General features: G+C 41.9%; 2 protein-coding genes across 2 annotated transcripts; one reads left to right on the plus strand and one right to left on the minus strand.

The window, feature by feature from the left end:
* Nucleotides 1-44,775: 44,775 nt before the first annotated feature.
* On the minus strand, nt 44,776-46,189 carry LOC143923743 (uncharacterized). Its single transcript, XM_077447572.1, has 3 exons — nt 45,881-46,189; nt 45,505-45,648; nt 44,776-45,414 (listed from the first exon to the last, which is right to left on the minus strand). Exons 1-3 carry the CDS (start codon nt 46,119-46,121, stop codon nt 45,245-45,247), a joined length of 555 nt encoding a protein of 184 aa, XP_077303698.1. The 5' UTR covers nt 46,122-46,189; the 3' UTR covers nt 44,776-45,244.
* An 18-nt stretch (nt 46,190-46,207) lies between these two features.
* On the plus strand, nt 46,208-48,646 carry LOC143923744 (uncharacterized). Its single transcript, XM_077447573.1, has 3 exons — nt 46,208-46,404; nt 46,676-47,105; nt 48,140-48,646. The coding sequence occupies exons 2-3, from the start codon at nt 46,680-46,682 to the stop codon at nt 48,563-48,565; spliced, it is 852 nt and encodes a 283-aa protein (XP_077303699.1). The 5' UTR covers nt 46,208-46,404; nt 46,676-46,679; the 3' UTR covers nt 48,566-48,646.
* Nucleotides 48,647-72,089: the final 23,443 nt, after the last annotated feature.

Raw genomic sequence — 72,089 nt, forward strand, 5'->3', positions numbered from 1 at the left:
TGTGATCGTGTGTAGGCAAGATGGTTTCAGCGAAACTATGTCGGAAAAACCGTCAGAGTTTATTCCTTCGGAAAAACGTGTGTACACGGCATTAGGAGAAAGTGAGAAGTAGTGGATAATAAAATATATGTAAAGGGCTGTGAGACAGAATGGTGTAGTCTCAAAAAATGATAGTTATTTTTGCTGGCTTTCTTGGGGTTCTTGCTGCAGTGCACAATGCTTGGTGGCTTCCATCTGCTTTCAGTTCAAGAGGACAGAAGATTGAGGGGTGTTTTGTGAGATTATCTTGCAAAAGAACTTCAATAGCAAGAAAAATGTTCATGCAACAAGTTCAGGGAGCGGAAAGGTGGTTCTGAATTAATGGAGCAATCCTAGGTGGATAAGATAGCAATGTTCATTGGTAGATTAAGCAGGAAAGGCAATGTCTAGGGAGCAGGACGACAAGGCTCTTGTGGGATAAAGTCTCAATTCTTGCTATACAGCGTGTGTAATGTGTTGAAAACTCTCTCACCAATCCTGCACTTTAGCCATGCATGCCAGCGTAAAAGGGGCCCCTCATGGATCGATGTCTTGAGCTCCATCGAACCCGCTCTGTACTGCTGGAGATGCAGGAGTAGACCAGCGAACCCGCTCTGTACTGCTGAAGATACAGAAGAAGACTGGCAAACCTGTTTTGGAACACTGAGATGCTTTTGCTTAGGCCATTAAGGGCTCAGCACTGTAGCCTGGGTGTTGGCTTCCTTACCCAGTCTGACACCAGATGCCCTGAACCCCCCTAAGCAGTTTATCCAACCCCTCACCATTTTTCCAGTCTGATGTCGACCAATAAGTGGAGAAGACATAAAGAGTCAATAGGGACATATCAGGCGGGCATGCCAGGACCTTTTGTCCCACAATAAGAATTCTGTGAAGTTCATGTTTGCCCTATTTTCATTAAAGGGGGCCCTTGTACCAGTCCCTGGCTACATTTAACTTTATTTTCAACTGGTGATACTGACAGTAACAATTTCCAAGGGTGACAATGCACTGTACTGTATATTAGGAGAAACAGTGTCATCAACACATGACAGGACATGAGTTAGATCTACAAAACACTTCAAACTTGTAACTTGTGCAGAGATGATAATGGTGCTTGGGGATTCAGCGGAGCAGAGACAGAGACCACAGAAAGTAAAAGAAAGCTCATTGGATTTCTGGCAAGTTCAACATACATTGTTTGTTTGCACTTATTAGGAGAGAGCAAATAACAGAAGATGACTGTTGGGGTTCACTTATTCGTTAAATTAAGCAGTTCATCTGACATTTACCAACTTTTGCTGCTGGTGATTTCCTTGTGTCCAGTGGTGGCCCATCCATACAGCCCCCCAATCCATGTGCTCGGCCCCTAATCGACATGCAGGGTGTCGGGCGCATTGATTTCAAAGGGTTTTTTTAAGCACATGTTTAGAGCCTGAGGCTCTAATTGGCTTATTAAAAGGGTGGGCTTGGGGCACACTATGCCCACCCAGTTGTGTGACAATAGCGTATTGAGGGAGTCTCTGGACAATCAGGTCTCAGGACCCAGTTCCTGTTCAGCCAGGAGGAGAAGCAATGGCCCCAGAGCCAGGAGTAACTGGAGCGAGGTGCAGCAGCCCTACCCTGGATCTTCCTAATATGCCTCCTAAGGTAAGGAAAAAACTGTATTTTTGCTTGCACATGCACATGCTTGTACCTTTCACCTATATATAATAATTTTTTTATTTTTTTTATTCCAACACGCTTTTATTAGAAGATAATGTAGCTAACAAAGATGTCAAATGGGTGACAAAGGTATGAATGAATATAGATATTTCACACAAAGTGAGCCCAATGGTAATAATAAGACAACAAGAGGTTGTTTAGGGGTAATTGTACTGTCCTGGCATTTTTGGACCTTGAAACAATAGGTATTGAACATTTGGTAAACATATCACATTTCAAGTTATAACATAACTTTTGAGAAATTTTAAGGTGTCTTATTATTAAACATAAAGTGTATAAGTCTTACATGGGTAAGATATTAGCAGCCTGGAATATTCGTTTTGTAAATTAGGCCTATTTACTCTTTATACTTCAGCTTTGTGATCCTTGTTAGCATCTTATTTTCTTGCTCCACTATTGCATTTGCCCATAGTGTTTACCAGAAATTGGAAAAAAAATAGACAGCTCTATTAAAAAATCTGAAAGACATTAAAAACAAATATCTATTATTTATTATTTATCCATTTTACATTATCATTGAAAGTGAAGGTAAAAGAAAATTTTGGTTTGTCCCCAGAAAATGAATAGAGGGGAAATCTTCCCCTAATTTGCATCAATTTCCTCTCACTTCCTGTTTGGCTTTGGGACAGGAAGTGAAGGGAAATCTCTGCAATGGGACATGGGTGGCAAAAATAAATATGACAGGGGTTATAACCCTTAATTGCTCTCTCAAAAAAGAAAAAAAAAAAGTTTTGCCTATAGTTCTACTCTATTGCAAACAACATTTTATGATGATTCTGTCACTTAAAAAAAAGAGAGCTGATAGCAGGTAGCTTTGGCTTCCCCCCTCTCACCTTACAAAGATTCCTATTTGTTAAGGAGGCACAACATGATAGGGATGGGCCAATGGTAATATATGTGTGCTTAGTGAACATGAGTGTCAGTAATGACATATAGAGTTATTAGTGAATCATAGTACATTTGATTGAATTAAGGAGTGTAAATTTTCAGTTCTGCTTTTCTTACTTTGCTACACTAGGACTATGTCTGCCAGCTTTCATTGTAGATATGGCCCTGGTAACAGATTTTAGATTACAAATCCACACCGACACAGTAGCTGATCAAAAATTGCTATCAAGACTTCACTAGCTTCTTTGATTGTTCTTCTGCTTTGACCCTTGTTTGCTTTCAACACTTTTTGCCTCAACCCCATGCTTGTTCTCTAATTCTCAATTCTGTCTGCAGTTAAATCAAAGCTTGAAAACAAAGTGCCAGCTGACATAGGCATCTACTGTACATGGAAAAGGGTGAAGTGAGAAAAACTTTCAGAGAGATAAGAAGTCTGAAAACAGTTATGTTGAAAAGACTAAAATAAAAGAACAATTCCGGTATACAAGTAGAGCCAGTTGGCCTATTGCAATGATGTCTAGCAAGCCATCTTAGCATGAGTTATCTATAGTCCACAGCAGCCACAGCACGCAAAAGCTCAGAGTAGCTGAGAAATGCACCTTTCCTCCTGAAGCATGTGCTGTGTAAATTTCTCTCTCTGTGACATCAAGGAGACTATAAGAGGTGTGTCTGGGAATAGCAGGCAAAAGGGCTTCTCAGATCACCAGTTTACCAAATAACAGACTAGAGTTGGGGGGGGGGGAATTGGATCTATGTAGTATAGCAATGTTTGGCTGAAAAACTAAGCCCCAAGAAGGCAGGCTGTATTCATTATTAGACATGTGCACACTGAAATATTTTGTTTCAGAATTTCGTTTTCGTCAATTAGTCATTGAAGGCTTATGGTGTCTGTTCTAAGAAGATTCGACAGGGCAACTATCGTACATTTCCGAATGTTCCACCTACAAACTATAGTAGAATTCTAATGTTGTATGACACTAGTAATAATTATATTTATTAATTATTATTACTAGTCAACCAACATTAGAATTATTCTATATATAGCCTATGGGCGGAGCATTTGACCATAAATGTCCGCTCGCGGCGACTGCTTCATAGAATCTTCATGCTGAATCTTTTCTCTCTATGTCGAATAATCTTGGACTAAGAGTTAAGTTAGGCACATTCAACCTTTTTTGCTATTGTCTCTATAATGTTGAATCTTTTCTCTCTATGCGGAATCTTTTCTCTCTATGTAGAATAATCTTGCACTAATAGAACTAAGGTTAGGCACATTTGACCACAGGTTCGATGGACACAGATGGCTATTGTCAGCGTCATGTCGAATCCCCTACCTAACTGTTGTCGCAACGAAAACTAAAATAAAGCATTTGTTTATGTTGGATATTTTGGTTTTTGGATTCTGCACGTTCATTATTGTTTGTTAAAACGATAATGAAAATACCTGAAATTCGGACAAAAATGCATTCGGACGAAAACGAATGCACATGTCTATTCATTATATGAATCTCAATGTTCATTTCCAGTTTTAAATTGAACACAACTTTAAAGATAACTAAAGAGGAACATTTCAAACAAATAAGCTACCAAAAACACATTTGTCCCTTTTGTGTTGGAGAAGGGCATTTTTTTTCTCCACTTTTTTTTTTAAAGTAAAACTCCAATCAAAAACAATAAAAATATGAATAATCAAAAGATCAAATGAAAAAAAAATACCTTCAGTCCAGAGCGATCCCTACAGTACTTTTTTTCTGCCACTAAATGTCCTACCTTTTTGGTGCTGTGTGATGGTTGGCATCATTCAACCCACTTACCAGACAGTCAAGGACCATCCCCCAGCTTATAATTAGACAATAAAGGAGGAAAAGCACAGAAATTAGGTCTTCTCTGTGTCACTCGGCTTTCTCCTACTGTCGGCATGCTCCTTGTGAGCTCCTTGCACTGCTTCTTCCTCTGCTATTCTGAACTCTGCTGTATAGGAATGGCAAGAGGCACTGAGTGCAAGTCAAATTCAGGTACCTATGCCCCGTACACATAAGCAGAATTTCCGTCGGAAAAAGTGTGATCAGAGCTTTTATTTTTTTTTTTTTTTTAACCATAGATTTTTATTGAGTTTCATAGTACACAGTATAAAGTATGCAACAGGTAGTGCAACATGTCAGTTATACATAGTGAGAACAACAGCAGAACAGAAAGAAAGATGAAGGAAAGGGGAAAAAAAAAAAAAGAGAGGAGCTCAGGGTATACACAGTATCATACACATGCAGGCTTCATATGGCATAGTAGGAGACGTCTTCAGTGGGAGGTCGAACCCGTCACCCCATCTGGGAACTAACTGTGACGGGTTCTTGAGGGCGCCATAGGAAGGGGTCCAACTTTGGCCCCAGATGATGATGCCTAGTGCTCCATCTCGCAAATGTATATGTCCAATAGCGTAGGCTAGCGAATGAAGGCGGGAAGACCTTCTGTTACAGGTGTAGCACAAGACATATAGCTTAATTCAGAGTTGTAATAGATAACTTTAACAAGAAACAACGTGTTAATTGGGAGAGCAACACAGGTACACAGGGTAAGAGCTTCAGGTACTGACGGGGTAAGGAGGTCAGGTAAGTAATAGGTCTGTCATAGGAGGTTTGCATTTAGGGTGTTGAAGCCAAAGGTCCCAGTTGCTTCTGAATTCAGGAATAAGGAGGTGGCCTTTGGCATGCATGAGTTCCATCAGGCAGTGGTTGTTTAAAAGTGCGATTATTTCCACACCGGAAGGGGCTAGAGGGGATTTCCAGTTTTTGGCTATGGCTAGACGCGTGGCGATAAGAACATGGGCGAGAATGTGTCGAGTGGGTTGAGGCCAGTCTTCCAATTCGAGACCAAATAGTACTAGTTGCGGTGTCAGTGGTACAGGAATTTTTAAAATGGACAGAAGGAGTTTGGATAGCATGGACCATAGTGGGGTTAGGATTGGGCAGTCCCACCATATGTGGAGTGGAGTACCTAAGGATCCACAGTTTCTCCAGCACAGATTGCTCGCAGTTGGATATATATGGGCCAGTTTGATTGGTGTGAGGTACCAATTATGGTATATTTTTTGGACTGTTTCCCAATGCAGTAGGCATTTGGAGAATTTCATGGGTGCTCGAAGCGAGCGGAACCATTGCTGGGGGGTGTAGGTGCGATGTAGTAAGTGTTCCCATTTTAACATTGTGGGGGATTTGAGAGGTGGAGAGAATTCAGTGAGGAGTTTGTAGCAAATCGAGATCCCTCGTTGGTGGGGTGAGGTGAGATTGAAGAAGGTCAGTATGTGCCAAGTAGTTAGGTTGTTTGACCATTGTACTTTAGAGAGAATTGATCGTATTCTTAGGTATTTGAAGAAGTCCTTATGGCTTATGTGAAAGTTGGCGTGAAGAGTGTGGAACGGTTTGAGTTTGGAATTCTGGTACAGGTGTCCGAGATTGAGGACCCCTAAGGTTGTCCATGCGGAGAGATCGATATCAGGAGTGAGGACGTGTAGAGCTGACAGTGGTATATGTTGGAGTAGACGTAACGGGATACCCGCAGAAGTTTGTATGGTAGATTTCCACATTCGAATGGAGGCGTTAATTGTATCTAGGAAGGAATGGGGCTCGTGGTGTTGTAGTAAGAGGGCGCACAGGATCAATTTGGGCTGGGAGGCAAGTGCCGCTTGTTCTATTTGTACCCATGTGGTTTGCAGAGCAGTGTTCCACCAGGCCTTGGTTTGGGCTAGTATAATTGCCTTGTAGTAGGCTAATAGGTTAGGTGCTCCCATTCCTCCAGCGGCAACCGGAGTGCAGAGAGTGTTGTTTTTAAGTCGGGAACGTTTGCCATTCCATATAAATGTATTAAAGATGGTTTGGAGGTGGGTTATTTGCTGTTTGAGGAAGGGTATGGGGAGGGTTCGGAACAAATAGAGAACGTGGGGTAGCAAGAACATCTTAGCGAGAGCTATTCTGCCTGCCCAAGAGGCCGTGGTATGTTGAAGGTCTTGAATGGTTTTATGCAGTTTGGTTACGAGATTGTTAAGGTTAAGAGAACGTAAGTGTGATGAGGGCGTGGTGAGTTGGATGCCTAGGTAGGTAAGAGTGGAGTTAGATGTCCACGAGAAGGAGGTGCAGTGGGTAATATCATGTTTGACATGTTGGGTTAAGCCAATGCCCAGCATGCTGGATTTGGTAAAATTGATTTTATAGTGGGAGATTTTGCTAAATAGTGCGAGGGTGTCATGGAGTACGGGAAGGGAGGTGGTAGGGTCAGTTAGGGAGATGATAACATCATCTGCGTATAGTCCAATTTTGTGTGTGGTTCGATCTGTGATTATTCCGGAAATACGCGGGTTATCTCTAATCGACTGGGCTAGGGGTTCCATGACAAGGGCAAATATTAGGGGTGAGAGTGGACACCCCTGACGCGTCCCGTTGGAAATGCGGAAAGGGTCCGAAAGCAGCCCTGAAGTCAGTACTCTGGCACTGGGTGAGGAGTAGAGGGCGAGTATGGCTTGCAAGATGATTCCTTTAAAGCCAAATTTTCGGAGGACTGCAGTTAGGTAGGACCAATCCACCCTGTCAAACGCCTTCTCCGCATCAAGGGAGATGAGCAGAGAAGGCGTCCGACTGTGTTCCACCCATTGTATCAGATCAATGAACCTGCGAGTGCCGTCCGAGGCCTGCCTGCCAGCCACAAACCCCACCTGATCCATGTGAATTAGTTGTGGGATGATATCAGAAAGTCGCGTAGCCAGGAGTTTGGCAAATAGCTTAGTATCAGTGTTTAGTAGGGAGATGGGTCTGTAGCTGGCAGGCTGATCGGCCGGTTTACCTGGTTTTGGGATAGTGACAATTGTAGCTTGGAGGGATTCTGGTGGAATGGAGCCTGTAGTTGCAATAAAATTGAAGGAGTGGCATAGGTAGGGAGTAAGGAGTTCAGAGAACGTCTTGTAATATTCGTTATTAAATCCGTCAGGGCCCGGGGCTTTGTGTAGTGGTAGGGCGTTTATGGCTGCTGCAAGTTCCATTGGGGAGAACGGGGAGGAAAGTTGAAGAACTTGTTCCGGCGAAAGTGAGGGGAGGTGAATGCTGGCTAGGAAGTCATCAATTTCAGAGGGGGAGGGTGGCAAGGCCGAGCCAGTGTTGGTGAGATTGTATAATTTGGCATAGTAGGAGCTAAACTGATCTGCAATGTCTTTGGGGTTGGTATACTTAGTGCCCTGGTGGTCCGTAAGGAACGAGATTTTAGACTGAGTCGATTTGCGTTTAAGTTGTTTGGCTAGGTACACTCCAGGTTTGTTGTGATGTGAATAAGTTTGTAGGCGAAGACGCTTAAGATGGTAATCAAAGTTGGAGTGGAGGTGATCACTCAGGGCTTGCCTAGCTGTTTGTAGTTCAGAAGTGAGCCAAGGGGAGGGTTGGGATTTATTAGCTCGTTCGAGAGTGCGTATACGCTCTAGGAGGTTGTTTGTGGTTGAGGTATATTTCTTCTTCTCGTGGGCACCCATTTTAATGAGGAGGCCTCTGATGTAGGCTTTGTGGGCATTCCACAATATAGAGGGGTCAGCCACCGAACCCTCATTTGTGGTGAAATAGTTTTGCAGCTCGGATAGAATCTGGTTTTGGTAGGTCGGGCGCGTGATGATAGAGGTGTTGAGCCTCCAGATGGTGTTGGTTTTGTATGAGAGGGCTGGAAACAGTTTCATTGATATGGGCGCATGATCGGACCATGTAATGAGACCGATCTTAGTGTCTTGGACTAGTTGTAGGGTATGCTTGTCTGTTAAGAAGAGATCTATCCTTGAATAGGTTTGCTGTGTGTGGGAGAAAAACGTATAATCCCTTTCGGAGCCATGTTGGCACCTCCAGGGATCATAAAGGTCTTCTGAGTGGAGTAAGGAGGCAAGAGAGGTGGAATTTTTGCGGGCAGGGTTGGAGGTATCTAGTGAGGCATCAACAATTTGGTTAAAGTCGCCGCAGATGATTAGGGGTCCCTGTTTAAAAGGTGTCAGCTTCTTCAACAGTGATTTGTAAAAAGGGCGTTGATTTGTATTCGGTGTGTAAATGTTAGCAATGGTGATGTTCTGATTATTGATAATGGCATTCAATATTATGAATCTGCCCTCTGGGTCTATTTCTGTGTGGATTGGTTGGAACGAAACTGTGGATCGTATGGCAAGCATTACACCTGCTTTTTTCTTGGTGGCATTGGCAAAGTAGGAGTGAGGGTATTGTTTGTGGGAACATGAGGGAGGTTTGTTGGACACAAAATGTGTTTCCTGTACACATAATATGTCAGAGGAGTGTGTTAAGGCTTCCTTCCACAACAAACTCCTTTTGTAAGGAGAGTTTAGGCCTTTCGCGTTAATGGATGTAAAGGTGATGGACATGTTGGTAGGCGAATAGGTAGTGGGGGTAGGGGAAGCTTTGAGGTGTACCCCGGTAGCGAGTGTATCAGGGGGAGGGTATGAGGGGGTAAACCTGAAAAAGGTAAGTACAGTAGTAAACTCAACTAATACTTTATAGAAAACCAAATATACTTATACCACAGTATACATAACAAGTAAAACGCAATGGTAGGTTACGGAGTTAGCGTAGAACACAAACAAAAAAACAAAAAACAAACAAACAAAAAAAAACAAGGAAGCAGGTAGGTGTTCAAGTGCTTAGCACTTTTCTTTCTCTGGGGGGAAAAGAGAACGGAGTGTACAATCTGGTGCGCTCATCAAGGACATAGATGAGGTGAAGTGGTGCTGGATCAGTGGCTTCCAAGATTCCAAAGGGCACTCGTTGTGATTGGATAGGAAACGGTAGCTTTCATCTGTGGGTGGAAGCAGGAGCATGGCGCCTTGTACCTAAGGCGGATGATGATGGCGGAGGGTGTTGGTGTTGCCGTTCCGGTGGCGAGGCGGTGATTAAGCCCCAGTTGATCATGCGTTTGATACCATCTTTAGGGGTGAAAATGGTGGTACTCTGATTCTGGTGTGTGACTATCAGCTTGGTAGGGAAGCCCCACTTGTAAGGGATGTTGTTCTTTCTGAGGGTTGTTGTAGTCTGAGCAAACTCTCTTCTTTTCTGAGCAGTGGCAGCAGAGATATCAGGGTACAGGGACACCGAGGAGTAGGGATCAGGGAGTGGAGAAGTGGATCTGGCAGCCGCCATGATCTTTTCTTTTACTTGGAAGAAGTGGATACGTGCTAGTACATCTCTGGGTACGGATGCAGGGAGGTGGTTGGGTTTAACAAGTCGATGTGCTCGGTCTATGACCATGTCGGTTTGTCGCAATTGCGGTATAAGTGAGAGGAATAATTGTTGTATGTAGGGGGTCAACTCCGGGGGTTTAACCGACTCCGGTATTCCTCTAAATTTAATGTTATTCCTTCTCGAGCGATCTTCTAAATCTGCGACTTTAGCTTGCAGATAGTGAATTTCATCAGAGTGATGATCATGCGCGTCCGCCATTTCGTTGTAGGCCACAGTATGTTCAGTGAGTAATTTTTCAATATCCTCTGTGCGATCTTCAATTCGATCGATTCTAGAGTGTAGCGTGGAGATCGACGATCGTAGTTCATTACGGATGTCATTTTGTAGTGATAGCAGCATGAGCTTAAGTGTGTGCTCAGAGGCTGGCTGGTCAGAAGCAGGCAGTGCAGCTAAGGAGTCATGAGGTGGTGGTTCAGGGCCTGCAGGGGTTGAGGTGTCCCAGTGCTGCTTTTTGATTAAAGGAGCCTTGGTGGGTGAGAGGACTGGGGACTGTGCAGCCCTCTTACCTCTGTCAGCAGGCGAGGGTTGAGAGGTTTCATCTGCAGCGGTGGAGCTATCCATCTCGTCAGGGATGATCAGCAGAGAGCTCTCAGCTGCAGTCAGTGAGGTGTTTGGCAGCGCGCCGGCGCCATCTTGTGTCCTCAGCATGTCAGCTCTCTGGAAATAATGTGTGAGGCGGCGGGGTTGGAGGGGGCCGGTACGTCCGCTGCTGGACATACCGATCGGGTGCCCGATGGTTCCGCTCCTCTCTGGTGAAGGAGAGAGGGGGTAGGAGCTGTGATTGAACGCTGAGGGTTGCTGGTTGTCCTTAGGCTGAGCGGAGCTGAGGAATCAAGCGGCCATCTCAGTCCGCGGCTAGCCACGCCCCCCGTGATCGGAGCTTTTAGTCGGATATTCCGATCGTGTGTATGCGCCATCGGACTTTTGTTGGCGGAATTCCCACCAGCAAAAGATTGAGAGAAGGTTCTCTATTTTTTCAGACGGAAAAAGTTCCTTACCGGAAACTCTGATTGTCTGTATCAATTCTGACGCACAAAATTCCTACACATGCTCGGAAACAATTCCTACGCATGCTCAGAAACAATTCGACACATGCTCAGAAGCATTGAACTTAATTTTCTCGGCTCGTTGGAGTGTTGTACGTCACCGCGTTCTTGACGGTCGAAAGTTCACTTTTGTGTGACCGTGTGTATGCAAGCCAAGTTTGAGCGGAATTCCGTCAGAAAAAACATCCAATTTTTTTTCCAACTAAAATTCAGATTTTGTGTACAAGGCATTAGACTGCTTGTATTAAACTAACTGCACTTAACAATGCATTAAAAGAGATGTATTTTTTTTATTTTTTTATTAGAATTACTTATCTATGTAGAACTAAATAATACCTAACTTATCTGTCTCTTGGTGCCTCTAACACTGAGAACTGAATGATCGAATACCGCAGATCACTTGATTCTCACAGCTCTGTGAGCAGAGAGCTAGTGACTGTCAGTCAGCAGCTCTCTGCTCTGCCCCCCCATGCTCACTGGAGCTCTTGGCTGTGGAGGGGGCGGGAGCGGCCAGCTTAGACTCTCATCGGCTTGCTGAAAGCCTGAGCCAGGAGTCGGTCCAGGCATGTGGGCAGATCCTGACTCCATTGTCGTGATCTTTCCTGGGCCAGGACCGGCTCTCTGACATCAGCCGACAGCGGGCTTCAGCTCACTGTCTGCTGAAAACGGGTCACAGGAGAAGTACAGTCAAATGAGCTTTGGCTGTACTTCTCCTGTAATGTAGACAGAACTGCATTAATTTGTGTATTTTGTATCTTTCTAGAGTTTAGGTTTAATGCATCTTTAAGTAGTTTCTGTATGGGAATTAAAGTGATTGTCAACGCTAACAAATTTTCTGCTTAAAAAAAAGAGTTTTATACTTACCTGCTCTGTGCAAGGATATTGCACAAAGGGTCCTTTACCCCCTCTTCTGGGGACCCTTTCTGCCTCTTCTGCACATGCTACTATAGCAAGTCACTTGTGCAGGCTCTCTCCCAAGCTGGGCTGTGTGCATCCATACACACACACCCAACATGGCTCAGCCCTGTCCCCTTATCCCTCCTCACAGGATTTGATTAACAGCAGCAGCTTCTCTCAATCTGTTCTGCGAGGCCAGAAAGAGGTACCAGCACTGCTGCAGACAGGCACATCGCTGGATCAAGAGAGGACGCTGGGAAGTATTTGGAGAGGGGGTGAACTGCAAGAGGACTTTTTTTTTGTTTACCTTAATGCAAGTAATGGCTAAGAAGATGAGACCAGTGTATCACTGCCACGTTGGGAAATAGGGAAGGATTTCCCCCTGGGATCTTAAGCACCAATGAAGACCCAATGGGCATTCAACCTTACCCAATCTCACCCTTCTAAATTATGAACAACTTTTTTATTACCTAATATTGAAACATTATTTGAAAGCTACTTTTAACTAACATATATTAATGCAATAAACGGTATGTTATATTTAATAATTTCAACATATTTTTTTAAATTGACATAATGCAACATTTTGTATTGCCATCATATGTCTTATATTTAGAGTAGGTAATTAGAAAGAGATTAGGGCTACCAGTTTTGAAAAAAATCAGGCTGATGTCTAAATTAGCACAGATAATGTTAATCAAGGTTAAATGTATTAATATTAAAGTTTTCATAACTAATATTATAATGAACTTATGAAACTTTTTTTATTATCTGTTTTTTAATAGATGGCGCTCTTGAATATTTATGAAAATAAATTGATATTTGATTTGTCCAACCTGTCAAACATATTCTGTTTGCACAGCCTTCATCTTGCAAAGCTGGCTATACACAAAGATACATATTGTTACTTAGTGCAAATGATTTTAACCATTTGATTCGAAAATCTCACATTTCTGGCAAAAAAAACCCCTTAAGACCTTGGGCAAACAGCATTACTATATAGAAGCCACAAGGTGCATTGTGAGAAGCCATTTTGTTTCTTTCTCTTATTATTATACTGCAAGGTCATGGTTTGAATTTGTTCATCTGTATAGAACATTTAAGCAGCTATAAAAAAGACTTGTATCCTTAAACATGATTACATGCATTGTGACCGAATGTACACTCTTGTACTGTATTTAAAATATTGTGTTCTTTCTCTAAAGACACCAATGCCATCTTAGCTTCAATATACAATGGATGCACGCCACTACAGGTGATACTTTCAGAGAGCTGCTTAAGTCCTTCACAAGGTGCCAGCTTAACTTGCTCACCGTACTACAGGGCATAGCAATAAAATTTTAAAATAGCACTCTTTTTTGGACTTTATTGTATACTTACAGATAAGACCATCAGATAACAAGATAAACAAGCATACAAAAAATGTACCAGTCAATGAACATCATCCATAACTCCAGCCATCACAAATACATACACTGTATCACCAAAAGTATTGGGACACCTGCCTTTACACGCACATGAACCCCTTAGTCCGTAAGGGTTCAATATTGAGTTGGCCCACCCTTTGCAGCTATAACAGCTTCAGCGCTTCTGGGAAGGCTGTCCACAAGGTTTTCGGAATGTGTCTATATGAATGTTTGACCATTCTTACAGAAGCACATTTGTGAGGTCCGGCACTAATGTGGACAAGAAGGCCTGTTTAGAGTTACAGAGGAGGTCTAGTGCTAGAATTGTTGCACACGCTCTAACACACGCAGTGATACCTCACATGTGTGGTTTGAACAGTGTTTACATATGTGGGTGGGACTTGCTTGTGCGTTCGCTTCTGAGCACAAGCTACCGGGGACAAGAGCGTTTTTAAAAAAAAATTTACATTGGGAACTGCCGCTATGATCAATCTTATTGTGCACAAAATCGCTGTCTGGAAAGAATGATATCTGAATGATGCCTGTAGCTGCAGGCATCATTCAGATATCCCTGCACAAAGTCAAGGATGTCATATGACCATGTGTGGTATTATAAAGTTAATTTGTTTAGGTTCTCATTATATGTATTGTACACCTGTAGAGCGGAAATCGAGGTCCTTGGGAATTTGCTCATTAACATATTTAATTTGGTTTTATTTGTATTTTGTTTTGTTACAACCAAATAAAATATGTTAAATATGAACACATGCTACCGACAGCTTTCGGTCCCTCTCAGTTTTTAGGTTTTGCCATCTGGATGGAGCAGGTGATCTGACAGCTGATGGTTGACATGATGTTATTTTGTTGTTGAGGTCTATCTACAGGCATACAACATTTATAATTGCAGATAGCGTGGATTGCCAGCTTCTTCTTCCGGCTGTATGTCCATTTCCTGTGAGGTTCCTTTGGGTTTTTGACAGGTAGTATGTGGACTGGATAACAGAATGCCGGCTGTATGACACTCTTTTATTGTTACTGTCTTGTATATATATGCATTTGTGATGGCTGGAGTTAATAAACATTTGCATAGACTGGTACATTTTTGTATGCTTATTGTTTATCTTGTGTTGGCTTGTGCAATGCATGAGAAAGGAGCCTGACTGATTAATTACTCGCAGCTGCAGACAGCCGGGGTTCCTTTGGTTTTATAGCACAGCTTGCTAGTACAGTGGTTCTCAAGCTCAGTCCTAAAGTATCCCCAACAGGCCATGCTTGCAGGTTTTCCTTTATCTTGCACAGGTGCTTTAAATCGGAGTCCATGGCTTGGTATTTTGGACAGATATTTTATCTAAGAGAAATTCCCAAAACATGGCCTGTTGGGGGTACTTGAGGACTGAGGTTTAGAACCACTATGCTAGTACATCTCAATAGGTTATGAATATACACTGGTAAAGTGTGAAACGCGTCAATCTTACCTTGTCCTGCTGTATCCCACTATGTGATGGGCTTATCTGTGAGTATTCGAGGTGTGTCTATTAAATAACAAGCCTGATTAAATAACTCACTTTTATTTATATGTAGCAGAAATATTTATATACGGGGTCCGGCGCCACTGTTAATTGGCTACAATGGAGTGTGTACACAAAATGTGAGTACACGCACACCACTGGCCTCCACAAGAGCACAATAGTTACCAAGGTAGGTATCAAACCTATCCAAAAAAGTATATATATAAATTACAAAGGAGGAAAAAGGGGGAGTATGCAGAACAAACCCTTCGACTAACCTCTACTAATATAAAGGTACCATTACCATTGATAATGTACACCTGTACCTGTAGTCAACCACTAGGGTTCCACAGATGATAACTATGCGTACACAAATCTAGGCACATACATAGACGTCAGGGATTACTACTATAGTGCATAAAATACAATAATATACATAACGTGCAAAAGTGATAAACAAAATATAATCATTAACCACTAGGTTGGTAAGTATATTAGAAAGTGACCACGGTAGGATTAATTGGAACTAAAAATACAGTAAAAATACAGTAAAAACAGTGCACTGTGCCCTCAAACTAGGCTAATTAATAAATAAAAATGTAATAGTGAAAAATTTGAAAAAATTTGAAAAAATATGAATAAATAATACAATTTTTTTTTTTTTTTTTGGTAAACAATTTACAAAAAATTCATATAGACCCCAAAAATAGTTCATGTATAGCCAGAGTGGCAATCTCCTATGCAATGCAGTCCAAAAATAAAAATTATTAGTTGTCCACAGGTTCTTCAAATAGGTGCAGTAGGTGAAAGTGACTGGTGCTCGAAAACATAAAATTCAGGTGACTTCCGTGCTCACCCCCTTAGCTCCCCACTCACCGGAACTATGAGCCCACGAAGGGCAGTCAGGCCCGTAGAAGTCACACAGCAAGCGTCGGTGCGCTGATGAAGGGTTTTACGAAGGTTGTAATCCACTCTCTTCCTGATGTACAAAGAACGCTGGTGCTTATAATCAAGGTTTCCTCAGGGAGAAAAAAAGGGGGAGGGTTCCATAGTGTAGTAATTCCAGATCTCAAAAAATAAGTTTTTAAAACCGTAGACTTTATTCACACACCAATACCAATACAGGAGATGTGTTTTACAAAAAATAACATCAAATATATATAAAAAAAATTCACAAAAACCCCTAGGGGGTGTATTATATGAAACCCCAAAATGGCTCAGAGGCCAGACGATCAGTTCCACGAAACACAAGGAGATTAAAAAAACAGCCAGAAATAAAAATAAAAAAAATAAAAATAAAAAAAATAAAAATAAAAATAATTTTATAAACAGTAAGTATATGGTAGCTTTAATATGTGCACCTCTCCTATACCTGAAGCCCTAAATTTTTGGATAGGTTTGATACCTACCTTGGTAACTATTGTGCTCCTGTGGAGGCCAGTGGTGTGCGTGTACTCATTTTGTGTACACACTCCATTGTAGCCAATTAACAGTGGCGCCGGACCCCGTTTATAAATATTTCTATTACTGGTTGCATCCCCTTTGGGGCTGCGATTTTTAGGAGTGGCGACACTGTCTGTGTGCCCTTCCATTTACGTCCTAATCTCATCTTAGCCTCCGTAGCGCCGCCTGGGATCTGCAAGATCTGAGTATCTTTTCATTTTTTTATTTATATGTGTTACAAATTGAATGCTTGTCCCCTTCAATATTTGCACTAATACATTGCTGCAGTCTTGTTTTCCACTGGTCAAAGGCATGGAGAAAATCCATTTCTGTCAGCTGTTTCAACACATCCGCCATTTTCTTCTTTACAGAATCATCTGACTCAAAATATGTCCCTTTAAGCACTGATTTAACTTTTGGGAATTCATTCTCACATCCCTCACTGAATCTTTTGTGCCACGCAAACATACGTGCACAAGACAGGTTGTCATTCCCATAAGCTGTAGCATTTGAAAACATTCTGGTGTTTTGCGCAATTTTACAAAAACGTTCAAATTGACACGTTGTTCAACTTTTAAACTTAGCATTTTTTTGGCACACTACAGAAAACACAACCAAACTAAATGGCAACTCATGATCAACTGAATGTCATAAAGTGTTGCTGCTTGTCATGCCGGTTCAAACATGCTCAAGGTCACCACTCATGCAGTTATAACCGGTTATGATTGCTTTATTTACTAGGTTATATAATAAAAAGTACTAATGCGCACAACCTAAAAAAATCCTACCCACAAAATGTCACTATGAAAAAAAAAAAGATATATTTTTAGCAGGAAGCTGCCAACATAAAAAAGTGATCTCTGCATAATATATGGACATATATAATAAATAGTATGTGGCGCTACCTTCCTATCCAATATTAAATAAATAAATAATTTGAAATCAGTAAAGTGCAATCAATCAAAAATGTGCAAATCTAAGAACAAAACAATGGGCAAAATTTTAGCTAAAGTAAATCAATATCCACAGATAAAAGTGCAAAATCAATATATCACAGTCGTGTGCAAAACAGCAATTAAGTGCAAGTCTTTTTTTTTAAAGTGCATCCGTGCTGGTGTATAATAGAATGATGATGAATTATAGGTGATTAAAATAAGCTTCTGATGATATACTAAAGTGATCAAAATAAACTTCTCAATGAAGTCCCAGCAATGATGAATAATCTTCCGTTCAGATTCAAATTGGTCATGCAGCAAAATATGTGCAATTCACTTCAAACACTTTGACTTCAATCATGTGACTTTGAAAAAGTCACGTGAACAGTGACGCAACGCGTCAGTGAGGAGCCAGGTGTCATTGTCGTCACTTCCGGTCGTGGCCGAGATTATATTTTAGATTATATTTTCAGATTTTTACCTATGGACTAATAAACAGTTATTTTAAGCATATTGTTATTTTGCTTACTATTGTGACTGGCACGCAAAAAATCTCCCATATTCCCATGTCTCCCCTAGTGGGAAATTTAGGGATACCCTGTGTTGTCTAAATATAGATTTTTGGGGATTGTGCCAGCATTATTTACTTGTACACGCTCTCCCACTCAAGTTTTCTGTGAGTATACTAAAGTCCAAAAAGAGTGCAGCTATTCCACTTGATTGCTATGTACATCTTAGCTTTGGCTTCTCACAGCATCCTGGAAAAAATTATTTTCTTTTTACTCATATCCTACTGTATACCTTAGCACCCACCTTCCAATATAGGGTTGCATGTTATTAAAATTCTCCCATCTATGCTACATATTTATGCCACCAAATTTTTAATTGAAACTGGGCTCAAAGGGTGAAGAACTGCTATGTTATAGGGAAAAGCTTTTTTCAGGGCAATTGGTATTAATGTGTGTAGTACATATTAGTGACACCTTGGGATGTAGCACTTAGTGTCGGTTCACATTGAGGCAGCACGACTTGCAGCGCGACTGCCTCAGGTGACCTGGACACAACCGCTGCGGCGACTTGCAAAACAACTTCTCTATAGAAGTCAATGCAAGTCGCTTCAAGTCAGCCCCAAAGTCGTACTGGAACCTTTTTCTAAGTCGGAGTGACTTGTGTCACTCCGATTAGAACGGTTCCATTGTACAGAACGGGACGCGACTTGTCAGGCGGCTAAGTCGACTGACAAGTTGTCCCAGTGTGAACCAACCCTTAATGGTGGTTCCGGTGTCTCTCCTGTTTGTGTATATATAAAAATGTGACGCCTAGACACAGCTTCCTTTCCCAGTCGAAGCCTCCTATGGGGAAACGTGATGGGTGTAGCTACAGATCTTGACATTACCACGCACCAGCTGGCTGGCTTGAGCTGCGGCTGGTTTGAAAACACTGAATGCCGTTTTGTTTGGATATCAGTGCTTATGATGTTTTAATTTGAGTAATGCACCAGGAAGCCTCTTCTTTCCATTTAATAACACATCCCTTGGAGGGGTTTATCTTGCTAAAGGATATGTGAGGAGCGTTGCAGCGGAAAAAAGCCACTACAGGAGGAGGGATCCCGCTTTTGGACAAATCAGTGGACAGTGGCCAAGTGATCCTTCCTGTGTGTGCCTATTCAATCTTTGTAAATTAAGATCCCTCACATCTGGTAAGCGACGCTGTTTTATTTACTTTGATGAACAGAAAAATAATTTGTTCTCCTGAGAAGTTCCTCCTGGTTGTTCATATCGGGTCAAGCACTTTTTTGGATTACACATTTTCAATATTGTTTTTTATTAGCATATGTTAGCAGATCAACTAATCACAGCACATGTTGGAATTTATATATGCTCTTTTTTTGGTTGTACATTTTTATTTGTTGTACACATTTATATATATATATATATATATATATGTACTGATTTATTTGACCTTTGGGTTTAGCACAGATATTCTGCAATACACATAGGGAAAAGCTGCAGATTGTAAAGCAGTGTAAAAGCAGCATCCCGAAAAGAAACTCTTTGTCTTGAATTCTTCTTGAAATAAAACAGTGCACTTCCTGGTGTGTTAAAGGCTAAGTTCACCTTTTTTCCCCCTCTAAATTCCAGCTCCCCTATGTACCAATATAGCTCTTTAAACACACTGATAGATTACTTCTGCCTTAATTCCTGGTCAGACTTTAGATCATTTCTTCTCCTCAATGTTTCCCCTGCTAGGTCCGAGAATATCTGTATCTCCGCCTCCTGAAACAAAATTTTGTCCAACCTTCGGATATTCTTCAACACTAACGCTTTATCCTCGAAAAAATGGAATCTAAACAGCTTCTAGTCAATGATGATGACAAGATATGCAGCCGACCATCACCCCTCCTTTCATTCGCACAGATTGCTCAGCTATCATTGCTCCTCCACTCTGTCGCTGATTATCTCATTCATAACCTTGCCGGCCGCTTTCAAAGAGAGGTCTTTAGAATGATAACTTCTGATCACTGATGATGACCAAATCTCCAGCGGGCCATCTCCCCTCCACTCATCCATACGGTTGCTCACCTCTCACTGCTCCTCCACTCTGTCAATGACCCTCTAATTCTTTGCCTTACCGACCTATGGAGGGTAGAGAAGGTCCGTGCCGTCCAGCCTGCTCCGCTGAAAGGAGGGGGGGGCGTAAGGCTTCCTACAGAGCCACCTTCCCACCGCTGTGTCTCCGCTTCACAGGAAGCATTCTCCGCTCGCTCTCTCTCCTGGCTTGGTCCGGGGCGTCCGCTCGCCTCGTGGAAGCGAACAGCTGACGGCGGGTGGGCGGGGCGGGTGGGTCAGGAGGCATGGGCGGGGGCGGCGGGGGGAAAGGACGCGAGCCGACGGCCGCTACGTGTCCACGGCTCCTCCCATCCCCCAACCCACCAGACTTTAGATCATGACACAGGAAGGAGTTCACCAGCTGATCTCATTAGCACACACCCTGCATCATCTACCCTCAGCTGGTCAGCTCCTTCCTGTGTCATGACCTGAAGTCTGTCCAGGAAGTAAGGCAGAAGTAATCGAGCAGTGTATTTAATCAGTTATGAAGAGAATGAGATAAACCGGTGTAGAATTAATGGAAATCTATTTTATTTTGCAAAATAAGTACATTATTGCTATATTGGTACACAGGGAGCTGGAATAATAAAAAAAAAAAGGTTAACAAAGGTGAACTTAGCCTTCAAGTTGTCTAAGCACTCCTGTGCCTACAGCCTCATACCTGTATATCTGCAATGTGAGATCTAAGGCCTTAGACTGCTAGCAAAGGTCTGCCTCTACCAAGATAGCCACCTCCACACAGAGGGAGAAAAGGGCATTGTACGTCATTAATAGGGAAAAGATCAGCTGTAGGATACCACAGGCAATAATGGCGACAAGTTTATTCCCCTCTGCCTGCCTTTTTTTGGGCACAGCTTACAGAGATTAGTTTCTCTTTAAACCATTCATTGGGTGCTATGGAAAAATACAATTTAGGTGAACGGCTACATTATAGTATTATTGAACAACATATTGATTTTGAAGATTAAGTAAAGTAATGCCTTAACATTTCAAAGTGTAACAGTTTGGGGGTCAATAGGGTAAATGCTGCTCGAAATGAAAGGAAAGTGTTCCACTGGGAAATGTGGTCATTTCACTTTCACCTGTATAGATTTCCTTACCCTACTTCTTTTTAGGAATAAACAACCGCATCTTCCTTTTAGGCTACTACATGAATTAATACCTCAACTACAAGAGTGGGTCATTTATAGGTCACTACACCGCCAACATTATTTTTCTCAATGTCTTTTCCCCAAATAACCTGGCTGCCACATTCTCAACATGCTTGATTGAAAGGTTTCTAGGATACTTTTGGAATGAAATACACCGGCTTAGTGACTCAATATTTTAGAATGATTACGGTTTTGGATCTCAAACGGTGATAGAGGCTCAAGTTTCCAAGAACTACTGTCTTCTTTTTCTCATAAAGCTGGCACATATTGAATAAAACTGTTGGGAAGACAAGGGATAAATTAGCCATTAATGCTACTTAAGGCTTGCCTTTGGGTTTTCTTTCTTGACATGTTATCATCACTCATTTGTTCTAATGTAATAGCACTATTACAACAAAAAGGCATTTCTCATGGTAAGTAATTTCATAAAGTGTTTTTAAAGACTGGAATTTGTACTACACAAAAGGAAAAAAAAAAAAATTAATGTATGCATTTCTGAAGGAAATAAACTGAATTTTTCTGAGTTTTTTTTTTTTTTTTAAAAGAAATTATTTTCTATTTTAGTTTTATGGTTCTATTTGCAGATTAATTTATTATATGTACAGACATGTTATATGGTGTGTTTTCTTCTTATTTAGCTGTAAACTTCACATGGTATTTGTGTTAATTTGCAAAGAAAGAAAGTGGTTGAACTATTGCCATTTTTTAGGTAATAAGACATTGTCCCATTCTATAGATTGGATGAGGGGTTGGTGAGTAATTGTAATGAATAAACAGTAAGGAAAAAAAAAATATATCATTGTAAAAAGAAAAGTAAGAGTACAAAGAAAAAAAAAACCTTCTTTAAGGCAAATTAAAGAAACTCTGTTGCTGGAAAAAAAAACAAAAAAACAGTCTGCCAAAGAAGACCCTCTGGTTGGTTTTCAAAGAATGCCTACCTTCAGGAATATCTTTAGCACAAGACACTTCCAGGTACTCTATATTAGCAAAAGTATTGGGACACCTGCCTTTATATGCACATGAACTTTAATGGCATCTCAGTCTTAGTCTGTAGGGTTTAATATTGCGTTGGCCCACCCTTTGCAGCTATAACAGCTTCACCTCTTCTGGGAAGGCTATCCACAAGGTTTAAGAATGTGTCTATGGGTATGTTTGACCATTCCTCCAGAAGCGCATTTGTGAAGTCAGGTACTGATGTGGACGAGAATACTTGGCTGGCAGTCTCAGCTTTAATTCATTCCAAAGCTGTACTATCAGGTTGAGGTCAGGACTCTGTGACCTTGTTTGAGCACTGGTGCGCAGTGAATTTGGAATAGGAAGGGGTTATCCCCAAACTGTTCCCACAAAGTTGAGAGCAAGAAATTGTCCAAAATGTCTTGGTATGCTGACGCCTTAAGAGTTTCCTTCACTGGATCTAAGTAGCCAAGCCCAACCTCTGAAAAACAACCCCACACCATAATCCTCCCCAAATTATTTGGACAAGTGCACAAAGCAAGGTTAATAAAGACATGGATGAGCAAGTTTGGGGTGGAGGAACTTGAATGGCCTGCATAGAATCTTAACCTCAACATGATAGAACACCTTTGGAATTAATTAGAGCAGAAACTGCAAGCCAGGCCTTCTCATACACATCAGTGCCTGACCTCACAGATGCGCTTCTGGAAGAATGGTCAAACATTCCCATAGACACACTCCTAAACTTTGTGGACAGCCTTCCCAGAAGAGTTGAAGCTGTTATAGCTGCAAAGTGTGGGTCAACTCACCATTGAACCCTATGGACTAAGACTGGGATGCCATTAAAGTTCATGTGCGTGTAAAGGCACGTGTCCCCATACTTTTGGTAATATAGTGTATGTTGGATACCTGCTAGACCCTATGTCACGATGGGTGTAGTGACGTAGGGGTTGGCAGGAGGAACCACAAAACATAGTAGGGCACCTGGCATCTGAAACTTTCTACATGGATGCAGCCTGCACTGTAAATAAGTTGCTAGATTTTACAACCATCAGCAAGATTTTCTAGCACTACTCTCTCTGCTAATGCTTCTGGATGTTATTTTACCAGCCATATTCTGATGGCTAATTTTATTTGCTGTTGGTGGTGCCCTTACCCTCTTCCCTAGTCATGGTTTATGCTCATCAGCCTAATGCCTTCCTTTTGCCAAAGCGAAAATCCTATTGGTAACTAGCTGGGAGCTGCCACTTCACAACATTTGTATTATCTTAACATATGAGAAAATCTTCATCACCTTAACTGAAAAAAATATAGCAAGCAGCATTGAAGTTACTCAGATTGCCCAATTATGTTAAGGCTCTTTGCAGACAGTGCATTATATTGAAAGTTCATGGCCTCTTTTGAATAACTGTCACTGTCACTTTAAACAGTTAGAGTATATAAAATTTAAGTACAATTTTATTGTAGGTTCAATTGAAACTTAAGCTATTTTAAACCTCTCTATCCCTTGTAATGCATATACTTATTAGTGTAATTATTGATCAGCTGTGCATAAAGTGACTATGTTTCGTGCCAGCTCATTTTCAATACACTGTTAATATCTTTTTTTTGTATGAAATATGTTCAAGTATGGGCTAAGGAAATGTGTACATTTGCTTTAAATGCATATATTTAAGCCAACAAGGTCTTGGTATTGATTATTATGCTGAAAAGATGCTGGGGCTGATTTCCTAAACAAATCAATGGGAGCAGGGATAAATATGCTTGGATTGCAGGTCTACATGTGCATGTGGATGTATGCATACATAGCCAAATCTATCTAGCCTATTGGATACTTACAGTATATTTAATGCATATGGTGTGGTCAGAGTTTTTGAACATATAAATATTGCTGCTTTGAGTAATTTTTTTCTTATAAGGTGTACTATAGAATACACATGTCAACATTTCAAAGGATTAGTGTGGAATGAACTGGATGAATCAGGCATGTAGCGCTAATGGAAACGTGGTGCATCTAGATAAGTCTGATGCATTTCGTGTATTGACTCCACTTCCTGACTCCACTTCCTGAGGGGCAAATGCATAATTTATCTTTAAGTAGACATGGATATACCAATATGGTCTAATAATGTACCCAAACATTGGGAAAAGGGGTGTAAGTAGGGGGAGGGGAGAAAACACTACCCTCCCTTCAAAATACTCACATATCTGCTAAATATAGAGCATGTGAAGCTGAAAAACAAGGGCTGCTTGAGATGTCTATCCCAGGAGCTGTGGTAACAGGGGCTTGTGAAGAAATGTATGACCCCCAAAAGAGAAAGTATCCAAGTGGTGGTGTATATGGACTTCATTTCTTTAAGATTAAAGGGGTTGTAAACCCTCAAGGTTTTTCACCTCAATGCATTCTATGCATTGAGGGGAAAAACCTCCTGTAATGCAGCAGCCCCTCAAGCCCCCCATTGTACGTACCTGTACCCCTGCTATCTCATGTGGGGGATGAGCACAGCAGCAAAAGCTGGTGTCTCGGATCAACAGCCGTTGGCTCCCGCTGCTGTCAATCAAATCCAATGATGCGAGCACCTGGGCCAGGGCCGAGTCCTGCTTTCTGTGTCAATGGGACATCCGTGTGTCACTTCCAGCACAAAGGGAGATACGCAGATCACACGGAAAGAAGACCACTGCAGTGGGGCTGCATATTTGCGTATGCTCAACATGAAGGGTTAAAGAAGAGTGGATTTCCTCCAAGCTCACCTGCCCTTGGTTTAGCCACTGCGATATGTGCTCCAACTTGAAGACTCTTAAAACTATAGAGTTAGAACCACAGTATACAAAGGAGCCTTGGTGAGACACTGTGGCTTTGACATATATTTTCAAATGTGTACAACTAACCCCACTATCTTTAACATGTAGACAGGGCTAATTTTTTTTTTGCAGGCTAGCTGGTAAGTGTGAGACATTTTTTGTTGTAAGTAATGTGCATATCCCCTTTCATGTGTACCTTACTGTAAAGTTTAGTTATAGATCGGGATGGTTGCCACTTTTGAGGGATGGCCAATGTGTCCCTAGGCCTTTAAAGATCTGGTATGGATTTGGTATGGCTTTTAAGAGAGAACTCCAACCAAACGAAAAAAATAGGGAGGGGCAGTGGACATGCACTACTACTTCCCCCAGAACCATTCCAGACCACTTGCCTTTAACATGTAGATGAGTCTCAGGCCGCGTACACACGGGCGGACTGTTCGCCCAACTTTGTCCGCTGAACAGTGTTTCAGCGGACAGTCCGCTCGTGTGTGGGCTTCAGCGGACAGTTTCAGCGGACAGTCTGACGAACAAAGTTTTTCGGAATTCCCGTTCGACTGTCCGCTGAAACTTGGTTTGAGCGGACAGTCCGCTCGTGTGTAGGCTTGTTCGTCAAACTAAGTCTCGCGCATGCTCAGAAAGAATTTACACGCCGAAGGTTGCATTGCAGTGTATAGGACGTCGTTTTTCTAGTCCCGTCGTACGTGCCGTTCACGACATCGCGCACGGTTTCAGCGGACTGTTCGTTCATCGTGTGTGGTCAAGTCCGCTCATGCTAATTTTGAGCGGACTGTTTGTCAAACTGTTTGACGAACAAAGTTGGGCGAACAGTCCGCCCGTGTGTACGCGGCCTCAGAGTCTGTAATCAGAACTATATACTGTCCCTGAGGGAGGAGGGGAGACAGATCTCCTATTAAAATTTGCATTAGCAGCAAGGAAGGGAAGTGTTATCATAATGGGGAATTTTAATTATCCAGACATAGACTGGGCGGAGAGAATCATGCATTTATCTAAGGCTTGCCAGTTCCTAAATGTCTGCAACAATACAGACCTAATCACGGATGTGGAAATATGGGAACTTTTAGGAAACAGCAATCACAGGTCAATTGGCTTCAGTATAAATCACACAAATAGGAAATATACGGGGAATACAGACACTGAATTTCAAAAGAGCCAACTTCCCTAAACTACGAACCTTGCTAGAAGGCATAAATTGGCATAAAATCTTAAGAACAAAGAACACGGAGGAGAGATGGCTTTGCTTTAAGAGCATATTAAATAAGGGCATTAGTCAACACATACCATTGTCAGGGCTGGCTTAGCCCTTCCTTCTCTGGGCTGGCTGCTCAGCTGTCGGCTAATTGCCAGCTCTCATCTCTCTCCACAGTTACCAGCTGTTCCTGACCTTCCTACTTAAAGCTGTCCAGCTCACTTCATCTCTGCCTTCGCCTTGGTCACATTACAAGAAACCATCCCCTACGGTTCTGTTTAAAGACTGGCTTGCTGACATCCCTTCTGGCTCCTTATCCTGCTTGCTGTTGCTCCACTTGGATCCCTTCTGGCCTGGCTGATTACCCGATCTGGTTATTGAATTCTGGCCTGGCTGGCTACTCGATCCGGTTGCTGAACTCTGGCTATGCTTTGACTATGCTTTCTCTATTTACCTTTTTATTTATTTTTATTTTTTTGAATCAGAAAAAAAGGTTTTATTTGTTTTGTATGTTCGTTGTACAGATACATAATATGCGGAGAATTACAGATTATTACAGCCAAAGAAAATGTGTACAGTATTTGTACAGTACAGATATTATATGGACAATCTTTATACTGGACCCGCTAGGTGTGCCAAAAGGCCTACATGCGGCACACAATGGTACAAATGAAGACTAACTGACAGAATCAAATACCTATAACCTCCAAAGAATAGAACTATTAACTATTAACTTTGTGCTTGTATACGATTTGTTCCCAGTTGACTGGGCAGAAATCGCTCTTCAAGAAGCTGTCACACCCACCAGGTTTAAAAGTGTTTACAAAACAAGTATGTATAGATGTATTGTTTTTCCCCCAACCAATTAAAGCATTTATTCACCTTTCATTCCACCTAAACCCACGTGGCTTTTTTATTTTTATTTAATAAACAAGTGTGATTTAATTTTACTTGTGTCTCGGTCTGATTCATGGTTTCTGACAGTAGGCGAAGGCCATGAATTCAGAAGATACAGTCAATCCACTTGTTGGTAATATTTTTTCCAGATTGGATGAGCAAGATCACTGCATGGATCAGTTTGCCATGGCATTACAAATGCTCCTGAATCGCACGGCTCACCTGGAATCCCCCACTGTGGCTGCTCCGGTACAATCTGAGTTGCAGGCTGTCCCTGCTGCTGTGCCAGTCTCTGTGCAGGCACCCGCCTCAAGTATTACCTCTATAAGAGGTATGTCTGGTTCTGCTCCGCTTCCCCAGCGATTTGGGGGCAATCCAGTTCAATGCAGAGGGTTTCTCAATCAGGTTGAGATGCACTTCAAGATGCTGCCCCAAGCATTTCCCACGGACAGAAGCAAAGTAGGTTTCATGATATCTTTGCTTTCTGAGAGAGCCTTAGCCTGGGCTAACCCTCTATGGGAGACACAAAAACCTGTTGTCTTGAGTTACCCTGAGTTTGTGGCCTCCTTTAAAAGGGTATTTGACGTTCCCGCATGCTCCGCTTCTGCTGTCAAGTGCCTCATGTCCATCAAACAGAGTACGAGAACTGTTGCTGATTATGCCATTGAATTCCGTACTCTGGCAGCAGAGGTTGCTTGGAGGCCCCCATGGTTGCTTTTTCTCATGGTCTCTCGGATTCCTTCAAGGAGGAGATAGCAGCCCGAGATATACCTACTGAGCTGGAGAGCTTGATCTTTTTTGCCATCATCATTGACTCCAGACTCAGAGAAAGACTTTCTTTTAAGGAGCGCTTGTGGAAGCCTCCTGTACGTTTACCTCTGAGCTTTTCAGTCCCACCCGTGCCTCCCTCACCTCCCATGCCTCCTGGTACCGAGTCAGTCAGTGAAGATGAACCCATGCACCTGGGCTTCATGCGTCTCTCTGCGGATGAGAGAGCCTTTAGGAGGAGGGAGAGATTGTGCCTTTATTGTGGCCAGGCAGGTAACTTTTTGAAGTCTTGTCCTACCCGTCCAGGGAGTGCTCGAAGCTTGAGGTCCTGTCATGGACATACCTTAGTTGGCATTGTTTCGTCCCCAGTTATCCAGAAGGATAAGCCCCTGGTTTCGGTCAACCTTTCTTGGGCTGTGTCGTCCATAGAAATACAGGCTCTAATCGACTCTGGGGCTGCAGGCCTGTTCATTGATTCTGAATTTGTTTCGCAGCACTCGATTCTGCTGCAGCTGCATGACACTCCACTTTCCATTGAGGCTCTTGATGGGAGACCTTTACAGCCTGCCCATGTGACTCATGAGACGGTTCCGTTGTCCATGGCCATAGGGGCTCTTCATCATGAGATAATCCAATTCCAAGTTATTTCCTCACCCAGGTTTCCGCTGGTTATTGGTTATCCTTGGTTACAGAGGCACAACCGCTCTTTTTATTGGCTCCATTCTGAAGTTCTCTCCTGGTCACCACAATGCAGTGAGACATGCTTCCTGAAAGTATCCAAGGTCCTGTGCACCTCTTTGCTCTCCTCCCTGCCGGAAGAGTACAGCGATTTTAGGAATGTCTTTGACAAAGGTCAAGTAGGGAGTTTGCCTCCACACCGGTCTTATGATTGCGCAATTGACCTTCAACCTGGTGCCATACCTCCCCATGGCCGGGTTTACCCTTTGTCGGTCTTGGAGGATAAGGCCATGGAGGAGTATTTTGCAGACACACTTTCTCGAGGTTTCATCCGCAAATCCTCGTCTCCTGCTGGTGCTGGTTTCTTCATGAAGAAGAGGAGCGGTGAACTGAGACCTTGTATAGATTATAGGGGTCTCAATTGTGTCACAATTAAGTTTGCCTACCCAATTCCATTGATTACAGAGTTATTTGACCATCTCAAGGGAGCAACGGTTTTCACAAAGCTTGACTTGAGAGGGGCATACACTCTTGTGCCCATTAAGGAGGGCGACGAGTGGAAAACTGCATTTAATACCAGAACAGGCCATTATGAGTACCTTTTGGCCTTTGTAACGCCCCGGCAATTTTCCAGGAATTTATTAACAATGTCCTCCGAGATTTATTGCAGTTATGTGGGTTGGTTTACCTTGATGACATCCTCATATTTTCCAAGTCCGTGGAGAGCCACCACACAGATGTCTGTCATGTGCTTCAGAAACGAAGAGATAACAATCTGGATTGTAAACTGGAGAAGTGAGAGTTCCATCGTGAACAGGTTACATTCCTGGGCTATGTTATTTCCACTGCTGGTTTTTCGATGGACCCAGAGGAACTTTTGGCAGTCCTACAGTGGCCTCGACCTGTGGATTTATGTCCTCTGCAGCATTTCCTGGGCTTTTCCAACTACTATCGGAAGTTTATTTGTAACTTCTCCTCTCTGGTCAAGCCTCTGACTGATATGACCAGAAAGGAAGGTAATCCACAGAGTTGGTCTCCGGAGTCCATTAAGGCTTTTGAGACTCTCAAGGCTGCCTTTGTTTCTGCTCCTGTGTTGGCAGATCCTGATCCTACGTTGCCTTTTATCCTAGAAGTTGATGCTTCTGAGACTGGAGTTGGTGACCTTCTGTCTCAACGTCCTAACTCTGAGAGCGCTATGCATCCGTGTGGCTACTTTTCCAAGAAATTGTCACCTGATGAGTGCAATTATGAGATTGGTGACAGAGAGCTGTTGGTGATAATTTTAGCCCTGAAAGAATGGAGACATCTCCTTGTACAGGTTCTTATTCTTACTGACCATAAGAATCTTACATTCTTGTCTGAGGCTAAGCGCCTCTCTCCCAGAAGAGGAGCCTTGTCACGACAATTTTCCCCCACTTCCAAGTCGGAGTCGGTTCCAGTTTCTGTGATTCCTCCTGATCGTTTCTTGGCTACGGTTCACGCCAGTCTTACTTCTCCTTTGGGTGACAAAATTCTTGCTGATCAGGTCCATGATCCTCCTGAGAAACCTTGTGACTGCTGCTTTGTCCCAGAGAGTCTCCGTACTGCCATGCTCCGGACTTACCATTCTCCCAAGGCAGCTGGCCATCCTGGGAAGAATCAACTCATTTGGGCAATTTCCCAACAATTCTGGTGGCCTAGTCTATGGGCTGATGTTACTTCCTTTGTAGTTGCCTGTTCTGTGTGTGCTCAGAGTAAGACTCCATGGCACCTTCCTGTTGGCCTCCTACAACCCATACCCAATGGAGAGAGGCCCTGGACCCACTTGTCAATGGATTTCATTGTGGAGTTGCCCAACTCCCAAGGCAACACTGTTATCCTTATGGTGGTTAACTGGTTCTCAAAGATGTGTCATTGTATTCCACTTAAGAAGCTGCCTTCCATTTTTTCTCGGGAAATCTTTTGCTTACATGGGCGACCCAAGGTGATTGTCTAGGACAGGGACAGTCAGTTTGTCTCCCGGTTCTGGCGAGCCTTTTGTGCACAGTTGGGAATCCAGTTGGTTTCTATTCTGAGTATCACCCGCAGTCTAATGGGGCCACAGAGCAAGCCAACAGTCCTTGGAGCAATTCCTACGTTGCTATATTTCTGACCACCATAACAACTGGTCAGACCTATTACCATGGGCTGAGTTTTCTCACAACAGTGCCTTGAATTCTGCCTCCCGATTGTCTCCATTTATGGCAAATTATGGTTTCCAACCTTCCATGTTGCCTGACTCGTTTGTTCCACAGAGTATTCCTTAGAGGAGCATCTCTGTGGTCTTCTTTCCACTTGGGTACAAGTCCAGGAGGCTTTGCGTCATGCTAATGATAGGTGCAGACTCCATTCTGTCGCAGATGCCCTTTCTGCGCCTTCCTACCAGGTTGGGGACAGGGTCTGGCTGTCATCTCGCAACCTCCGACTTCATGTTCCCTCACTGAAGTTTGCACCTCGGTTTATTGGGCCTTTCTGTATCCTTTGCAGGATTAACCCAGTGGCTTACGCGTTGGACCTTTCTCCTAGTATGCCCATCTCAAATGTGTTTCATGTCTCCTTATTGAAACCATTGGTCTGCAACCGATTTACCACCTTGGTGCCACGTCCTCACCCTATTCAGGTTGAGAACCAGGAGGAGTATGAGGTACAATCCATTGTTGACACCCGTAGGTTCCGTGGGCGCATACAGTACCTGGTGCATTGGAAGGGGTACGGTCCAAAGGAACGCTCCTCGGTTCATCCTCGGACGTAAATGCTCCTGTCCTCCTCCACGAGTTCCATAGACATAGACGCCTGGTGGCCCTCTGAGGGACAGGGGTCATTGAGGAGGGGTTACTGTCAGGGCTGGCTTAGCCCTTCCTTCTCTGGGCTGGCTGCTCAGCTGTCTGCTAATTGCCAGCTCTCATCTCTCTCCACAGTTACCAGCTGTTTCTGATCATGCCCGTCTGACCTGCCTACTTAAAGCTGTCCAGCTCACTTCACCTCTGCCTTCGCCTTGGTCGCATTACAAGAAACCATTCCCTGCGGTTCTGTTTAGACTGGCTTGCTGACATCCCTTCTGGCTCCTTATCCTGCTTGCTGTTGCTCCACTTGGATCCCTGATTCCTGCCCTGGCTGATTACCCGATCTGGTTATTGAACTCTGGCCTGGCTGACTACTCGATCCAGTTACTGGACTCTGGCTATGCTTTGACTACGCTTTCTATATTTACCTTTTTATTTTTATTTAATAAACAAGTGTGATTTAATTGTACTTCTGTCTCGGTCTGATTCATGGTTTCTGACACCCATTGGGTAATACATTTAAAAGAGCTAACAAAAGTCCTGAATGGCTTAACTCCAATGTAAAATTGCACATAAAAGCAAAGGAAAAGGCCTTCAAAAAATACAAGGTTGAGAGATCATCATCAGCATTCAGACTTTATGAGGAATGCAACAAGAAATGTAAGGGTGCAATTAGGGCAAAAGACAGAACACGAAAGACACATAACAGAGAAAAGGAAAAAAAATCCCAAGAAATTCCTTAAGTATGTAAACAGTAAAAAAGGGAGGACAGACCATATTCACCCCATAAAGAATGAGGAAGGTCATCTGGTTACAAAGGAGGGGGAGATGGCGAAAGGCAATTTATTCTTCTCCACAGTCTTCACAAAGTAACCAAAACTGCAGTGTTTATCCTCATGACACATCACAGCAAACAACTCCATGGTTAACAGAGGACAGAATTAAAATTAGACTTGGGAAACTTAACATTAATAAATGGGACCAGATGGCCTGCACCCAAGGGTACTTAGGAAACTCAGTCAAGTAATTGCCAGATCATTGTCCCTAATTTTTACTGACTGGACTGGTACCAGCTGATTGGAGAAAAGCCAATGTAGCCCAAATACATCCCTGGAAATTACAGACCAGTTAGCCTAACATCAATAGTATGTAAGATCTTGGAGAGGATGATAAGGGACTATATACATGATTTTAGTAAGGAGAACGGTATCATTAGCAGTAATCAGCATGGATTCATGAAGAATCGTTCTTGCCAAACTGATCTATTAACCTTCTATGAGAAGGTGAGTTGTCATCTAGATAAAGGAAAGCCCGTAGACGTGGTGTATCTAGATTTTGCTAAAGAATTTGACACAGTTCCCCATAAATGATTAGTGTAAAGGCTGACCGCAGGGTAAGCCTGTATTTGTAGAAGGAGTCAGGCTGCATAAAGCCTGCCCTCCTCTGCCTCCTTCTCGTTGGACGTCGGGTCTCGTGTGGCTGACGTCACTTCCGGCGGGTCGGAGGAGGATGACGACATTTTGCTGCTCTGGCGCTCATGGACGGGGGTGCTTGTGGCCCCCGCCGGCTCCGTTTGTAGGGCATCTGTGGGTGGGGGGGTTCTCCCGCCGGCAGTTTTCTGTCTGCATGGGGAGCCTTCTTTCTGCCCGCCTCCTTCTCCCGCTGTGCCAGCCACAGGCTTCCCCCGTGTGATGCTGCGGGGGGGCGCTTCACCCGCCGGCGGCTGTCTGCACTAGAGAGACTTTCTCCCACCCACCTCGGCTGGAGGGAGGGAGGTTTGCTGTCCCAGGCTTTCCCGTGTGATTCGGCTGCATGCACTTGTCCACTGGGGGGCTTGCACCCGCCGATTCTCCTGGCGGGGAGAGGGGGAGGTATTCGGCCGCGCCGGCTCCCCTTCCCCCCCGCATACGCAGTGCACCCGCCGTTGCCTTTGCCTGTGCCTCCCTGTGTACAGATGTTTGTGAGGCGGCGCAACTTGTATGTGCCTTGGACTTTCTTCTTTGAGGTACCGCTGCAATCCTCAGTGTTCCAGCTCCCCTCCGGTGTAGGAGAGAGGGGAGAAAGGCTGCTGTGGCAGACGGAGGGTTGCTTATTGTCCCAGAGCTGAGCGGAGCTTATGGGTTAAACGTCAATCTTGCTCCGTGGCCAGCCACGCCCCCAGTAGAGAAGGTTTTCATTGCTGTTTATATCCCTACTGTTAAGATTAACCATTTCTTTTTATCTCCTGGGGGGGAGGGGGAGGTGATCGGCCGTCGGCTCCCCCCCCCCCTCACATGTGTTCCAGCCTGGCAGGGGATGGAAGGCTTCTCCTATTAGGAATCCATGTTGTTGTCAAAACTCCCTAAGGTGCACTAAAATCTATTTTTTCTTTATACAGAGCATTTTGTGTATTGATCAGATCATCTGACCATTGTTGCATATCCATATGCAATAGGGATATTTGTTCTTGTTATTTTTCACAATGACAAGTTCTTTCCAATTTCCATCTTCCTAATATGCTTAGGTGAAACCAATTACCAAGTGAAGATAATAGTTAATGTTTGCTGGCCCTACATGGATCGAGAATCGTTTGGCTCTGTTGGCTTTTCCTTGCTCGTTCCGTGCTCCCGGGTATAGTTGAATGTGTCTACCATCACTATAAGGCTCGGTTTACACTCCTGCAAGCCCAAAATTGTGTGACTTGCTTGCGGGTTTTGTGATTCAACCACTTGGTTATCGGCAGTTCCAGTCCCTATGGACAGCTTTCTAAGCCACAAAGTAGTGGGGAAAAAAAAAAAAACGCAAGTCCATCAATTCCAACCTATGGGTGTGATTGTGTGTCAGCATTTACATTGTATATACATGTATGTTGTGGTCTTTCAGATTACCCAACCCCCGCCTGAGCTCCACGTGGCGTGCCCAACCCCCGCCTGAGCTCCACGTGGCGTGCCCAACCCCCGCCGGAGCTCCACGTGGCGTGCCCAACCCCCGCCGGAGCTCCACGTGGCGTGCCCAACCCCCGCCGGAGCTCCACGTGGCGTGCCTCCCCCCCACCTGAGCTCCACGTGGCGTGCCTCCCCCCGCCTGAGCTCCACGTACCATGTGCTATTTGCGTTCTTGTGCTATTTACATTCTTGGGCAATTTATTTGCGTTCTGGTGCTATTGATATTCTCGTGCCATTTATGTTCTCGTGTTATTCACGTTTTTCTCATGCAGTTTTACGTTCTGGTGCATTTTATGGTTTTCCCATGCGATTCGGTTCCATGCGTTTCCGGTCTCAGGCCATTCACGTTCTCATAGCGGTCACGTTCTCAAAGCAGTTACGTTGTCATGCATTTGCGTTTCATGCATTTGCATCTTCTTGCAGTTGCGTTTTTCATGCATTTGCGTTTTCATGCATTTGCATCTTCTTGCAGTTGCGTGTCTTGCAGTTGCGTGTCTTGCAGTTGCGTGTCTTGCGGTTGCGTTTTCTTGAGCAGTTGCGTTTTCTCGAGCAGTTGCGTTTCTCAAGCAGTTGCGTTTTCTCGAGCAGTTGCGCTTCTCGAGCAGTTGCGTTTCTCGAGCAGTTGCGTTTCTCGAGCAGTTGCGTTTCTCAGGCAGTTGCGTTTCTCAGGCAGTTGCGTTTCTCAGGCAGTTGTGTTTTCATGCAGTTGCATCTTCTTGCAGTTGCGTTTCTCAGGCAGTTGCGTTTCTCAGGCAGTTGCGTTTCTCAGGCAGTTGCATCTTCAGGCATTTGCGTTTCTTGCATTTGCGTTTCTTGCATTTGCGTTTTCATGCAGTTATGTTCTCGTTCGGTTACTTTCTCATGCAGTTATGTTCTCGTTTCGTTTTCCGTTCTCATTCGATTTGACGTTCTCATGCTTGTTGGTTTCAAGCACGTTGCTTACGGTTCTTACGCAATTTTGTTTTTCATGCGATTTGGGTCTCTCACGTGATTTACTTTTCTTATGAAGTTGTTGTTTCTCATACAATTGATGGTTTTCCATGCAATTTTACGGTTTCTCATGCAATTGCGTTTCTCGGGCGTTTCGCAGGCAATTGGCGGTTTTAAACGATGTACAGTTCTTACGCATTTATGGTTCTCATGAATTTATGGTTCTCAGGCATGTTAAATTTTTCATGCAATTTACGTATCAGATGTAATTTACGTGTCTCACGCAACTTCTTGCGTTTCCCATGTTTCTGACGTTTCCCCATGTTTTCATAGCGTTTTCTGACGTATTCCCGTGGTACAGTTGACGGTTCATGCAACTATGGTTTCTCGTGCTTTTTTATGGTTTCTCTCGCTTTCCAGGTTTTCTCTCGCTTTCCAGGTTTCTCTATCGCGTTCCAGCGTCATGCGTTTTGCATTTCATGCGTTTTGCATTTCATGCATTTTGCATTTCATGTTTTGCGTTCTCATACAGTTATGTCCTCGTTTCATTTTACGTTCTCATGCACTCATGTCCTCGTTTCGTTTTACGTTCTCATGCACTCATGTTCTCGTTTCGTTTTAACGTTCTTATACACTCATGTTCTCGTTTCGTTTACATTCTCATGCAATCATGTTCTCGTTTTCGTTTTACGTTCTCATGCATTTTATGTTCTCGTTTCGTTTTACGTTCTCATGCGCTTATGTTCTCATTCGATTTGACGTTCTCATGCTTTGTTTTCACGCACGGTTCTCACTCGTTTTACATGCAATTGCCATTTCTCATGCAATTCAGTTTATGCAATTCACGGTTTCCATGCAGTTGGTGTTTCATGAAGTTACGGTTCTTACGCAATTTAGTTTTTTCATGCGGTTTAGGTCTCTCATGTGATTTACATATGAAGTTGGTGTTTCTCATACATTTGATGGTTTTCCATGCAATTTTACGGTTTCTCATACAATTGCGTTCTCGTGTGTCTTGCTGGCAGTTGACGGTTTTTAAACGACTTACAGTTCTTACGCAACTTCTTGTGTTTCCCTTGTTTCTGACGTTTCCCCATGTTTTTCTAGCATTTTCTGACGTATTTCCATGGTTTTGACGTATTCACATGTTTCCTTACGTGTTGTCCTGTGTTTCCTTCTGTATTTCCCATGTGCCGTACGTTTCTGGTCTTATGCCTTTCATGTCATTACCCTTGTGTTATTTCATGATTCTCAGGCTTTTTTACGTTCCTCATGCTTGTTAGTGTCGGATGTATTGTACGTGTCTGATGCTATTTACGTGTCTCATGCATCTTCTCGCGTTTCCCATGTTTCTTTTGTTTCTCGTGTTTTCTTGCCTTTTCTCGTGTTTCTTACATAATCCTATATGCCGCACGTTTCGTGTCTTATGCTTTTCTTTTCTCTTGTGTACCCCCCCAGGGTTTTCTCTTGTGTACCCCCCAGGGTTTTCTCTTGTGTTTTTCATCGATTTGCGTTTCTTGTGCAACCTGCATTTCCTAGGCAGGTCGTGTTTTCTAGCAGCCGCGGTTCTTAAGCCGCTCACGGTGATCAGTTCACGCTACTCATGTTTTCGTTCAGTCACGTTTCCTTATCGCAGGTTTCGTTCTTGTCGCAGGTATTTTTTGTCTGATCACGATTCTCTCGCTAGTTGTGTTCCTGATCAGTTGGGTGCCATTCCTCACTATTTATTTTAATTTCCTAGCTGCGTCAGGCCAGGAGTTGCCCTGGGGTTTGGAAGTTTGGTTAGTCAGTTTTCACTGATCCACAGTTTCTACTGGCTCAGGGACTTTCGTGGATCACGGGGCCCGGGCCAGTATCTGTAGGCTCGGTTCTCAGAAGTAGGTTCCAGTTACGCACTTTCTTTTCAGTTCCAGTTGTGGTAGATTGGTTTTCCATTTGGTTGGCACTGCAGCCTTGATCATTGGGTTTTGTTTTAAATTCCAGGAAGGCCCATGACACTGCTTGGCATGTTTCCAGGTTAGGTTTCCAGTCCTGATGGTGAAACATCTAGTTCCTTTTGCTTTTCTGTTTTGTTTAGTTTCCTTTTTTGCCTCCTCCAGCTTGTATCAGCCTTCAGCACTTTCTGGGCATATCCAGTTAAGTCCCAGCATTTCATGCTGAATGATGTGTCAGGTTGTTTTATTTTCTGCTTTTCCGTTTGAAGCCATCCAGGTCTCCAGCGGTGGGGACTCCCTACTGTGCTTAGCTGACTTTCCATGGTGGGTTTCATTTTATGACGTTCACGTACTCTCAGGTTTATCTTGCGTTGGTTGCTGGGTTGGGCTCAAGGGGGTGCTATAGCTGGCCTTGTGGTTCCTGAAGCCAGGGGAGGGGCTACTGCCTTTCTTAGCGTTTCCTTCTCTGCGGCAAAGGCATAACTCATTTGCCGCCACTCCAGGTTAGATGTTATTCACTGGGTCATCTGGTTGTTGAGCTTTCTTCCTACCGTGTTATTTTTTGCCCCCTTTTAGGCATACTGACCACGTGACCTTTGGCACACTTCAGGTCTTTGTTTCCTTGTTGCTCTTTGTTCCTTTCCTCACCATCCACAGAGTGACTCTGAGTACAAGTGTAAAGGCTGACCGCAGGGTAAGCCTGTATTTGTAGGAGGAGTCAGGCTGCATAAAGCCTGCCCTCCTCTGCCTCCTTCTCGTTGGACGTCGGGTCTCGTGTCCCACCCACCCATTCCCTTTTTCTTTTAATTTCATTCTTTACATTTCATACTTGGGTATGCCCCCTTTTAGGCATACTGACCACGTGACCTTTGGCACACTTCAGGTCTTTGTTTCCTTGTTGCTCCTTTGTTCCTTTCCTCACCATCCACAAAGTGACTCTGAGTACAACTGTACAAAATAAGGTCCGTAGTAGGGTAGTAGGGTCCCCGAGGGTCCTGTGCTAGGACCAATCCTATTTAATTTGTCCATAAACGTCCTGGTGGATGGGTAAACATTTCAATCTTTGTATTTGTGGATGATACTAAGCTAAGCAGGGCAATAACTTTTCCACAGGATGTGGAAAACTTGCAAAAAGATGTGAAAAAATTAATGGAGTGGGCAACTACATGGCAAATGAAGTTTATAGTAGCAAAATGTAAAATAATGCATTTGGGTGGCAAAAACATGAATGCAATCTATACACTGGGGGGGAGAACCCCTGGGGAATCTAGGATGGAAAACAGAATATTGGCATGCATTAAAAAGGGATCAACTCCTGCGATAATTCTCCCGCTCTACAAAACTCTGGTCTACCTAGAGTATGCTGTCTTGTTCTGGGCACCAGTCCTCAGGAAGGAAGTACTGGAAATGGAGCGAGTACAAAGAAGGGCAACAAAGCTTATAAAGGGTCTGGAGGATGTTAGTTATGGGGAATGGTTACGAGCACTTAACTTATTCTTTCTGGAGAAGAGACGCTTGAGAGGGTATATGATTTCAATTTACAAATACTGTACTGGTGACCCCACAAAAGGGATAAAACTTTTTTCGTGGAAGGGAGTTTAGCACGACACATGGCCACTCATTAAAATGAGAAGAAAGGAGGTTTAACCTTAAACTACGTCTTTACTGTAAGAGCCGCAAGGATGTGGAATTCCCTTCCACAGGCGGTGTTATCAGCGGGGAGCATCAATAGTTTTAAAAAACTATTAGATAAGCACCTGAATGACTACAACATACAGGTATATACAATGTAATACTGACATATAATCACACACATAGGTTGGACTTGATGGACTTGTGTCTTTTTTTCAACCTCGCCTACTATATAATTATGTAACTATGGGGGTTATTTACGAAAGCCAAATCCACTTTGCACTGCAAGTGCACTTTAAAGTGCAGCTGCTCTAAATCTAAGGGGTAGATCTGAAATGAGTCGAAGCTCTGCTGATTTTATCATCCAATCATGTGCAAGCTAAAACGCTGTTTTTTATTTTCCTTGCATGTCCCCCTCGGATCTACAGTGACTTTACATCCAAGTGCACTTTCAGTGCACTTTCAAGTGCACTTACAGTGCAAAGTGGATTTTCCTTTAGTAAATAACCCCCTATGTGTTGCAAGACCGCACAATTGTCATTCAAAATGTTACAGCGATGAAAGCTGAAAATTGGCCTGGGCAGGAAGGGGGTGAAAATGCCCTGTATTGAAGTGGTTAAGCAGTTGTGTCAGCAGAGGTCAGCAGAGTTATATAACATTTTCTTTTAATATAAATACATATACTGTTGTGAAAAATATAGGTTAAAAGGCACCAATTATGACAATGGGACTTTTATAACCATTTGCGTATTTTGAATGTCTACATGCGTGCAAGTTTAAATTCAAAATGTTCTGCATATCCTGTTGAAAAAAACATTCTTTTTTATTCTATATTTCATTTATAAAACTAGCACACAAAAAGCTGCATATTTAATTGATGGCCTTTGAATGAACCACATAGAAAATCACACGCTTTGAATTTTAATTGCCTCAAAATTTAATCCCCTTTTCTATACTATTTTTAATAGCAACACAGAAGAAATAAAGCAATCCATTGCAGTGTTCTTAGTGAAAACAAAAAGCTTGACAAAGAACACCTGTTGGAGTAGGCTAGCAGGTGGGTTAAAATGTGATTGGAATAGTTATTGAGATATTGTGTATGATCTTTTCCATTAGTACATTACCTCATAAGATCTTTTGATGATTTAAATAGATTATATATGTTTATGATTCCATTTTACTGGTATACATTAGCCATTGCTATTTAAAGCACACCATTCAACAATGGTAATTTCGATACATTTGTAATATTTACAGTCATGGCCGAAATTGTTGGCACCCCAGAAATTTTTCCAGAAAAAGTATTTCTCACAGAAAAATATTGCAGTAACGCATGTTTTGCTATACACATGTTTATTCCCTTTGTGTGTACTGGAACAAAACAAAAAAAAGAGAGGAAAAAAAGTAAGTTGGACATAATGCCATACAAAATTCCAAAAATTGGCTGGTCAAAATTCTTGGCACCCTGAACTTAATATTTGGTTGCACACCCTTTGGAAAAAATAACTGAAATCAGTCACTTCCTATAACCATCGATAAGCTTCTTACACCTCTCACCCAGAATTTTGGACCACTCTTCCTTAAACTGCAAACTGCTCCAGGTCTCTCTTATTGGAAGAGCGCCTTTTCCCAACAGCAATTTTAAGATCTTTCCACAGGTGTTCAATGGGATTTAGATCTGATCTCATTGCTGGCCACTAGTGATGAGCTTTGTGTTCGAGTCGAACATACGTTCCACTCGAACATCGGCTGTTTGCCTGTTCGGGGAATTCCGAACGTTATGGGCCGTTCGCGCCAAGTTCGTGTGCACCATCGCAGTGCATTGCTGGCTCATGATTGGCCAAGCATGCACTGTGACACTGCATGCTTGGCCAATCACAGCGCCGGGAGCGAGGAGAGCCATGATTGGCCACAGGCAGGATGCCTGTGGCCAATCATAGCTCAGGCTGTGTAGTACACGCCCCACACTATATAAGGTCGCCAGCGCGGCAGCCTTGTGTAGTGTGTTGGCGTCTGTAGGAGTTAGTGGGTGTTCTGTGTACCTTCAACACAGTATACACCAATCGTTATCGGCCGATTTTGCGTTCTTGCTCTTCTGTAGTGGTTGTTGTCTGCGTGCCCTGAACGCAGTATACACCGCTATATCCACCTATATAGCTAACTATCTTGCTCTTTTTAAATAGAGCTTGCAGTCAGTTGTAGGTGATTGTGCGTGCTGTCTGCGTGCCCTGAACCCAGTATACACCGCTATATCCACCTATATAGCTAGCTATCTTGCTCTTTTTAAATAGAGCTTGCAATCAGTTGTAGGAGATTGTGCGTGCTGTCTGCGTGCTCTGAACCCAGTATACACCACTATATCCACCTATATAGCTAGCTATCTTGCTCTTTTTTAATAGAGCTTGCAGTCAGTTGTAGGAGATTGTGCGTGCTGTCTGCATGCCCTGAACCCAGTATACACCGCTATATCCACCTATATAGCTAACTATCTTGCTCTTTTTAAATAGAGCTTGCAGTCAATTGTAGGAGATTGTTCTACCAATTTTTCTACCACTGTTCAACAATGGCATGTAATTACAATTCTTGATATAATCGGTCACAGCAGGGCGCTCCAGCGCCCACCAAGAGTCACTTTGAGGGCTTACAATGTTGTGGCAAAACCAACACCTTGTTCCGCCATTTCTGCAGAGCATATAGGGCAGGCCCCTACTTTCAAACATCCAACTTACAAACATCTCCTACTTGCAAACGGAAGGAGACAACAGCAAGTGAGATGAAAAAAGACGAATGGCAAAACAAATTATACAGGGGTGATAACCCTTCCCTATGTTTTCCAAAAAGCTTAAAAATAGATTTTTTGACTGGAGCTACACTTTAAAAATGTACCAGTTGAAAATTACAAACAGATTCTACTTAACACAACAAACCTACACAGTCCCTGTCTTGTTTGCACCGCCTGTATACTGCTGTTCTGAGTATATAGGGCCTGGGGGCCACACGTATTTCCTTTTTTTAATCTGGGTATGGGGTTCCCCTTAATATCCGCACAAGACCCAAATGGGGCTGGTAATGGGCAGGGAGGGCTACCCATGCCATTTTTCTCAATGATTTTCAACCATATTGCAGGAACCAGATATAACATTAAAACCGCAAGCAGTTTTAAATGACGTTATTTCCGTTAAATGTCATTTTGTGCAGGGACTGTTCTAAACACGGGAAACACGTGGCACTTCACAGGCATACTATAGACACCCCCCAGGCACAATATTTAAAGGAATATTTCACTTTTTTTCACTTTAATCGTCATTAAAATCAGTGTTGCCGCCAAAACGGCCATTTTTAAAAACATTTTAGGCATTGACTCATGTCCCCTGGGGCAGGAGCCAGGTCCCCAAACCCTTTTTAGGACAGTATCTTGCATATTAGCAGTTAAAATTAGCACTTTTAATTTCAAACGTTCGAGTCCCATAGACTTCAATGGGGTTCTAACGTTCATACGAATTTGGGGTCCATTCGAAAGTTCTGGTGCGAACCGAACCGGGGGGGTGTTCGGCTCATCCCTACTGGCCACTTTAGAACTCTCCAGCGCTTTGTTGTCATCCATTTTTGGGTGCTTTTTGATGTATGTTTGAGGTCATTGTCCTGCTGGAAGACCCAAGATCTCGGACGCAAAACCAGCTTTCTGACATTGGGCTCTACAGTGCGACCCAAAATCCTTCAGTAGATTTCACGATGCCTTGCACACATTCAAGGCACCCATTGCCAGAGGCAGCAAAACAACCCCAAAACATCATTGAACCTCCACCATATTTCACTGTAGGTACTGTGTTCCTTTCTTTGTAGGCCTCATTCCATTTTCGGTAAACAGTAGAAAGATGTGTTTTACCAAAAAGCTCTATCTTGGTCTTATCTGTCCACAAGACGTTTTCCCAGAAGGATTTTGGCTTACTCAAGTATATTTTGGCAAACTGTAGTCTTGCCTTTTTATGTCTCTGTGTCAGATGTTGGGTCCTCCTGGGTCTCCTGCCATAGCGTTTCATTTCATTTAAATGTTTATAGATAGTTCGCTCTGACACTGATGCTCTCTGAGCCTGCAAGACAGCTTGAATTTATTTGGAACTTGTTTGGGGCTGCTTATCCACTATATGGACTATCCTGCCTTGCGACAATCAACATCAATTTTTCTCTTCCGTCCATGCCCAGAGAGATTATCTACAGTGCCATGGGTTGCAAACTTCTTGATAATGTTGCGCACTGTGGACAAAGGCAAATCTAGATCTCTGGAGACGGACTTGTAACCTTAAGATTGTTGATATTTTTCCCAAATTTTGGTTCTCAAGTCCTTAGACAGTTCTCTTCTCCTCTTTCTGTTGTCCATGCTTAGTGTGGCATACACAGACATACAATGCAAAGACTAATGCCGGCCATACACGATGCGAATTCCGAACGAAAATCCGAGCGAAAATAAAATCGACCGATTTTCGTATCGTTAGTGTGGTATGCGCGACATGCGATTTTCGTACGACAGGGCAAATTGACAAATCCAACATGTTGGGTTTTTTTTCAAAAATCGTCCAAAAATCGTATCGTTAATGGCAGAGTTGGACGATTTGACATAAGAAAAAGAACTGCGCATGACCTCTGGAAAGTTCGAACCGGAAGGAAAACATATACATATAGATACATATATATAGAAAACAACGAACGAATGTTCGAACGCAACTTTAACCACTTGCTTACTGGGCACTTAAACACCATTCTGCCCAGACCAATTTTCAGCTTTCGGTGCTCTCACAATTTGAATGACAATTACTCAGTCATGCAACACTGTACCCAAATGAATTTTTTGTCCTTTTTTTTCCCACAAATAGAGCTTTCTTTTGGTGGTATTTGATCACCTCTACGGTTTTTATTTTTTGCGCTATAAATGAAAAAAGACCGAACATTTTGAAAAAAAACGCATATTTCTTTGTTTCTGTGACAGAATTATGCAAATTATTAATTTTTCTTCATAAATTTTGGTCACAATTTATACTGCTACATATCTTTGGTAAAAATAACCCAAATTAGTGGATATTATTTGGTCTTTGTGAAAGTTGCGTCTACAAGCTGTGGTGCAAATCGCACAAAATTGATCACATCTGATGTACTGGTGGCCTATCTCGCTTCTTGTGACCCGAACAAGTCAGAAAAGTACAAATACCCCCCAAATGACCCCTTTTTGGAAAGTAGACATTCCAAGGTATTTAGTAAGAGGCATGGTGAGCTTTTTGATGTTGTCATTTTTTTCCCACAATTCTTTGCAAAATTAAGATTTTTCATTATTTTTTTTTTTCTCCACAAAATTGTCATTGTAATAGGTTATTTCTCTCACGTGGCATGTGTATACCACAAATGATACCCCCCAAAAAATTCTGCTACTCCTCCTGAGTATTACAATACCACAGGACAATGACACGTGACACTGATGACAGATGGCACTGATACGTGGCAATGATGACACTTATACGTGGCACTGATGACAGGTGGCACTGATGACAGATGGCACTAATATGTGGCACTGATGACGCGTGGCACTAATACGTGGCACTGAAGACACATGGCACTGAAACGTGGCACTGATGACAGATGGCACGAATACGTGGCACTAATATGTGCCACCGATGACAGATGGCACTAATACATGGCACCGATGACGCGTGACACTGATGACAGATGGCACTGATAAGTGGCATTGATGACACGTGACACTGACAACAGATGGCACGTGACACTGACAGGTGGCACTGATGACAAATGGCACTGATACATGGCACTGATGACAGATGGCACTATGTGGCACTGACGACACGTGGCACTGGGGGCAGGTGGCACTGGGGGCAGGTGGCACTGGGGGCAGGTAGCACTGGGGTGGATGGCACTGGGGGCAGGTAGCACTGGGGTGGATGGCACTGGGGTGGATGGCACTGGGGCAGATGGCACTGGGGCAGATGGCACTGGGGCGGATGGCACTGCTGGGGGTGGATGGCACTGCTGGGGGTGGATGGCACTGCTGGGGGAGGATGGCACTGCTAGGGGAGGATGGCACTTTATTTTATTTTTTTAATTTTTTTTCTCTCACAGGCAGAACGGCTGCCGCTGCAGCCGTTCATCTCTCCCCTCTCGCACTGTCTGTGCGAGGAAGGAGAGCGGCGCTGAGAGATGATCTCACATGGCAGATTCTCCAGATGCAGGGCCCCAGATACATTTCAAATCATGTATAACATCAAGTGTGGGGAATAGAGGTGACATAATGCACATAATGATTAAAATAAAGACACTCCACACCAAATTCAAACAAGCACAGATTTATTGTGCCAAACCAAAAAAAAGGAATGGTTTCATGCGTGTACCCGTTTCTTGAAAATATAAAGTTTCAAATACAAAAATATAATATAAACTCTTTTAACAAAATAACTATGTGATTTGTACAGTAGTAGTGCAGCCAAAACATTGCCTACACATAGACAAGAACACTATAGGAGTTATTTATGATAGGCAAATCCACTTTGCACAAGTGCACTGAAAGTGCACTTGGAAGTAGTTGTTCTAGATCTGAAATGAGGGGAAGCTCTGCTGATTTTAACAACCAATCATATGCAAGGTAAAATGCTGTTGTTTTATTGTCCTTGCATGCCCCCGTCAGATCTACAGCAACTGCACTTCCAAGCGCACTTGTGCAAAGTAGATTTTCCTTTAGTAAATAATCCCCTATAGGTATATAAAACAAAAGTTGCATGTGCAAAAAAGAACCAGGGTATGCATGAAAAACAAGCTAAACGTCTAAACCCATTCAAAATGTAGATAATTGCTCAAGGATCTCTGAAATTCTGCGTGGAAAAGAATTCAGGGTAGTGCGAACATTCTCAATGTCAGCATGTAATGACTTTAAATCTGCAATAATTCGGTTTGCTGATGTACTACTGTCAGAAGTTGAGCTGCTTGAAGTAGATGATCGAACAGCTATAAAAAAAACAAAAACTTAAATAAAAATTTTGAAAATAAATTTCAAAAATAGCTCATTTAAACAAAAATAATAAAAATATAATTTACCTGAAGTGGACACATGGCTGCTCTCATCTTCAACAGGCGTCAGTACGATTACAGTTGTGTCTGTTGCCATGTCAGTCTGTGCACTTGTCTGCTCCACATCCTCATGTACTATTTCCACCTCTCCATGTTTCTTTTTTCGGCTTCCTATTAAATGCAATATATATATATATATACTTTTAGGTGCAAGTCAAGCATTGCAATACCATTGTTACATTTTCAAACATAAAGTCAAGCAACCTACTGCAATTCCCAAGTAAAATGAGTGAAAGCAGACACGCACATAAAGATTGCATATACAGAACAAAACACTCAGAAAATATGTAATAAGCATACAAAAACATAATAAATACATGCACACCAAAAATAAAGTACTTACTTTTGTCGATTATTTTGTTGATCTTTCTAAGCTGACTTTCTTCTCTTAATTTCAGGTCAGACCATCGCTTTCTTAACTGGTCTTTTGTGCGTTCACTGCCATGGCGTTTGCGTAAAACATGTTGCACCTTCTCTAATATTGCATCTTTGCGTATGTTCATGTTGCTGTATACATGCTCACGACAATCATAATCCTTCTTCTGCAGAATATTCACCATGTCCACCATCTCCTCGAAAGTCATATTGCTGGCTTTCTTCCTTCTTCTTCTGGTGACTGCACTTACTGGCCGACTTCCCTCCACAATCTCCTCTCTTTGGACTATCTGGGGCCCTGCATCTGGAGAATCTGCCATGTGCTCTGCCATGAGGTCTGCAACTGTGCACTGTATTAAAGAAGAGGTGTGGCTTGTACAAGATACATCGCATGTGATAATACGAACGTACGCGGTTTCGTGACGTCACGTATGAAAGAATATTCGAGTAATATTCGTTTGATAGACGATAATACAAACGGAGATACCTGAGGTAAGTTTGATCTGGGGACTATACTTTGATTATTTAATGTGCCCGTGGATGTGTGTGTGATTGATGTAAATACCTTTGATTGTGTTATTGTATTGTATTATTGCTACACTACAATTTTTGTATTATTGTATTGTATTATTGCTACACTTTAATTATTGGAGCTGGATGTTCTAAATGGCCATTTGTCCAATTCTACACATGTATTATAAAACTTTAAGCATGTAATTTAGATATATATATATATTTAATTCATGTTTTTTTTTATTTAAAGGACAATGGCTTCCAAATTTACATCACCCGATTTCCTACCCCAATTTATCGACAAATACCGTGAATTATCCTGCCTATGGGATGTGAGATCCAGAGATTATTCCAATCGTTATAAGCGTGATGAAGCTTTAAAAGAACTCAAAGAGTTATGTAAAGCAGTGTGTATTGAACCAACTGAAGATTATGTAAAAAACAAAATTGCAAACTTGCGCACTGTGTTTAAAAAGGAATATAAAAAAATACAAGCCTCCAAGAAATCTGGTGCAGGAGCTGAGGATGTATATGTGCCACGTTTGTGGTACTTCAAAGACCTCATGTTCCTAGCTGATTCCGATAATCCCAGAGAGTCCCATTGTACTCTGGAAGCAAGTGGCCCATCAGACTCCGGTGCATTATCTGAAGCGGAGGATATATCCCAAACACAGACACAGGTAACTATATGTTGTATATTCTTTATTTAAACAACTGGCAATAGGGTAGTGAAGAAATTGTGCACTACTGTACTTTTTTGCATGAATATTTTTAAACTGAAAGTCTAACCAAAACTTCTTCCACTGTCTTCCACTGTCCCCAATCCATATTATCTAAAGCTAGATACAATCCTGCCATGCAACTGCCCCCCTGCCTACAAAATAATCAGTATAATTTTGTCGATTCTGACGTGCACTGGCAGTTGGTAAGCTAGGCCTTGCAGGAGCTAAATTTTGCAAACCAGTGCTGTCGTTTCGCCAGTCACCTGGTACAATTGTCCCACTGGTAATGTCTTCCATATCAACTGCAGATGTTGGCATGTATGACACTGTTGTGCTTCGTAAAAAATTGTGTAGCATACAACAGCACTTCACGATGATGTCCACTTTTTCCACTGCTACATTCATAGCAGTGTGGAAGATTCTGAATCTGCTGGCCATAATGCCGAACGCATTTTCAACCACCCGCCTTGCCCTGGACAGACGATAATTGAATATCTTCTGTTGAGCTGTTAAATTACGTAAGGGATACGGTTTCAAAAGATGTTCATGCAAAGCAAATGCGTCATCCCCAATAAAGATGAAATTTAGTCCTTCCACGGTTTCACTTGAAGATGGAAGATGCAAAACACCTCCTTTCAGTCTGTTTAGGAATTCACTCCGCTGTATTACTCCTCCATCTGAGTTTCTACCATTTTTCCCTATGTCCAGGTATATGAATTCATATTTTGCATTGACGATCGCCATTAATATTATGCTAAAGAACCCTTTGTAGTTGTAATAGTAGGATCCTGAATTTGCTGGTGGGATGATCCTTACATGTTTCCCATCTATTGCACCACCACAATTCGGGAAATTCCACATATCCTGGAATTCTTTAGCAAGCTCTTTCCATTCCTGGGAATTTGTGGGAAACTGTTGGCAAAAAAGACATAGGAATATTTAGCATTCATGGTAATTGATTTATTAATTACTTTTTACATTATTTTCTATAGGATACTCCAAGCCCAGTACCAGAGCAGCCAGGGCCATCGGGTCTGAGTGCTCAGAGGGGAAAAAAAAGGAAGACTTCAGATTTTGACACTTCCACTTTATTAAGGAATGCATCATCCATTATGGAACAGAAGGATGATGAGTGTGATGCTGTGGGTTATCTTGTTGCACACAAGTTACGCAGGATGACTATGCAGCAGCGTGACTTATTTGAACCTCTGCTGCATAAAATGATGGGCATTGGACTTAAGGGGCATCTTACCCCAAACACCGATGTTATAGGGTATCAAGGTTGTACATACCATCAACCTGTACCATCTGTCCCAAACTGGCAGACATCCCAACAACATGGAACCACGAGCTGGCCAATGAACCAGGAACACCATCAAGGTCCTTGGTTTCGTGATCCCCATTATACGAATTTGTGAATAAAAAAAAATTTCTTTACTGTTCTTGTTAAAATTAAAATGGTTATTGTTGTTAAATAAAAAATAGATTCTGTTTCAAAACGTCTTTTTTTGGAAATGGTGTACTTCTTGTTATGTATTTTCTTAGAAGAAATTGTGTTTTTGGCCATTTTAGACACATTGTTGATTTTACATATTTAAACTTTGTTTCATTTTTAGTCATGTAATAGAACTCTGACAGTTCACCATGTTTTCATACCTTTAAATACTGTGGTTGGAGCACTTTTATTATGGCCTCACACGTCTCCGGTATAATTCGACCTAATGATTGGGCAGAAATTCCAGTTGTAAACTTCATGTCCTCAAAAGACCTGCCTGTAGCCAAGAAACGGAGGGTTGCCATGAGCCTCTCCTCTGCGCTGACAGCCTTTCTCATACAGGAGTCTTGTTTGGTGATATGTGGCCGCACATGCGATAACAGCATCTCAAATGACTCCTGTGTCATCCGTAAATAATTTCGATAATCCTCAGGATTATTTTCCCTCAGGTTTGACAATAGATTTACATGTGAGAATTTCTCACGCTGCAGGAGCCAGTTTTTTTGTCCACACTCTGCTCTTCCTTCTTTTTCTTCTTTTTTTCTTCTCTTCCTCCAAGGCTATTATTGCAATTACCATGGCTGCCATTTTCTGCTTTCTATTGTACCTCTTGAATGGCATTTTCTCAGAACGTATGAATGTGCAATGCGCGAAACGACCGCTCGTTTCGTACGCGGCGTGACCCGATTTTGTACAGTAGGGGGTGTGGTTAAAAGGTTAATAAATATTACATCACTTCCTCTATTGTCAAGAAAACATAGTGTTTTAACGAACGATTTTCGTACTTAATTGATGGCACATTCGCATGTTGTTGTGAGTGCCGCTTTCGTTTATCGCTCGACGGGTCGTTCGGAATTCGCTTCGTGTATGGCCGGCATAAGTGAACTTATCTCCTTTTTATCTGCATTCAAGTCTGATTTTTTTTATATTGTCCACACCTGTTACTTGCCTCAGGTGAGTTTAAAGGAGCATTGCATGCTTGAAACAATCTCTAAGCAAAATTTAGGTCCCTTTTCCCCACAAATAGAGCGTTCTTTTGGTGGTATTTGATCAACTCTGTGGTTTTTATTTTTGGAGCTATAAACAAAAAAACTGACAATTTAAAAAAAAAAACAAAAAAAAAAAAACAATATTTTTTACTTTCTGCTATAATACATATCCAGCATTTGAAAAAACATGCATTTATCAGTTTAGGCCCATATGTATTCTGCCACAAATTTTTGTTAAAAAAATCACAATAAACCTTTTTTTTGATTAGTTTGCGCAAAAGTTAGATTTATAGACTTTTAATTTTTATTTTTATGTTTTTACTGGTAATAGCGGAGATCTGTGATTTTTAGCGGGAGTGTGACTATACGGCAAACAAATCTGACTCCATGTGATACTTTTTGATGACCAGTGACATTATTACATTGATCAGTGCTATAAAAATGCACTGATCGATGTAAAAATGACACTGGTAGGGAAGGGGTTAACACTAGGGGGCGCTCAAGGGGTTAACTATGTTCCCTGGGTGTGTTCTAACTGTATGGGGAATGGGCTTATCGGAACACCACAGAGATCACTGTTCCTGTTCACTGGGAACAGCAGATCTCCATGATGTCCCCTGACAGAATGGGGATCTGCATTATTTACATAGGCAGATCCCTTTTCTGCCTCTGTGTACCATGATCACGGGTCGCTGGCGGACATCGAGTTTGTGGGACCAGGCATGCACGCTTTTGCAGTTTACCATGCATGGAACGGTGTACTGGTCGATATATGCGCAGGAGAGCCAACCTGCTGCAGTATAAATACTGTGGCTGGTCAGAAAGTGAGTAAAGTTCCACAAGCTTAATTCTTCTTTGTCTATTTAAAATATAACTGCTATATTACCATCAAGCTTCTTGACCCAGGTCAGCATTCCAGTCCACATCTGGTCCCTGTGATGTTCTGGTTGAAAGTGAGGCAATTAGGCATTACAATCTTCACATCACTAGGAGGTCTGAGCACATGCTGTCTTACTCCCATACCCCACCGCCAGGGGGTATGCGTGAATCCTCTCCCAGGTGAAGACCTGATATGCACACTTCTGCTATACACACCCTACTTAGTAATCTTGCTCTGCTGGCATTCCAGTCTACCTCCAGCCATATCCAGATGGCTCCATTCATGTATAATAGCCACTTGCTTAAAGTGGAACTCCTGCCATGGATAACATGGGGAAGTATTATAATTGCTGCTAGGTTATTATTGCTGTCGGTGTTTCCATTTTGGAAAGTATTTTTCTAACTTCCCGTTCCAGTACCTGTGATCACTAGAACAGGAAGTGAGAGCAAAGTTTTTTTGGTGAAGATTGTGGTGACAATAAAACTAAAAAGAGATTATAATTATTTTCTTCCCGGTCTATAATCAATTAAGAGATTTTATTTCCTGTTGTATATAAAGGTCAGGAAGTGAAAAGAGATCTCCTAATTGGTACACAGAATCTAAATCGGAACCTGGCAGGAGTTTTAACTAATGCCAACTTTAACCAAAAATAGGGGAAAAAACAGTGTTGCCTTCAGATATACGGTACTTTATGATCTTGTTGCATTTTATAAATAGTTTTTGATGTCTATCTGTCTGGAATTTTTCTTCAATAATCTTGATGACCATCACCAAGTGAAGTTTTCCAATTTTATGAGTACATCTTAGTTCTAAGATGCCTATAGCTTGGCCATCCTGTTATTTTGTTATTGGTATCACAAGTTTCACATTTGCTACAATAATTGAAAAAAAAAAAATCGGAAGAACACAACAACCGCTTAAGTGGTTTTCTCATCAAATTGACCTTACGTTCCACTGCACTTTCCTTACAGCTGAGAAGATATCATCATCGGACAAGCTGTTGCAGGAAGTACCACCACAAAATCAATCAAATACCTCAGTAAACAGAACAGCAGGCAAATACGAAAAGCTTTTACTTCACTTTTTGTAAAATGGGACTAAAACCAAAAGAGTATAATATCCTGGAGAATCACAGAAACATAATTATATTGTATTCCAAAAATCAAATACTGTCATTAAAGAGACAATGTCACTTTGTTCAATCAGGACATTGGTGTCTGTGTAAAGCCACCTATAAAACCCACTGATACTTACCTCTGCAGTTATCCCCCACCACTCCTTCCTTCCTCATATCCACCAACAAAAGACCTGATATTAGCTGATATCGGAGCCTTAGGGGCACATGTGATAGTTCTTGCCTCTAATGATTGGCTGCTAGGTTCAAGCACAGCATCATATGAAAACGTCACATACTCTACCATCTCCTGATGCACCAGAGGAAGAAGCTGTGAAGGATAGTTAAAGAGGTAAGCATCAGTGGGTTAGCTTTACACAGTGGGCAACCTGACAATATCGTTAGGTAAATATTCCTATTGCATGATAAATGCAATTTTTTTTGTTACATTGGAACTGGACAATGTGTAGCAACGGTTAAATGTTCATTAGGTCTAGGGGGAGATAAAGAGGACCTATTGCTTACATTACACCCCATCCTAGCAGGCTTTGGCACTGTCCACTTTTATCTCCATTCTGAGCTGTGTTTGGTCCCTTCACATCATCACTTACAATGCAGGGCTATTAACTCTGGATTGCACATTCAGTAGGCAGGAATGCAACCTTGGCCAGGAGCACCTTAGAGAAGAAGTTTTGTGTGAGTGGTAGCATGGATAAGGGGGCCTACAGAGGAAAGGAAGAAAGGAAAGTATAACTGCTTATCCTTGTACCCCTAGACAACATGAGCAGGTAACCTTTGTCATGTGTGGGGAAGGACACAGGCTGGCTGCCTGGATTGGGGCTGTAACAATAGGGGCTTCAGTAGAGGTAGACGAAGCAAGGAAGATAACATTACACTGCAGCCCCGATCACTGTTTCCTGCCCAGGAGACATCGGGGTTTGCCCCAGGGCAAATTGAAAGTAACAAAGGACAGATTCCAGACTGCATTTTCTCCACCTGTGAGTCCTGACCTGTTCTACCTTCCACACTGTATAATACTATAATGCAAACCTGGACTGCACCTGTTTACTGAAAGAAAAAGTAAAAATACTGAATGGGTTAGGAATATACTGGGACTTTTCACATTTTTACATATATAGTTACATAGTTAATCTGGGTGAAAAAAAGACACAAGTCCATCCAGTTCAATCAATAGAAGAGGGGAAAAAATTATGCAATCCTATATACACAATCCTATACTTGATCCAGAGGAAGGAAAAACATCTATATAGCATGATCCAATTTGCTCCAGTGGGGGAAAACAATTTTTCCTGATCTCCCAAAAGGCAATTGGATATTCCCTGGATCAACTTTTCCAATAAATATTAATATCCAGTTATATTATGTGTATCTAGGAAAGAATCCAGGCCTTTTCTACTGAGCTGGCCAGAACCAGCTGTTGAGGGAGTTTATTCCGCCTTTTCACAACTCTTACCGTGAAGAAGCCTTTCCTTATTTGAAGATTAAATCTCTTTTCCTCCAGCCGTAAAGCATGCCCCTTTGTCCTCTCTGATGACCTTAAATAACTCTACACCAAGTTCACTATATGGACCACTTATGTATCTATACATGTTGATCATATCCCCCATTAATTTCCTTTTCTCAAGAGAAAATAAATTATTTCCTCATAGCTGAGCTCCTCCATGCCTCTTATTAGTTTGGTTGCCCTTTTCTGCTCTTTCTCTAGTTCCCCAAAATCCTTTTTGTTAACTGTGCCTAAAACCGAATAGTAAGTTGGCCTGTATTATGGCACCACTTTTCTTGCTGTTACTTTTAAATAAGTTAGAAATATACTGGGACTTTTCAGGCTCTATATAGATGTATTCCACATACACACAATGGGGGTTATTTACGAAAGGCAAATCCACTTTGCACTGCAAGTGTACTTGGAAGTGCAGTCCCTCTAAATCTAAGGGGTAGATCTGAAATGAGTGGAAGCTCTGCTGATTTCATCATCCAATCATGTGCAAGCTAAAATGCTGTTTTTTATTTTCCTTGCATGTCCCCCTCAGATCAACAGCGACTTCACTTCCAAGTGCACTTGCAATGCAAAGTGGATTTTCCTTTAGTAAATAATCCCCTAATGTGTATGTGGAATACATCTATGTACAGCCTGAAAAGTCCCAGTAAATTCTTAACCTATTGAAAAATATGAACATAAACAGCAAGGGTTGTGGTGCCATAATACAGCCCAACTTCAGAAGGTAAAAAAAGGGCACCCTTGCGGTTCAGGAGGGAAATAGCCTCTTTCACCTACCTGATTCTATGCTCCATCCAGCTTTATTGCTCTCTTCTTCCACCCAAAACTTCAGCATCATCACATACCACACATGGATATTAACCATCTATGGTACAATGAGGAGGCTGGAGTGTGGCCCACAGCCAGGCACAACTTACACAGAAGCTGCAAAGGACCAGTCACTGTGGTGGAGGGAGCCTACTGGAGCAAGGTATAGGGTAAAACTGGGTGCACACTGACCAAAAGTAGTCTGGTTCAGCAGGGGCCAGACACATTTTGATTTGTGTGTAGCCCTGCCTGTTAGTCAGAAGCTGATAGTCAGATCAGCTTCTTTAGAATGGGACTGCTGGAAAACCTTGTTCAGTTAGCAATTAGCCAATCAGCTGCAGCATGGATCAGTGTATTCTGACAACAGATGGCCCCCACTTCTGCATCCACCTCTCTTGTGTGGCCGAACAGGCCCCATTGCAAAGGTGTTTTTTTTTCCTGCAGTTGGAATTGAATCCTTTATTATGAGAGAGAAAGTCAGAGAATAGGGATGGACGAACGGTTCGGCCCAAGCATAAGTTCGGGCCGAACTTTTGCTGTTCGGACATTCGGTGAACAGCCAAACAAATGGGTCGTTTGAATGTTTGTTCGCCCCCCGAACCGACCGCAATGCATTGCGGCACTGAACAGTGCATTGCAAGCCCTGATTGGCTGAAGCAGTGAAAGCTTCAGCCAATCAGGGCACAGAGCACTGTCAGAGTCATAATTGGACACTGTCATCATGACTTTATCCAATCATGGCTCATTCCCGCCCCACAGTTTAAAAGTATTCTTTCAATGGCATCCGTTTTCAGTGTGATTTTAGCATGGAGATAGATAGAGAGATATAAAAGGGCTCTTTTCAGTGCTATTAGTTAGTTAGTGTGCTACACTGTGCTATTTTGCTTCAATTGTCAGTGTAGAATATTAGTTTAGTGTCACAGGGATAATGTGAGTGCAGTGCGGAGGACCACCATTCAGCTTTGCATAGTGTGCAACAGGAGTAGGGACAGCTCAGATAGTTTCACTGTAGTGTAGTGAGACCATGTCATTCATACATACATTAATGTAGAGTAGGGACAGCTCAGATAGTTTAATTGTAGTGTAGTGATACCGTGTCAGTAATCTTTACATTAGTATATAGCTTGAGTAGGGACAGTTCAGATAGTGTCAGTGTAGTGACAGTTGAACACCATCTATTTGAGTGCGTTACTGCCAGTTTAACGCCATATAGTTTTGTGTGGGTTACTGCCAGTTTAACCATTTGACCACTGGGCACTTAAACCCCCTTCCTAACCAGACTAATTTTCAGCTTTTGGTGCTCTCACACTTTGAATGACAATTACTCAGTCATGCAACACTGTACCCATATGACATTTTTGTCCTTTTTTCACAGAAATAGAGCTTTCTTTTGGTGGTATTTAATCACCGCTGGGTTTTTATTTTTTTCGCTATAAATCAAAAAAGACTGAAAATTCTGTGTTTCTGTTAAAATTTATTGCAGAGTATTGGCATATATTGGCAGAGTACTGGTGAGTATCGGCAGAGTATTGGCGAATATTGTCGAATATTGGCGAGTATTGGCAGAATATTGGCAGAGTATGGCAGAGTATTGGCAGAGTATTGCAGAGTATTGGCAGAGTATTGCAGATAATTGCAGTGTATGGGCAGAGTACTGCAGAGTATTGCAGAGTATGGACACTGAGCAGCGCTGTGGGCACTACCGATCCAGCCCACAGTGCTGCTGCAAATTATCTCTCCTCCTCTCCCCTCGCACTGTACAGATTGGTACAGAGAGGGGAGGGAGGAACCGGTGTCATGACATTCATTTGACAGAGCGATCACGTGGTAAACAGCCCCTACCAGCAGCCATTTACTGTGATCCGTGTTGTGCCAGGTCTTCTGGACCCATCGGTCATGGAGATTTCCGGGAGCTTGCCCCAGGGGGTTCATGAGAGCAAGATTCTGGGAGGACATCCATGGCCGCCCTCCCAGAATAAGCTGACTACGATGTAGCCATCTTTCGGCTATGGCACAGTCGGCAAGTGGTTAACGCCATATTGTTCTGTGTGCATTACTGCCAGTTTAATGCCATATAGTTTTGTGTGTATTACTGCCAGTTTAACACCATATAGTTCTGTGTGCGTTACTGCTAGTTTAACACCATATCGTTTGGTGCATTACTGCCAGGCTAATGACATATAGTTGTGTGTGCGTTACTGACAGTTTAACACCATTTACTTCTGTGTGCATTACTGCCAGTTTAACGCCATATAGTTCTGTGTGTGTTACTGCCAGTTTTGAGTCATCTGTTGGTCAAGAGAGGAGCGTTGGAGAAGGCGTCCGCCTAAGTGAGGCATTTGTGAATTTTTTTATTCCTTATCGCTCAGGGCTGTCAGCTTCCACATCCCATCGGCAACGTCTACATTGCCTGGTGGATGATTACCTCAGGGCCAAAACAGAGATGGAAAGCTTTCCAGCTGATGATCCACTGACTTACTGGGTCATGAGAATAGACCACTGGTCAGAACTTGCCCAGTATGCTATTGAGATGTTGGGCTGCTGTGCATCCAGCGTGCTTTCAGAATGGACATTCGGTGCTGCAGGAGGTTTTGTTACCGATCATAGAATGCGTCTGTCCAAAGACTCTGTGGACCGTTTGTCTTTTATAAAACTGAATCAGTTCTGGATTACCAATTATGAAGCCCCTGATGCCGATGTCACCGATTAAGTCTTTTTGGGATGTGGAATCCCTGCAGGACTTCGAGGTTACCTAGATTTGAGGGTATTCAATAATTTCATCTGGAAGAATGTTTTTGGTATAGGTTTCATGGGCACAATTAACATGCAAAGACCAATTTTTCATCACCTGTTTGACAGGTGGATATCATTGCAATTTTTTTGTCTTTATCAAGAGCACCTATATAGGGTTACTGTGGGAAGGCACCCCCAACACCTAAAGAGTATTTTAGCTGCACCTGTTTGACATCTTTTCTACAGCAATACCAGTTCTTGCTTTCATCAAGAGTACATCTATAGGGTTAGGGTGGGAATGTGCCACCAGCACCCAAAGACCAAATTTCTGCACCTGTTTGACAGGTGCATATCATTGTAATTTTTGTTTGCCTACATCAAGGTGCCCCCAACACCCAAAGAGTAATTTTTCTGCCCCTGTCAAAGGTGCAGATCGTTGCAGTTTTTTACAGCAAGGCCAATTCTTGCTTTCATCAAGAGTACCCTTATAGGGTTACAGTGAGAAGGCGCCACCGACACCCAAAGACCAATTTTTATGCATCTGTTTGGCAGGTGCATATCATTGCAATTTTTTACAGCAAGACCAATTCGAGCTTTCATCAAGATTACCGCTATAGGGTTACAGTGGGATGGCCACCGACACCCAAAGACCAATTTTTACAGGGGTCTGTTCGGTCCATCCCTATCAGAGAAGACAATTGGGTCAGACAGGTATATAAATAGGTGGGTCTATGTATATATGCGAGTATGCATGTGCGTGTGTATATATGAAGGTATGAAATTCCTCATAAGGGGTACTGCTATGCATTAGGATGTATATACTCCTGGTCTATGTACTCTGTAGTTACCTGCTCTTGGCTCCTGCACATTGTATATAACATATCCCTTACCCCTTCACTCTGTACATTATCCACTCCTGATTCCTGTATTCTGTACATTATTTTTGCTCCTGACTCTTGCACTTTGTAATTTATTCAGTCCTGACCTTTGCACTCTATATGTAGGTATACTGATCAGGTGCGGTTATCAGGCATGGGTTAGATGCTTTGTTATGCACAACACTGGGTATGTGGAAAGACGAGTATGTACTTCTGCACTACCTCTGTGCAAAATTTAAATTCAAATGTGGTGTGCACAAATGAAACCAAAATTAGTATATAATTGTTTAAAATGAGTTGCTGCAGCCACCCACTGTGTTCCCACAAGTGTTCCTCACTTTGCTTTACCCTAACATATGGATGGTGCATGGTAGACAGACCCCTAAAGCTAACACTACCAGGGAGTATCATAATACATCCAAACACATCTGATAGACCTGAAACCAGGCCAGGATCGGTGGAATATTGCCCTGAGTATTACTAGGACCAGTGAAATATTGCCCTGGGCATTACTAGGATCAGTGGAATATTGCCCTGGGCATTACTAGGATCAGTAGAATATCGCCCTGGGCATTACTAGTGTATCACCGGCTCTTGAAGAACACGCGCTATGTGTTTTTTTTCTATTTAAAATTCCTAAAGCCACAGTTGGGTTTTAGTGTCAATTATACCAAATTATGGTTTCAGTACCAGTCTATCTGGATTGCATTGTGTTCTGCTTTGCCACAGGTGGTGCTGTAATCACTGGCAAGTGTGAGAACGCAGTTTAGCTAGGCGCATTGAGTGGCATTGTTTCTCGGAAACCAGCCAAATGTGAGTGTCATCTTGCTGTGCATTCTGGGAGAGGGCACTTAACATACTGACATCACGTGCTTCTGGGTTCTGGTCCAGAAGATTGTTCTGTCTGTTTGGTCCTGGTTCTCCTGACCAGCCCCCATGGCCCTCATGGCCTGGGGTGCTGATCCATCCAATTCTAAGGCCGCGTACACACGCGGGGACTGTTCGCTCAACTTTGTCCGCTGAACAGTGTTTCAGCGGACAGTCCGCTCGTGTGTGGGCTTCAGCGGACAGTTTCAGCGGACAGTCTGACGAACAAAGTTTTTCGGAAATTCCGTAAAACTGTCCGCTGAAACTTGGTTTGAGCGGACAGTCCGCCCGTGTGTAGGCTTGTTCGTCAAACTAAGTTCCGCGCATGCTCAGAAAGGATTTACACGGCGAAGGTTGCATTGCAGTGTATAGGACGTCGTATTTATAGTCCCGTCGTACGTGCCGTTCACGTCATCGCGCAAGTTTCAGCGGACTGTTCGTTCGTCGTGTGTGGCCAAGTCCGTCCATGCTAATTTTGAGCGGACTGTCCGCTCAAACTGTTTGACGAACAAAGTTGGGCGAACAGTCCCCGCGTGTGTACGCGGCCTTAGTCTCGGGGCTTGCTAGCCCGAGGCAAAGTAAATGGAAGGAGGATTCAAAGTTGGTCTGGTGGCGTTTCAGTTGTGGAGATGCCTAGCAACCGGAGAAGCAACCAGGGGAGGACTCTTTGGGAGAACGCCACGCTGAAGGCTGGCTTCAGTTGAAAGACACCAAGCAAATCTACACTTATACGGATACATGAGTGTTAAATCAAGTCTGTGGCAGAGGCTTATTTTTACTCAAACACTCTATCGGCTGCTAGGCCTAGTGAGAGGAGGTCTGTCCGGTAACTGAGAATCCAGTTGTGAGTGGCAATTCTCTGGATTTCTATAGTGAGAGACTTCCTATCTTTTGCAGTTCCAAGAGTACCTTAACTTCCTACCTAACCTTCTACAGTTCATTGAGAGACTGTTCTGTCTACTTGTTGTTAAATAAATACACTAAAAGTGGATCCATTGTCAGTTTCTGCAGTTCTTTGGGCCATCTACCTCGGGAAACCCCTAGACATACACAAGATCAAGAAGGTAACGGTAAGCCCAAAAAAACCAGCCGCTCCTTCGGGGGTCAGTCAGTGCTACACTAGGATCAGTGGAATATCACTCTGGGCATTGTAATCAAAAAGCGTATTTGATTACTCACTAAGGTGAGGGTTCTAGGAGCACGAAGGTGTCACAAGGAAGTGGAAACACACCATTCTTTTTATATATGTTCACACAAGAAGCATTTTATTTGGAAATAAGTGATTACTTTAGTCACACCACCATTGGAGAATGAACTGTTATACGCTTCAAAATAAATATTTGCACTGTTTGCAATGGACTTCACTATAGCTATGCACTTTATATGTTATGATATATATCACAGGTTATGAAATTAATATTATTTGTTGTTACCCATTATATATTTGAGTTTGTGCAACACTAATTTGCATACAAATTGTCAATAACTGGGGGTGGCATGTTTGCCCTGGACACTGGATGATCTTGTCCCTGCATTGCATGTGACCCCACTAGGAGATCCATCCAGAGCCAATCACACTACCAAATGCTGAGGCATTAGTCACATGGTCTCAGTAGAAGGTATTTAGAAGTTATATGTGCCATTTCTCTGCTTTAAATATGTGACCAGTGCCTTGTCACTTGGTCACCTAACCAATTCCAAATAGAAACAGTGAAGCACAGGTAAGTATGTAAATGATTATTTTAACATAAATAAGTATACAAGTGTGAAAATCACAGATTGGAGGGTACCTATTATGAATATTGATCATAATAGGCACAGAAGCCTAACTGGTCAAAACCCAAAATGGTCGCTTATCCTGTTGAAGAAACATTCACAATCACACACACCAATGGGTCCCAGAATCTATTTTAACATTTTCAAAATGTTAAATATGTAGTTTATGTTAATGTGTCCTATTGGACGCCATCTCTCTTGTTGTACCAGAACAATATTACATCAATTTCTAAAGCTGTGATTGTGACTTTCACTAAACATTCACTAGTTGTAAATCAATCACTGTCATTAAGAAAAATATATTTTAGATTCACGTGCAGTAAATGTTTTGTAATGTCAAATGCACTGCTTATAAATTTGCGTATACATATTAGAGTGTTTAAATTCTCCTCTAAATCCTCTAAAAGCAGAACAAATGTAGAATAAAAGGAGACTTCAGATAAAGTATTCTTCAATATAAAAAATTTAAATGTATCACTGTTGGTCCTAATCTCTGGTGGAATTGGGGGATTGGTACACAAAATAGAACAAAAGAGCAGAAGAGAAAAAAATAACTATTGGAGATATTCTATGAACGCCATATTGTATAGCACGTGTCATTTACTTACAAAGCCATAAGCTTCAAGTGATATAGTAGTGAGTGAAATGGCAGTATAAAATAAATTGACGCCGTTCATGATTTTTCACAACGCACCACCATTTTCCATTGTTACAGTTCCTTTTATTCTTTAGATGCCTGCAGAAAAGGTTTCCGGCTCACATCTGACTGAAATGCTGATAACCTGTAAGGATATGTCTGTGAATTATTTTAAACTCTTGTAATTCTGCAAGCCTAACAGTTCCCATCATCCCTTCCAAAATATATAAAGATTCATGTGCAGTGATATGAAATATAGTTTAAATGTTTGTCGTGTCTAGTTTTTCATGATCCAATGTAGGCATGACACACATTGCAGTTTGATTCACCTGTGACTTCCTCCCTTCCCATCCCATCCCATCTACAAACTGTTGACATCAGCTCCTGGTAGCAGCTAAAAAACAAGCAAAACTAATCAGCAGTTAAAGTGATACTAAAGTCTTGTTTTTTTTGTTAAAAAATAACAAACATGTTATACTTACCTGCTCTGTACAGTGGTTTTGCATAGAGCAACCCAGAGCCTCCTCTTCTCAGGTCCCACGCCAGCGCTCCTGGCCCCTCCCTCCTAACAGCTTGCTATGGGGGCACCTGAGCTGAGCTGCTGCTCTGTGTGTCCATTCAGACACAGAGCTGCAGCTCAGCTTGGCCCCCTCCCTCTCCTCATTGGTTAACTTACTCTGACTGACAGTAGCAGGAGCCAATGGCGCCTTCTGTGTGTCTCAGCCAATCAGGGGACAGCCGAGTCTCTCGTGTAACATCGCTGGATCGTGATGGGGTTTAGGTAAGTATTAGGGGACTGCTGCACACGGAAGGTTTTTTATATTAATGCATACACTGCATTAAGATAAAGCACCTTCTGCCTTTAGAACCATTTTAAAGTGATGGTAAACCCACATCTTTTTATATAATAAAATAATACAGTGGGGTTGATTTACTGAAGGCAAATAGACTATGCACTTTGCAAAATGCATTTGCTTCAGAGCTTAGTAAATGATGTAAAGCTTCTCTTGCAAAGAGTACCCAATCACGTGCAAGGAAAACAATAAATTATGCATTTTTGCCTGCGCATGATTGGATGATGGAAGTCAACATGGCTTCTGTTCATTTACTAAGCTCTGGAGCAACTACTCCTGCAGACTGCAACTGCAGTCTGCAAAGTGCATCGTCTATTTTCCTTTAGTAAATTAACCCCAGTATGTCTAAATATAGTAAAATGGACCTTCCTAGCCCTCTTCCTTTGTTTCATCTCTCAAATGGAAGCTTTTTCTCTGCTATCCTCAGGCTTCCTGTTCTTAGGTGGCTATGTTTGTTCTCCATGCCCCCTTGTGTATGTGAATGAAGGCCCCCCGAAAGTGGACTACACATCTACCTGCAGACACATCCAGCTCTATGGGAATTGTACGGTAATATGCATAGAACAAAGCATGTGACTAGAAATATCATAACTGCTTACTCTACACTAGTAGAGGTTAGATGCACCAGTGGAGGACAGGGAGCATGCACAGGGAAAAAAAGAAACCTGACAACAAATGTAAGAAACATTTTCACCTAAAAATAAAAAACAGAGCCATGATATACTTGAAATTTTAGAAGAATTAATGTTAAAAAATAAATTGCACTTAGTATCACTTTAACCTGAGATTAGGTACATTGGCTTTTATTGCCTTTTAAGTTAAAAGCTTGTAAATAATTTCAATGGAATTGAATGAGTAGTTTATGTGACCTTGTCACGATTTATTTTAGCAGTGTATTACACACTTTATCCTATAATAACATTTGACAGAAATGTTTTAGAAAGAGTCATGAAAGGATATTTAAGCATAAACTCAGTATTGTAGGTAATTGCAATTTTGGGAAAAAATGTGTTCTGCTGCGGAGATTTCCCTTCACTTTCTGTTCCATAGCTAAAACAGGAAGTGAGATGAAATACCACCAGAATGAGGGAATTCCTGGTTGTCACCAAAACTAGTGTCCCCACTGGATAATTACACCTCTATTTTTTCGGATGGGTTTCTTGATGTCGACAACAATTAACTATGCCTGTGTGATATGTGTTGAAACAGCTACTTGTAGTCTCCATCAGAAATGTACATGAGTCCGATGTAGACTATGCTGGGTGACAACACAGATGACAACTGACAACAGCAACAGAATGAGAGAAGCAGGGACAGAACATTGACAGCCTATACCAGGAAGTGCCTGAACAGGGCTCTTAGTGGCAGAATCACTAGGCAGTGTTTTAATGAACGCTGCAGATTTCTAAATACAGAAAATGACTTTACAAAATATAGTTATTATTATTATATTACAGAATTTTTATAGCACCAACAGTTTATGCAGCACTTTACAATATAAAAGGGAGACAATACAGTTACAATGCAATAAAATACAAGAGGATTAAAAGGGTCCTGCTCAGAAGAGCTTACAATTTAATATGGTGGGGCAGGTGGTACAAAAGGTTGTGACTGTGGGGAATGAGCTGATGTACGTTGTAAAAGATTAGTTGAAGGTGTGATAGGCTTCCTTGAAGAGATGAGTTTTCAGGGACTGCCTGAAGGCAACTAGAGTAGCAGATAACCGGACAGGTTGAGATAGAGAGTTCCAGAGGATGGGAGAGGCTCTGGAGAAATCCTGGAGATGAACATGGGAGGAGGACACAAGGGAGCTTGAGAGTAGGAGGTCTTAAGAAGAGCATAGAGGACGGTTTGGGTGATATTTGGAGACAAGGTTGATGATTTAGCTCGGGGCAGAGTTGTGAATGGCTTTGTATGTTGTGGTTAATATTTTGAATTTAATTCGCTGGGCGATTGGGAGCCAGTGTAGGGATTGTCGGAGAGGGGTGGCAGATACTGAAAGGTCGGTAAGGTAGATAAGTCTGGCAGCAGCATTCATGATAGACTGAAGAGGAGATACCCTTTGGAGAGGTAGGTCAATGAGAAGGGAGTTGCAATAGTCAAGTTGAGAGATAACAAGGGAGTGAATAAGTAGCTTGGTGGATTAATTTGTTAAAAAGGGGCGAATTTTAGAGATGTTACGAAGGTGAAGTCGACAAGCTTTCAACAGAGATTGGATTACATGCCACATGTTAAAGTTTATATAGAATTTATTTTTTACTTTTAAGATCAGCTGGTCATGGGTCCACTTCATGCCAGGATGGACCATGGGTAATTAAAGTTGCAGCTGGAATTCGATTTCTGGCCATCACAGAAATAACTGGAGACTAATATTTATAGGTAAAGTTGATCCAGAGAATATCCCATTGCCTCTCAGGGGAATCGGGAAGGATTTTTTTTTTCCCCTGCTGGAGCAAATTGGATCATGCTTTGTTGTTTTTTTTTTCCTTCCTCTGGATCAACTGTGGATATAGGATTGTGTATATGGAATTGTATGGTATATATTTTTTTTCTTTTTCCCTTTTATAGGTTTAAGATAAACTAGATGAACTTGTGTCTTTTTTTTTTTCAACCTGACTAACTATGTAACTATGTAGAATTTAATGATCAACTTTAAACATACTATAATTTTTTTTTTTAATCAGTGCAGTTTTGAATGTGGGAGTTTTGAGAAAGATTTATTTTCTGACCTATTTATACTTCTACAATTATATTTTTTTGCGCTATATATTTCATACAACTTTTATTATATTAATATTGTAACAGTGACGAATATTTACAAATTCTGAAGAGGCACCTTATTTTATAAGGCCTTCATTTTTATGTATATAAATCATTTATATTTTTTTTTACCAAAAACTTTTTTGTACCAGAGATAATTGTTCCAGTCAACTGCTGGTTGCTACCATTTATGGCAGAGCAAATAGTTTCCATTAAAATGGAAACATATTTTCACCTAACCACCCAGGAATGAAATTAATTCAACAAAATGTCATTCTCAAGTTAGACTATTTGAGTTCACTTCACTGCAGTCATTGAAACACCTTAGCACATTGAGCTTCATACTGAGCAATACCTTGAAAATAACAGAAAGGGAAAGTCTTTTGAGATGAAAAACATAACCAAAGAATGGAAAATGGTTTGTGTTAATCTGAAACTGGCTCTTAGGGGGTTCACTTCCCTGCAGTCATCGAGAAACAGTATTTTCGCAGTGGAGCTTCTGTAGAAATATATCTTAAAATGAAAGACAGGAAAGAAACTTATTTTAGATGAGAAGCATGAAAGTAAAAGACAAGGCCTCAAGTGCTCTTTTATTTGGGGCTCTAGAGACTGTCACTATTATTAAAACATTGGCCGAGATATTGTACAAGCTGAAACTATATAGCGTTTATTCAATGGGAGATGCAATTCCAATAAATACAATAAGATATTGGTGTCATTATTCAGTGTGAAGCACCAACCAATTCATAAAAAAATATATTTTGGTTAAAAAGTGACAGTTTAAATAACTTATATTCATTTTTTCTGTTCCACAGAAGGAAATCAACTCACATTACTTCCATAAAATTCAGTTCTCTGGCATCCCTGCGTGTTTCCTCTCTATCCACTGTCAATCAGCAGCCGTTCAAAAACATGGAAGAAGAATAAAATGGCATCTCTTGTTAACTGCCACTTATAATGGATCATGTGATCTCTCATCAAATTCTAAGCATACAAATGATGTATTACAATTTCACTTTTTTTATTTTTATTTTTTTTTTACTTTCTATTTTTCTTTCTACTTAAATTCCTAAAAAGCATCTTCAGGCAACTCTATAAATAGCATCAACATTTTAAGACATTAGCAAGTTAGGTGATGATTTAACATAGACTTGAGTGTTGGGTGGGGTCAACAGTTTTGAAAGATTGTGTGACTACAAGAAGCTTTAAAAATATTTAGAATATTATTTAGGTAAAGACTCAGAAGATTTAAAGAAGTATGGGGTTTTTTTTTATTCCATATTTATATTCACCCAGGTGGATGCAGCAGGGGTCCGATGCTGCATGCGCCCCCCGGCGCTTCTTCACTGAAGCTTCATGAGCAGAGATTTGTAGACTGTCAGTCGCAACTCTCTGCTTATCTCCCTCCTCACTCATTGGAGCGCTGGGCTGTGGAGGGGGTGGAGCGTCCGTATCAGCCTCCCACCAGCTCGTTGAGAGGCTGAGACGAGTGTCAGTCCAAGCACTTTTTTCGGACCCATTGTTGGGATGATACAGTGCCTGGACTGATTTCTGTGATGTCACCAGAGAGCGGACTTGAGTAAACGGGTCATAGGAGTGCAAAAAGAAATGTACTCCTGTGATCCATAGGAGAAGTTCAGCCAAACGAGCTATGGCTGGACTTCTCTTTTAAGTGAAGAAAATGTTAAATAGAATTTTCACCCTAGATAGAAAAAATAAAAGTCAGCAGCTACAAAAACTGCAGCTGCTGACTTTTAACCACTTAAGGACCGGGCCTATTTTTCAGACTCTGTGTTTACAAGTTAAACTCATTATTTTTTGCTCGAAAATTACTTAGAACTCCCAAACATTATATATATATATATATATATATATATATATATATATATATATATATATATATATATATATATATATATATATATATATATATTTCAGACACCCTAGAGAATAAAATGGCTGCTGTTGCAATACTTTATGTCACACAGTAGTCAAGTATTCAAGAGCAATTTCTTGGGAAAAAATACACTTTTTTGTCAAAAAAATAAATAAGACAACAGTAACGTTAGCCCAATTTTTTATATTTTAATAATGTTACGCCAAGTAAACTGATACCCAACATGTCATGCTTCAAAATCGCGCCCGTTCATGGAATGGCGACAAACATTTACCCTTAAAAATCTCTATAGGCGACGTTTAAAAAATTTGGAACCCCGTAGAACCCCTTTATCAGGCTAATGCAAGGCTTTGAAACATTGCTTCTGTTGTAATAATGTGATTGCTGAATAAAACTTTGGACCCATTCTGGAGATCCATGGGGTGCTTATGGTTTTCTCTTGCTCTGGCTATCTTCAGTTCCAGCCAGTGGTCACTTCAGCACCCACTTATACACACAGCCATCCCATCAAGAATGTGTGCATTGGGAAAAGTGTGTCAGAATGTTTTTGCACTTTGGGAAAGGACCTGCAGCCTATCGGGACCTGTGACTGATTTGTCCCAGAAAGCTGCAGTCAAAGAGAGAGGGGGGCAAAACTAGGTGCACACTTCCAAAAAATGTTTTTTAATATGCCAAAATTGGTGTGTGCACGTGTGTGTGTGAGGTGGGGGGGGGGGAGACATAAAGCAGAACTTCCTCATTAGAGGGAAGTTCCACTTTAAAGCTTAACTACCAGATATGTTTTTTTGTTTTGTTTTTTAACCCAATTTCCCCCTGTATCCTTTGATACAAGCAGGTACTTTAAATTGTCATAAAATCCAAGAGAACAAATCTTTCAAAATGCTTTAATTTTAAATATTTATGATTTGAATATGATGTGATGATAGCGTGCATGCATGCATTTAAAAAAAACATATTGCATAGGACTTAAATAGAATCTATATTAACCACTCCCATTCTAATTCCCCCATTCTAATGACCATATGGCCATAATGCATACGTAGATGACAAACAAGGCCCCTGATTACATACTTTTGCAGAAGAAACTGATGACTTTGGGTCCAGCAGTGACCTCTCACAATACCAAATGTTCTGGTGTTTTGTCATGTATAGTCAACTGAAGGCGAGAATAAGAAAAGCCATTGGTGTCGGTTTACTAAAGGCAAATAGACTATGCACTTTGCAAGTGTAGTTGCTCCAGAGATTAATAAATGAGGGGAAGCTCTGCAAACTTCCATCATTCAATCATGTGCAAATATGCTGTTTTTTAAATTTTTCTTCCATGTGATTGGGTGTGCCTTGCAAAGTGAAGCTTTACCACATTTACTAAGCTCTGGAGCAACTTTCATAGTCTATTTCCCTTTAGTAAATTAACTCCACTGACTGAACATTGGCTCAGATCACATGAGCAAATGTCAGCATTTGGTGTGGCAATCTGGTCATATACCTGACTGCTGTTAAAGAGATACTCCGGATGGTGCAGGTCAAGAAACAAACCAGTAGTTTTATTGAAAAAGTCATATAAAAAAGACATAAAAATAAACAGTGATCACAAAATAAAGTAGAGCATAAAATATATCATAAAAGCAATGTGGGGTACAAATAATGCAAGGCTGACGCGTTTTGACAACAGGGGTCTTCAACAGGGGCATATACACCTCTCTTTCTTTTTCTTTTCATTTTTTATGATGAGTTTTGCATAAATTGCATCCTGTATACCATCAAACCGTGAGTGTACGATCCTCTGGAGCCTGGAGATGAACAAGGGAGCACTTTACTCCAGGAGTCCCTGCCTTTGCGGAGACCAGAGGTGAGAAAGTGAGGACCCCCTACCAGGATTCATCTAATGCACAGGACCTGATTGGGATCAGTCAGGATTCCAAGCGTATTTTACTCACTGTCATATGACACGTGTGTCCATGTCCAACTTCTCTGGTAAGAGTATCCATCTTCTTTCCATTGTTGATACAACTTCAGACAAGTATCTGTTCCTGTTGGTCTGTGCGGCTCCTCACCTTGTTTATAGGAAGATCTCCACTGATATATTTCTATTGCATAATATATGCGTTCTATTTATTGGGATATTGTCAGGGCTGGCTTAGCCCTTCCTCCTCTGGGCTGGCCGCTCAGCTGTCGGCTAATTGCCAGCTCTCTTCTCTTTTCACAGTTACCAGCTGTTCCCGATGATGCTCGTCTGACCTGCCTATTTAAATCCTTCCAGCTCCCTTTTTCCTTTGCCTTCGCGTTTGTCACATCACAAGGAACCATCTCCTGCTGTTTGTTTCAAAGACTGGTTTGCTGACATCCCTCCTGGCTTCTTATCCTGCTTGCGGTTGCTCTCCTTGGATCCCTGACTTCTGGCCTGGCTGATTACCCGATCTGGGTAATGAACTTTGGACTGGCTGACTACCCGATCTGGCTACTGGACTCTGGCTATGCTTGACTACGCTTTTTTCTATTTACCTTTTATTTTTATTAATAAACAAGTGTGATTTGATTGTACTTCTGTCTCTGTCTGTTTCATGGTTCCTGACAGATATATGTTCCGTTTCTTTCAGTACTTACTAGGACACATGTTCCTTTTCCTCTGAGTACAGAATTTATATACCCAGTGAATTGTGGACTTCACTTTTGTATATTTTCTATTTTTTCACAATTTTGATGTGTGTCTTATGGGATTAGCCTTCATTGGTATTTCTCATACTTAGTCACAGTTTCACACATAAATTTGTATATCAGCGCTACACTACTTTTATTTATTTATTTATATTCAACTTCACCTTCATTTAAGTTTCCACAACCCTTCCTTTATATCAATTAACTTTATTATTTATTATTTATTTTGGCGGTTTGTCCACAGGATCTCAATGCATGTGTGATAATTGAGGTGCCCAGTCCATCTTTGTTATATGTAGGTCTATTGTCTGTTGGTGTCTGTGTATTTGGGTGTTTGGTGCACCATATGTTTTTATGCATTTTCGGTGTGTCACTTTTTGATATTTAGCAAGATTAGTTTACTATAGCCTTAGTGGCTAAGTCTAATTTTAGATTGTTGTAGCTTTGATAATTAATAAAATATGAATCTAAATTGATTATTCCTTTCCCACATTTGCCCACTACAGCCATAGTAGCCGTCTTTCTTTCCAGGGGAGGTCTCTTTTCTTTCTGACCCCCCTTGGAAAGTATAATTTTCTTACATGCTGGTTTTTTGGTTACAGCAGTAGCCTCATTGATTTAGAGAAGTGGCATGGGGTGGTCAATCACTGCTACATAGGTGTTGTGTGGTGGAAATCTGGTCGCTCTTTTTTGTTTTGTAAAAACTGCTTACATTTTTATATTTATATATTTGCCTTTATTATATACTTCCTAATATAATATTTCAAGTGATTGTGAACTTTTTTTTTTAAAACATGTTCTACTTACCTTCTCTGCGCAATGGTTTTGCACAATGAAGCCTTGATCCTCCTCTTCTGGGAACCAACCGACACTCTGGAATCCTCTTCTTCTCTGTGTGCCCCCATAGTAAGCTGCTTCCTATGGTGGCACATGTGTGGGCTCAATCCCGAGCTGGACTATGTGTATCTATTGACATACACAGTGTGGCTTGGTTCCACTCCCAGCTCCTTTGTCAGTGGATAAAATTGACAGCACCAGTGAGGAGGGTTTGCTGCTCTCAGGCACAGCACTGGATCGAGATCAGGCTCAGTTAAGTATTGGGGGGAGCTGCACATAAAAGTTTTTTTTTCTTACCTTAAAGCAGAGCATGCATTAAGGTAAAAAACCTTTAGTCTTTACAACTGCTTTAGGGTATACAATGACAAATAATGTGCTATTATTGTAGAATATATATATTTTTTTTTTGCTATCATGAGTGTAAAGCCTATTCCTTTTGGCAGCTAATACAGTAGATAAATGTATTTTTTTATTTTAATTTTTTGAACCATTTACAACTTCATGCACCATGTATTATCTTTGAGGTGCAATACAGCAAATGTGTTATTTAATGAAAGCAAAATTTTAGCTTTTAAAATGCTTCCTGGGATTTTCAGATCAGCATAGGTATTGAAGATTTAGATATCTGAATTGCTTAATAAATAAAACAATGAAGTGGCAAATTTTCACATAACACAATATATGTGCATTTTAAATTCTCTGCTAAAAAAAAGAATCCTGATGGAAGTCTAATCATCTTCACATCTCATTTAACAGGTTTGTCAACGAAAAGGAAAAATGCCTTGTCAGAAAAAGTTTATGCAATTGAGGTTTGTGTGAAGTCAAATATTTTATTGAGCTCAGATATGAACCTCTAGCAATCATTTTTACTAACAGGAAGTTTACAGCTGGTACAAATTTGAAAGTAACAAAAATAATTCTTTCAGATAAATGTTGATAACAATACCCCAAACCATGTATTACCAAAAACGCTCAAATTCAACTTTCAAGGGCTCTGCCCCCCCACCCTCCCCCGCTCCAAACAACCCTAGCTGGTGGTTTTGGGGGTCTGCAGGCAGGTGGCTTATCAGTATCTGAAAGTCCCCAGATCCCAGCCCCACCCTATGTTAATGAGTATGGGATCCCTACCCATTCACCAAAAACATTTCAAAAAGTAATAAAAATACAGAGACAGTTTTTGACAATTCTTTTATTAAAATATAACAAAAAACTGTTCCCCAATGTAACTCCATTGCCAATCATGCCGCCTGCTGCACCTGAAAAAGAAAAAAAAAACTCCCGCCGTCCATGCAGGCTGTCTGCCTAACGCAGGCTATGCTGTTTGACAGTCCTTATATAGGTAAGGGTGGAGTCGCCTGACGATGTCACCTGGTGGCACTGCCCCCCTTGTGATGGCACCGACCCAGCATGCACTGGTCTGTGAGGGCATGTGGCCTGGTATGGTTCAGGAGGGGGGCACTCACTGGTCCCCCCTTTCCTGTCCTGCTGGGCTGCATGCTTGGATAAGGGTCTGGTATGGATTTTGTCTAAAACCCCATGCTATTTTTAAAAAAATTTGGCCTGGACTGGGGGAGACCCCACGCTGCTTTTTTTTTTCATTTTTAATTGTCGGAATGATTTTTTTACATCATCAACAACATCCATTGTTAAGGACGCTGCGGCTGACTTCCCGTTCCTTAGCAACCAGCTCAGTGCGATAATGTACCACATTAAATAATGTTATAATTACCACTAAATCAAACAAATACCGCATTTACTGCAAAATTCTTAGTGAATTGAACTTTCACAACTGATTTACCGCATGCATTATTTTACCTCATTTTATTTGATGCTATTTAACTCTTAGTGATTTGACCCCATAATGTTTGCTGTAACTGCTTAAAAAGCATGGGCTGGAGTTTAGCTTCAATTTGATAGTGTATTTAAATCTGCCAATACATCTGACACTGCCTTCCCCTCCCTTCCAGAGTAACAATGGTGCTGTCCAAAGGTAACTCTATTGCTCCTTCATTCAGAATGTAGTCACTCTAATACTGGAGGTGTGTTACTAGACAGATCACTGCGTGAAAACAGGGGAAAAGACTAAAAATGAAAAACAATGAATGCATCCACCACATATAATGATTGGTAAACTGCAATATTATAGATTTTTGGATTAGGGTTTAAACCCTATGCAACCGCACTATAGCCGAAGGACAGCATGGCTGCACTTTGCAGAGAGGCTGTCATATGATGTCCTCTGGT

This window comes from Lithobates pipiens, unplaced genomic scaffold, assembly GCF_037356315.1.
Source record: "Lithobates pipiens isolate NorthernLeopardFrog02 unplaced genomic scaffold, aLitPip1_a1.2 Scaffold_22, whole genome shotgun sequence".
Lineage (NCBI taxonomy): Eukaryota > Metazoa > Chordata > Amphibia > Anura > Ranidae > Lithobates > Lithobates pipiens.

Coding starts and splice junctions, on each gene's coding strand:
- LOC143923743 (XM_077447572.1), bottom strand. CDS start 46,121: ATGACTTTCGAGGAGATGGTGGACATGGTGAATATTCTGCAGAAGAAG. Junction 45,649..45,880: donor CAACAAAATAATCGACAAAA/GTAAGTACTTTA, acceptor TGCATTTAATAG/GAAGCCGAAAAAAGAAACAT. Junction 45,415..45,504: donor CAGCCATGTGTCCACTTCAG/GTAAATTATATT, acceptor TTTTTTTTATAG/CTGTTCGATCATCTACTTCA.
- LOC143923744 (XM_077447573.1), top strand. CDS start 46,680: ATGGCTTCCAAATTTACATCACCCGATTTCCTACCCCAATTTATCGAC. Junction 47,106..48,139: donor TATCCCAAACACAGACACAG/GTAACTATATGT, acceptor TATTTTCTATAG/GATACTCCAAGCCCAGTACC.